This window comes from Lissotriton vulgaris, chromosome 5 (genome assembly GCF_964263255.1).
Source record: "Lissotriton vulgaris chromosome 5, aLisVul1.2, whole genome shotgun sequence".
NCBI classification, from domain to species: Eukaryota; Metazoa; Chordata; class Amphibia; order Caudata; family Salamandridae; genus Lissotriton; species Lissotriton vulgaris.
In genome coordinates this window covers 1455427190-1455499278 of record NC_141693.1, presented here as the reverse complement: position 1 = coordinate 1455499278, position 72089 = coordinate 1455427190, and the positions used below count along the sequence as shown (strand labels likewise).

General features: G+C 42.5%; 1 protein-coding gene across 1 annotated transcript; it reads left to right on the top strand.

Annotated features, from left to right (window-relative positions):
- Window positions 1-45123: 45123 nt before the first annotated feature.
- Window positions 45124-60980, top strand: LOC147712739 (olfactory receptor class A-like protein 1). Its single transcript, XM_086919703.1, has 2 exons — window positions 45124-45912; window positions 60753-60980. Exons 1-2 carry the CDS (start codon window positions 45124-45126, stop codon window positions 60978-60980), a joined length of 1017 nt encoding a protein of 338 aa, XP_086775829.1.
- The last annotated feature ends 11109 nt before the right edge of the window (window positions 60981-72089 follow it).

The following is a 72089-nucleotide window of genomic DNA, read 5'->3' as shown; positions in this document are numbered from 1 at the left end:
CCTGAACTGAGTAATTTGCAACCGTTATCGTAAAGTACGTTGACTGTATTCACAAGCCTGCTTGAAATCTACATAAAGATATATATTTTTACAGAATACAGTCTGGTCTCGTTGTGTGGTGGGTTGGTTGTGAAGGTGTAATATTGCAAGTGTTTAACCTATATGCCCCAAAGATTAGCCTACGACTGCTTAAGCCACACTACCTAGAGGGTAAGCAGAGGTTGTCTGGAAGGTAACCCTCAGCCCTGACGAGGAAGAGGAGAGTCCCTGCTTGTCGCCAGTGTCGCACTGCGCCAACTAGAGACTCCCCCTTCCTACATTGGACGCAGCGGTGAGGATTTTCGAATTTACACTTGCGATATCTATACCTGAGCTTCTGACCACTACACAAGGATTACGGTCCAGTTACTTAGCCACAGACTTTGCTTTTGAATTTTGCCGAAAAGAAGATTCCGAGTGCGGAAGCCATGCCGGGCACGAAGAGCCTGGATGGAGCGGAGTCCATGACCTCCGAGGTATTGGAGGTGGAGTGGGACCCCACGAAGCTGGATAAATACTCCAAAGATGAGCTGAAGTTCTTTTGTAAGAAACTCAAGGTTCCGCACGCTGGTTGCAAAAACAAGCCACAGCTCTACAAGGCCATGAAAGCCTGGATAGAGTCCAGAAAGACCCCGGAGGATCAAGACGCCCTCGCAGAGCAAGATGCAACGGAGGAGCAGAATGCACTTGGGGATCTGATCGACCTCGAAAGGCAGGACAGCGTGCACAGCTTTGGAAAAGGCCTGTCGCCAGAGGAGCTGGCGGACAGGAAGGAAACGAGGAATCATGAGAGAAAGCTGTCAGAATTGAAAATCCAACTGGAGCTTGAAACGAAAAGAATGGCGCGGGAAGAGCGAAAGCACCAAATGGATTATGAAGTAAAAATGAGGGAGATAAGTCTCAAGGAGAGAGACTTGGATCGTCCTCCCTCTGGTGGCAGCACATCACCAGTGCAGGTAGAGTCAAGAGTGCACATCCCGAAGGACGTAGTTAAGGAGTTCTTCAAGGGGGATGACATAGGACAGTGGTTTAGGGCATACGAGGTAGCCATGTCCTCCCACCGGGTCCCTGACAAGGATTGGGGAGCGGGGTTGTGGGGAAGGTTCCTTAGCGAAGGGAGAGATACCTTGCTAGATTTGCCCGTTGAAAATTAGAGATCCTATTCCCACATGAAAGAAGCTTTAATGAACAGGTACAGGCTTACCCCTGAAATGTATAGACAGAAGTTTAGGGGATGTACTAAGCGGCCTGGGAATACGTATGTGGAGTATGTGACTTACTTTTGCAGAGCACTGGATGGTTGGGTGAAGGGTAGCAAAGTTAATGATTTTCAAGGTCTCTTTGATTTGATTGCATGGGAGCACTTGTCTGATCACTGTTTTCCTGAGTTACGCCAACACCTGATCGATAGCAAGCTGTCCAACCCGAGGAAGCTTGCTGAGGAGGCGGACCGCTGGCTCAGCACCAGGGTCCACAAGGGTCCCGTGGGAGACTCCGCCAAGAGTGGGCAGGGTCCCCAGCAGAAGAGTGGGGGGGACAAGGGGGAAAACAGAAAGGGTTCCAAAAAGGCCCCCAAAGTAGTTCCCAGGGGAGCCCGCAGCAGGGTTCTCAGCCTCCCCCACCCCCAAAGCAGAACGGGGCCCCAACAGGTAAACCTGTTCCAAAGGGGCCCTTCAATTGTTTCAAATGTGGCGAGCCTGGGCACATATCCAGTGACCCCAAGTGTCGCCTATTTGGAAAACCCGCACCCACTGGTGCTCCGCCCCGACAAGTGACTAGCGTTCACCTGGGAGAAGAAATGATGGTCCCGGGGGGTGGAGATCCCGTTCACATGACCCTGGTCGCGCTAGGAGACAGTGAGATGATCCCTACGAACTACCTGCCCTCTAACACTAAGAAATATGGGCAGGTGGTGATCATCAATGGTAAGGAAGCTGAGGCTCTTCGAGACACAGGAGCCAGTGTGACTGCAGTGAGGCAGCACCTGGTGTCTCAAGAGCAGGTTGTACCCCATGCCTACTGTAGGGTTATCAACGCTGATAATTCAGAGAGTCAGTGTCCGATGGCTCAAGTTCCCTTCGAGTGGGGGGGGGTCTCTGGTACTCTGCAGGTCTGTGTGAGAAAAACCATGCCTGTTGACTGTTTGCTAGGGAACGACTTGGAGCACTCCCCTTGGGAAAAGGTGGAGAAGACGACTCACCTGCGGATGGTGGGTCTGCCTGACTGGGCGTGCGTGACCACCCGGTCGATGGCAGCCAGTAGGGGTGATCGAGAGGTCCTGGGGCCTGAAGGAGAGGCCCAGGAACCGGCCTTAGGTAGAAGGCGCAGGGGACGCGGGAAACCGGTCCCTGAGGTTCCCACGGTCCAGGAGGAAGCAGACCTTGAGGGGGATGCCCTGGAGCCTACAGGGGAACAGATCGCCGAACTGGGGGACCTGCCTGAGCTGACCCATTGGCAGCAAGAAGGAGGACCCTCCAGGGAGGAATTCTGCAAGGAGCAGAAAGAATGCCCTTCTCTCGTGGGTATGCGGCAGCAGGCTGCAGACCAGGCCAATGGTGTTCAGGCCAAAACACATTACGTGTACTGGGAGAACGATCTCCTGTATTCGGAGCTTAAGGCTGCTGAACCTGGGTCAGCCCGTGTGCTGGTGGTACCCCAGAAGTTCAGAGCCTTCCTACTGGGTCTGGCTCATGATGTGCCTTTAGCAGGACATTTGGGGATGGACAAGACCTATGACAGGCTTGTCACCCACTTTTACTGGCCCCAAATGCATAAGAGTTCAAATGCTCATTGCAGAACCTGTCCGACTTGCCAGGCAAGTGGGAAGACGGGAGGGAAGAACAAGGCTCCCCTCCAACCCTTCCCTGTGGTCGGTACGCCATTCCAGCGAGTGGGTATTGACATCGTTGGGCCTCTGGACTCCAAGACAGCCATGGGCAACAGGTTCATCCTGGTCTTGGTGGACCATGCCACCCGGTACCCTGAAGCCATCCCTCTGAGGACAGTGACGGCCCCCGTGGTGGGACGTGCACTGATGGGAATTTTCTCACGAGTAGGATTCCCTCTAGAGGTGGTGAGCGACAGGGGGACCAATTTCATATCCAAGTATATGAAGTCCCTTTGGCAAGAGTGTGGCGTAACGTATAAGTTCACCACGCCTTACCATCCCCAAGGTAACGGGTTGGTTGAGAGATTCAACCGAACCCTGAAGGGCATGATCATGGGCCTAGAAGGTCCGATGAGGCGTAAGTGGGACGTCCTCTTACCATGCCTGCTCTTTGCATATCGCGAGGTGCCACAGAAGTCCCTAGGGTTCAGTCCCTTTGAACTACTGTACAGCCACCCCGTGAGAGGACCACTGAGTTTGGTAAAGGAAGGCTGGGAGCAATCTCCCAGGAAACCTCCCCAGAATGTATATAGCTACATGCTGGCCTTCAGAAACCAGACCAGACGCTTCAGACAACTTGCCGAGGCAAATCTGGAAGCAAGCCAGGAGGAAATGAAGCGGTGGTACGATCAGAATGCCACTCTGGTCGAGCTTCAGCCTGGACAAGAGGTGTATGTCCTGGCCCCAGTGGAGCCCTGTGCCCTTCAAGATAAGTGGACAGGCCCGTTTGAGGTTGTGGAGCGCAAGAGCCCCGTGACATACTTGGTGGACATGAAGACGCCCAGGAACCCTTTGCGGGTCCTACATGTCAACCGCCTCAAGCCCCACTTGCGGAGGTCCGAAGTGGGCATGTTGTTGGCAACTGATGACGGAATGGAGGAGGAGTCGGAGCCTCTTCCTGACCTCTTGGTGGCCTGTGAGAAAGATGGGTCAGTGGATGGAGTTAACCTCTCACCCACCCTGACCGCCGAACAACAGGAGGACTGCCGCCAGTTGCTGGGGCAGTTTCCAGACCTGTTCTCCCTGGTTCCGAGTGTCACAGATTGGTGCGTCCATGATGTGGACACTGGAGACAGCTTACCTGTGAAGCATAAGGCTTACAGGGTGACTGACAGGGTCCGGGCTTGCATCAAGGAGGAGGTCTCCAAGATGCTTGCCCTCGGGGTGGTTGAGTCTTCCAGCAGTCCTTGGTCCAGCCCCGTGGTCTTGGTTCCGAAGGCTGCTGCGCCGGGAGCCACACCCGAACTCCGGTTCTGTGTGGACTACAGAGGACTCAATTCAGTCATGAAGACTGACGCGCACCCCATCCCCAGAGCTGACGAGCTCATTGATCGGCTAGGGCCTGCCCGGTTCCTCAGCACGTTTGATTTAACGTCTGGGTACTGGCAGATCGCCTTGACCGATGGGGCAAAGGAGAGGTCGGCATTCTCTACACCAGATGGGCATTTCCAGTTCCGGGTTATGCCATTTGGAATGAAGAATGCCCCTGCCACCTTTCAGAGATTGGTCAACCAGGTGTTGGCTGGACTGGACGAGTTCAGTGCCGCCTACCTGGATGGCATCGCGGTGTTCAGTGGCACCTGGCCTGACCACCTGCGACACCTCTGGGAAGTGTTGATGGCCCTGCGCAGAGCAGGCCTCACAATCAAGGCAAGCAAGTGCCAGATTGGGCAGGGTTCAGTGGTGTACTTGGGACACCAAGTTGGGAGTGGCAAGGTAGCCCCCTTGCAGCCCAAAATTGAGACCATCCTGGCTTGGGAACCCCCCAAGACCCAGACTGCAGTGAGAGCCTTCCTGGGGCTCACTGGGTATTACAGGAGGTTTGTCAAGGGCTATGGCACGATCGTGTCCCCCTTGACAGAGCTGACTTCCAAGAAGCAGCCCAGGAATGTGATTTGGACTGACACCTGTCAGAAGGCTTTTGACACCCTGAAGACTGCCATGTGCACGGCGCCCGTGCTCCTGGCTCCTGACTTCTCCAAGGAATTCATAGTGCAAACAGACGCTTCAGAGCATGGTGTAGGGGCTGTTCTTTCACAGATGACTGAGGAGGGCTTTGACCAACCCGTAGCCTTCATAAGTAGGAGGTTACTTCCACGGGAAAGTAGGTGGAGTGCAATAGAGCGTGAAGCATTTGCTGTGGTCTGGGCACTGAAGAAGCTAAGACCCTACTTGTTTGGGTCTCACTTCCGAGTTCAGACGGACCACAGGCCCCTCAGATGGTTGATGCAAATGAGGGGTGAGAACCCGAAACTGTTGAGGTGGTCCATTTCTCTACAGAGTATGGACTTTACGGTGGAACACCGCCCTGGCACCGATCACGCCAATGCTGACGGTCTGTCCAGATTTTTCCGCCTTAGTGATGTGGAACTCCCTGGGGAAGGGTAGTTCCCCCCACATTTCAGCTGGAGGGGACACATGTTAGACCTGGCACCTTGGCGTGAGTCTCCCGTCCACTTTTTGCTGATGTGCCTCCGATGTTTTGCTGGTTTTCCGATACTCAGGGCACTGCGCCACGGCTGATCCGTGCCGCAGTGCAAGTGCTCCCTACTGTAAATTATACATGCGATTGGTATCCATGATTGGTGCATTGGATTTACTGTTAGTCCCTAGTAACGCGCACTAGAGAGTGCCGGGGCTTGTAGATGCCAATACTGCTGGTGGGCCTGCAGCGCTGGTTGCGCCACCCACCGAAGCAGCCGTAAAGATGTGTCTGGGAACTGCGACCGCAGAACCCGCGTGCGGTCTCGTACTGCCACGCCAGCTGGGCAAGTGCCCCCACTTGCCAGCCTCGAACCTTCCCTTGACTACATATCAGTCACCCCTATGGTAGGCCTGCGGGCAGGGTGCGTTGTAGGTGTAAGGTAGGACAAGCCCTGATGTGTGTGGCATGTCCTAGTAGTGACTTACAACCAAAACCGTATTTCACTATTGAAGGCTACCTGCTCCATTAGGCCAGACTGAGCTGCCGGAATTATTACACCCTATAATCCCAGCAGGCTCAAGGAGCATGGTAGCGAGTCATGTTTAGTATGCCTGAACTCAGGATGATAAAATATTTCTTTTAGTAAAGTTTATTTTAGTATCCTGGGTTTGCAAATGCTACTTTTAGAAAGTTAGCATTTGCTTGCTTAACCATTTCAGCCCGCCTCTGCTGGTATGTGTATCTGACTGTCTGGGACGTGTGAGTGACAGGGCCGGGGGGATGACAGGTGGTGAATGCGCAGATTACACCTTAGTGGGAGGTAGGAGTGCCTCTTGACTCGAACTGTAGCTGTGCTCGGCCACCACAATGCTGGCTCCACCCTCCTGGGGAGCGGCGGATGACTCGGCCGGCACCTGGCCCAGGAAGGGCGAAGCCCCCATCAACAAGATACTCTGGCCGCCCCTGTCCGCACAATGCTGGCTCCACCTCCTGTGGGGCGTCTGATGCGCCTGCCCCTCACACACCTAAAGCAGAAGCCGGAGTACACCCACCGGGGTACTCAAGGACTGAGAGTGGCTATGCAAAGGCCCCCCTGGCCTGCGAGAACAAAAGAATTGGCATATAAAAGAAGGAGCCCTGCTCCTTGAAGATTAGATCCTGTTTGGGCCACAGAAGGACTCTGCCCGACGAGAAGGACCGTGAGAGACAAGGAAGGGTGCTGACTCTTGCCTGTGTCTGGTGCCTTGCTGCCGAAGGAGAGGAAGAAGAAAAGACTGCGAGAAGACTTTTGCTTTACTTTGTGCCAAACTCTGCTAAAAAGATCTCCAAGGGCTTGCAACTGAACTTGCCCCCTGACCAGCGCCCCAGGACCAGTGGGCGCTACCCCCTGAAAGAAAGCGACTGCGTGTACTGCCTAGCGCTGCAGTACCGACGGAGGAATCTCCTCCAAGGCAACGACATCCACCTGACCACCGTGACCGGGGCCCAAAGCAACAGCGAAAGCAAAGCGAGGACCAGCTGCCGCTGGCCCGAACACCGTGACCGCAACTGCACCGGGAGCCCGAGAGCAAAGCGAAGGAGCACCCGTCCGGTCCGAGCTCTCGAGTTGACTGCGCCACGAGCAGCCACTCACCTGCAAAGACGGACAGTTGCCCTGCGAGAATCCGCAAGGCTGGTAGCCTGCCCGACAGCTCAGCTGTGAGCGCACAGCTGCACCGGCACTTGGCTGGGTACGTCCTGCACTTGGGGACCGTACTGCCACTTGCCACCACCGCACAGCCGCCGCCTCCAGGGTCGGAGCGGACGACGAGGAGAGGACCCTGCCGCCACAGAACACCGCTGCCCCGGATGACCCGTGAACTGCTCGGCTGAGAGCCGCAACGAACAGCGACCCCGGGAAGGCAACGCGACGTGGGACAGATCCCCTGGAAGCCGCCTGCTCCACAAGAACTTTTGTTGACATCGGCCTGAGGGCCCTAAGAGAACGCTTAAACTGCTAGAAAGAACTGTGGTAACCTGAACTGAGTAATTTGCAACCGTTATCGTAAAGTACGTTGACTGTATTCACAAGCCTGCTTGAAATCTATATAAAGATATATATTTTTACAGAATACAGTCTGGTCTCGTTGTGTGGTTGGTTGGTTGTGAAGGTGTAATATTGCAAGTGTTTAACCTATATGCCCCAAAGATTAGCCTACGACTGCTTAAGCCACACTACCTAGAGGGTAAGCAGAGGTTGTCTGGAAGGTAACCCTCAGCCCTGACGAGGAAGAGGAGAGTCCCTGCTTGTCACCAGTGTCGCACTGCGCCAACTAGAGACTCCCCCTTCCTACAATGTTGAATTAAGTCTTTACATCCAGGAACACAACAAAGGTCAAAATCCCCTCAAAGCTCCTTATCGAAGATAGCTCTGTCCATGAAGAGAGAACGGTAACGCGTGGCAGTTAACCACTGCGCTCCGTTCTAGCAAAAAGAGAAACGGGTTCAGCGTAGACAAATACGCCCGCCTGATTTGCGAGCAAACTCCCTGCAATCCCGTTCCTACCTGGGACTCAGGTCAACAAAGGATTCAAACTTGAGATTCAGCACAAGACCGCCGGCAGACCAGCGGTAACCAAACGTTCCGGGGGAATCCCGGTACCAAACGAATTACACGCAACAGGAAGCGTGTTTGTGCTGCTCATGTAGTCCCGCCCACCGGGGAGTCTGGGAGTTGTAGTCTTTCACTCCCGTTCCGATTTTCGTGTTTATTGTCACAGCGCTTGCGCCATATGATACCGCATTGCAGGCGCAACCTGAGAATTCCTGACACTCTCAGCATGAGCCTCTTGGATTGTAGCAAACTTTGGTATTCTGCTATTTCTTGGGAGTCCACTGGGCCTACTACTTATTATTGGCCACATGATTGTGTTTTTACCAGGTCGATGGATACAACTCGGTTCTCCTTTTTACCAGCAAGGGGCGGTAGTACTACTGATCTTGTTCCGTTGATAGCTAAGACAGGTACTGCTTTTCTGTACGAAGGCCCAAATTCCTTCTTTACCGCGATCTTTTCTCTGACCAGATCCCCAATCTTTGGACTCCAGACAGGTCTTGCTGGGACAGGTGGTTTTTCTTCAGTGGCTGTCGACTGTTGTTTCAATTTTATGTTACTCAGGTTTTTTCTTGTTTCATTTAAATCCTGTAAAACAGCCAAACGATCTTTGATATCAAAGCTTTTTTCTTCTACCACTGAAGTGTGACTATCTAAGTCCTGAATATGCATTCTAGTTCCGAACAATAGTTTGTATGGAGTGAGACCTTTTAGAGAGTTTCTTGGCAGATTATTAAGACTACGTTGGACACTTGTTAAATGTTTGACCCACCCATCACCCGAACCTAATACCCTCGCTGTTATAGAATGCTTTATGTCCCGGTTTTTTCCTTCCACAACCGCATTTCCCTCAGGATGGAAGGGAGAAGAATACTGCAATGCCATGCCCATACTGTTCATGGCCTCTTTATAAGCTCGAGAGCTAAACGCAGGACCCTGATCAGAATGTAGCATGCCAATTGCGTATGTGCCGATAAAGACTCGCAAATCTTTTATAACAGTTCTGGCGTCAGCCGAGCGCTGGGGCCACATCCAAATAAATCTCGTACAGGAATCCACTGCGACCATGATATATTTATAGGTGCCATCCCTTTTTGAAGGACAACAGTGGTCCAGGTAAACACATGCTAATGGTTTATCTGAGATTAGAAGGGGCGTCTGTGCTGGTCTTTATACTGTTGAAACTTTCATTCTATGGCATATTTTGCATTCAAGAACATAGGGCCCGATGTAGGTCGGTCGGTAACGGCTGAAAATCGGTATTTTCGGCCGTTACCGACCGGTATTCAAGGATTGGCATGTAGGGGCACAATTTTACAGAATCAGTAAATTTACCGATTCGGTAAATTTACCGATTCTGTAAAGTACCGAATCGGTATTTTTACCGTTTCGGTAAATCTCAGATGTAGGTGGGACTCTTCTGAGTCCCAAAGGCCCTACAAAATCAGTATTTTACCACACAATCCTATTGTGTGGTAAAATACCGAATTCAGGTGTGCATGCACATGTGTGCATGCACACCTAGCCACGTGACAGACAGACATGCCCTTAGGGCATGTCTGTGTGCCACATGGCGCACATGCCTATTTGTGGGGTGCCAGAGGGTGTCAAAGTGACACCACCCTGCACCCTTGCAAAATTCGGTATTTAACGATTCTGTAAATACAGAATCGGTATTTCCCATTGATTCCTATGGGCTTCAAAGCCCATAGGAATCAATGGAAAATACCGATTCTGTATTTACAGAATCGGTAAATACCGATTGTTACAGATTCGGTATTTCCACATCTGGAAATACCTACATATCCACCCTTTAGATTTACCGATTTTTAATTACCGAATCGGTTAAATTCGGTAATTAAAAATCGGTAAATCTAATTTACCTACATCTTGCCCATAGTTCACGTGTTTGTAATTTTGTTTTAGTTAACATATGTGTTTGTAGTGATCTCCAAATTTCTGTGTGTTTCTGAGTCCAATTGGTTTGTTTGAAATCTGGTTTTATTAATTCATAGAGAGGTGTAACCCTCTCAGCATAATTTAGAATGTATGTTTTTCCGAAATTCAGGAAACCTAGTAGTGATTGTAAATTCTTCAGCGTTTTGGAGCTTGGAGTATAGCACATTTCTCTAAGAAATTGTCTGCCAGGCTTTTGCCTTCACTTGATAATTCATAACCTAAAAATAGGACAGTTAGATGGGCAATTCGTGACTTTTTAAAGTTGAATTTGTAACCCTCTGAGGCGAGTCCAAGTATTATGGTGTTCACCTTTTTTAAGTGAGTCTCCAAGTCATCGTCTTGGAGATAGATGTCACCGTCATATGATAATGCTTTATCATCATATATATGTAGTAACTCTGTTACCCTTGCTGAGAATAATCCTGGGCTATTCTTGAATCCCTGTGGGAGTCGGCACAATTGTTTTTGCGACCCAAATATTGAGAAAGCGGTCAAATACCTGCTTTCTGGTGCAATGTTTTGACAGAAGAATCCATTAGAGATGTCCAATGTCGTTTTATATTTTTTGCGCACAATGTTATTCATTAGTGCTGCACTATGTGAGTTTTGTACTGCAAATGTTTTACAACAGGAGTTAAGGTGTCTGTAGTCCAAAACTAGACAATATGAATCATCTGGCTTGGAGACAGGAAACAAAGGATTGTTCATTTGAGAGGTGCATTTTTCGATCACCCCTTGATATTCAAGTTGATCTAAGATCTCCCTGACTTGTTTTTTAGCTTCTTGTTTAACTGGGAACTGCCTTTGTGCAGTGGGTTGATTTTTTAACTGGATCTTGTGGTGAGGTGAGCCCTCATCCCATCCTACATGATTTTTGTATAAAGCAGGAGCTTGGGCTACTGCCCATTTTCTTGCATAAGTATATTTTTTATGAATCGGGATATGATTCGAGAAGGCAGGCATAATCATTTCTTCGCCATGAGGGCACTCCCTGACAAACTCTGGTGGCCAGTCTTTTTCAGCTAACAGAATGTCATAGCCTTTTGAAAGTTTTTCCCAAAAGAGACTTTTTATTTTCCTGGTTTTATCTCCCTCTATAGGTAATGTTATTTTATATAGCTTATGGTGCACACTAACTCGTGTGTCTGCAGTTTCCACTTGAATGTATTCCTTCGTGTCCACTGTCTCCAGAAGATTCATCAGGGTCTTGTGAGCTATGGTCACTTATGCTCCGCTGGCCAGCATTGTCTGGGCCCACTCTCCGTTTTTCAGCTGTGTCCTCACAATTCTCAGCATGTTTAATCTTAATACTTGCTACCTTCTTTCAGGGAAATTGTAATTTTTTACTTTGATGAGCAGGTTCCTTGTCTTTGGACTTGACGTGCTCTTCTCTGTGTTCTGACCGTCCTCTTCTTTTCGATTTCTGTGAGGAAGATCGAGAAGGATTCAGTGAGAATGATCTAGAGGGACGTGTATCAACATCTTGACATCTGTCTGGTTTTCTTATTTTATCCCTATCTCTAAGGTTGTATCTTTTTTCAGAGGGTTCCCTTTGGGGAGACCTTCCTCTGGACTGGAAATGTTTTTCCCTGGGAGTGGATTGTTTATTACCATCCCAGCTCTTTTTTGGAGTCTTTAAATAATTTTTAATAAAAGTTTTTTCAGGATTTTCAGTTAGTTGGGGTTTTATCGGTTTCCCACCCAAACTATTTCTTCCTAGCTCTTCATAGGATTTTTCTATAATTCTGGCAAGTTCCAATAGTTGGGGTGCTATATCTGTTTCCTTCAATTTCTGGCGGATCGCCACAGATGCTGCTTCTCCTTTTATGTTGGCTAATATTAAAGCCGATACCAGCTTGAAGTCTTTTAGTAATTTCATACCCAGAGTTAAAGCTGGTTCTGGACCGTATTCGTTTTGAATCTGTCTTAGTACATCTGGTATTACCGCCATAGACGGGACACCATGTGTTTTTGTGTAGGTGGAAGCAAAGACTGTGCCCCAAGTGTCACAGTCCTCCACATGTGGTGTGATCCCCATTGGGAGACAGATAGTCAGAATTCTGTGTTTATCAGTAGGCGTAGTATCAGGAAATACTGCCTCTATTTGAGTAAATTTCTGTGCTAACCAGAATGGAATTTGTTCCCGTTTTATGGGTACTTTACCAAGACATGATTGTATGTTCTGTGGTGTCATTTTGTTTATCGTCCCCTGATGAGGGGTCTGCTGTAGAATGTTAAATGTCGGCTGGACTATTGAGGTCCGCATGACTTATTGGACTAATTGTCTATGTATTTTAATTAAGAGTTTTGGCTGAGCTAAAAGTTCAGGAACTGACATTTTATCAATGTCTGGATGTGGTGTGTAGCTGGCTAGAACCGGCCACGTTGCTCCTGGTCTACCTAGTGGACCGAGCCTGGTGATGTGATCATTATGTTTTAGGGCGCCTTCAAACCAGAGCAGGTGCTCTTGGTATTTTAGTGGAATCTCAATCTCCTCGAAAGCAGTGTATTCATCCGGAGGTTCCTCTATTTTGTAATATTGGAAGTCTTTATCGTAGGGTGTGCTGCTGGAAAGTGTATCCATGAATAGAATACCTCTGTCTGCCGATATTCATGTGCCTCTATCACGAATATGACTGTACTACCTCGTGCTGTCAGTCCATTTTCTATAAGTTTTAGAGTTATAGTTCTTCTTACATTGACCGGAATGAGTATTGCATCCGGTTCAGTTTCATGGAGACTTGCGTCTTCCTCTAAGAGTCGAGCTGCTATTCTTGCTCGCTCCCTTTCTTCGTCACTTTCCGCCATTTAACTGACTGAAAGTTTTCTGTTGCAGATCGAGTTTCAAGGAAACAAAGATTAGGTGCACAATATTTTGGAACACTGTATCCTTCAACGTTGATCAAAACCAGAAACTAATACATAGGATTCTCATCCTACTAAGTTCCGGCGGATATTAACCTTTCACCCACTCCAGACGTCTATTGGAGTTTTTACGGGAAAAGGGTTCTGTGTGAAGATGCACGACTGAGTTACTCTATTATCTTGCATTAGATTATCGCCTTACCAATCGTTGGGCGCCATGTAGTGTAGTTCCTATTTTCCCAATAGGCTCTGCGCATTGGAATAACATAAACAGAAGTGTAGATGTAGGACTGAGGTCATATAGGTCTCTACTGACTATGTTAAACTTAATTTAGGTTTGTGCCAGCTAGCTCAGAGGTCACTGGAAACTTTCTTGAATGAAGAGGGATGGATAACCTTCCCTGGCTCAGACAAGAAGGGATTCAGTTTCTGACAACCGCATAAACATGACAACTTTGCTCCCTCAGAATAAGAGTATATCTCTAGAGTCGTGTGAAAAAAATAGACAGATATTTCACTCAGTCAGCAGTGCATACTTAGTTTCACCGGAGTGCAGAGAAATAGAGAGACGGGCGTTTTCAATAAAAAGGTGTTATTTATTGAGCAGTCTTCTTTCTGATGCATGAGAAATGAATTGCCACAATTGCAATACCTAAAATAAAGTAGAGTACGTACAGTAAAAGTAGTATTATGAAATAATACTGTAAAAGCATTGATACGGTTTCTTAGTTATATGATACTTTAAAATGGATAAAATATATACTTACATAAATACATTGACTAAGAGGCTCAACTGGTGCTTCTAACTAAGCCTACCCCGGTGTACCTGACCTAAGCCTATCTCTTTCCTTAGGACTCGATATTCCGGGAACCCGCATGGGTAGGCTGGAAACACCAGAGCTGGATTTTCTCGGCTGGAGAAAAAGACAGCGTCTCTCTCAGTGCGTCAAACAGGAGGGGCGGCTTCCGCGGGCACTCGCATCAGCTGGGATCTCTGCAAGTAGATGGCCGCTCTGCTCCAAACTACTGTGTCTTTGCTTAAGGCAACTGTTGGTATTTTGTACCTGAAAGGTGACAGGTTTGAAGTAAGGTTGGACATAAGACGTCACCAAGAACTAACAGTTCTTGCAGGGCTTCAGGAGTTCTTGTTCAAATCAAAACAAAAGCTGGGGGGTTTCCCGGGCTGCTGGAGGCTTGGTTTGTTTAAAGGACGCGTTGTACGTTCTAGGAGTCGATGGGAGTAGCCGTGCTGTGCTATGGATTGCATGGGCTATTACTGAATATGAATCTGATAGGTATGGAGAAAATCCCATACTGAAGACAGCAGGAAAAATCATTCTGAAGCTCTATCTTCTTATTATAAAAACATCAGACTAGCCAGGAAAAATAACCTGACTTCACAGCTAGCAGAAGTCGGGAATTCCTCAAGAGAGTTGTACAGGATCCTACAGACTTTTGTGAAACCCTCAGCCTGCGAAAGTCCTGATGAATTCTCCCAAACCCTATGTAACGACATTTCTCTTTTCTTTGAAAATAAAATAGATGCTATCTATGACAAAATTACTATGGCCAATAACTCTAGGGACAGTGCTGAATGCATCTTGACACCCTCCAGCAATAGTCAAGTTAAGCTGACCGCCTTTCCTGAAGCCAGTCATACGGAAATCCTGTCATTGATAAGTAGCATCAAAACAGGCTCTCCGTCAGACCTCATCCCGGCCAAAATAATGATGTCACTAAGCAGTTTACTTTGCCCAATGATACAAACAATTATTAATCTCTCTTTTAAAGAAGGGCAAATACCACAAGACTGGAAAAAAGCAATAGTTAACCCAATCCGTAAAAACACGGCCTTGCCATGGACAAACCTTTCCAATCTTCGCCCCATTTACCTATTACCGCTCTTAAGCAAACTGGCCGAGAAGCATGTGAACACACATGTGTCAAAATTCATCGAGGCCACAGGGGGTCTGGACCATTCTCAATCAGGGTTCAGACCCAACTACAGCACCGAATCCGCGCTCCTCTCCGTGGCAGATAACATCAAGATGACACAGGATAGAGGAGGCTCCATGATTCTGGTGCTCTTAGACCTGTCTGCAGCCTTCGACACTGTGTCACATGAGATCCTTCTTGGCCGTTTGCAGAGAGTTGGAATTGGAGGGGTAGCTCTGTCATGGCTGGAGAGTTTCCTCACTGGCCGCTCACAAAGTGTCAGCCTGGGCTCCTACTGTTCCACCTTTAGGGAGCTCACCAAGGGGGTTCCACAGGGCTCATGTCTAGGCCCCACATTATTTAATGTGTACGTGGCCCCCCTTGCTGACATTGTTAGAGCATATGGGTTTACTCCTGTGTCGTATGCCGACGACACCCAGCTCTTGTTTCCCTTCCAGACTCTCACCCCGGAAATTAAGAACTCCTTTGCCGAGGGCATGAGAGCGGTATCCACCTGGATGGCTTCCAACTGCCTCCAGTGTAATGTCGGCAAGACAGAAGTCATGCTCTTCGGGAAAGCCAATCTCCTATGGTCACCGGATTGGTGGCCCTTAGAGGTAGGACCCGTCCCCTGCCCAAAGCAATCAGTGAAAAATTTGGGAGTAAGACTGGATCAAGACCTGGTTCTAAAAGAACATGTAAACCTAGTGACAGGATCCTGCTTCCGGACAATCGGTCTCCTAAGAAGGGTTTTTCCCTTCTTATCAGACGATTATAGAAAGACCCTTGTCCAGGCCCTTGTAATAAGTCGATTGGACTATTGCAATGGTCTTTTCATCTCAGCAAATGAATACGTGCTCAACCGTCTTCAAGTGGCCCAAAACACTGCGGCCAGGCTGGTCCTCAATGTTCCCTCGAGAACACCTTCTAGGCCCCTACTGGAACAGCTCCATTGGTTGCCCATACGTCAGCGAATCAACTTCAAGATTTGCTGCATCATACATAAGAGTCTCTATGGATCAGGCCCCCAATACCTGAGTCAGAAATTCCAAATCCATAAACCGGAACGTCTCTTGCGATCAAGCAACCAAGCCTTACTAAAAATTCCCTCCATTAAGAAGGCCAGGCAGGGTGGCCGAGCACTTTCATACATAGGACCCTCCATCTGGAATAAACTCCCTATCGGTATGAGACAAAATGCCAATCTTCTATCATTCCCGAAAGCACTCAAGACAAATCTCTTCTGTGAGACATAGCTCCCCATTCACACCTTCTAAAGGCACCAAATCTGGCACCATTAGCGTATCTGGCAACATCAGCGAATCAAGCGCGGAGATACCCCTTCGGGGGTCGAGTCCAGCGCTATATAAGCAAATAAATAAATAAATGCCTTTGTCAGGACATTATTGATTATAACCTCAGAAGGGCATAAATCAGGAATATCGAATTAGGGTCCTAGATAAGAAAACGACAAACTCAGGGACTCCAGTAGCAAGGCATTACAATAATCTAGGAGGCTCAAGATGACACTCCTAACCACTGTAGCTCTGGCCGTAGAAGGTAGCATTGGCAGCACCTTCCGAAGACCTCTAATGAGAGTGTAGCAGCTTCCAACCAGCTGATTGACATGAGATTCAAGATTTAGCTTATCATTGAAGCTAACCCCAAAATGCGTACCGTGCTCACGGGTAGCAAGGGGGCATCTGTGGGGATAGGCCAGAAATCACCAGGTAAAACTGGCGGCACTCTGCCCACCCCGCAGTGCAGAATCTTGGCTTTGGCGTTGTTGAACTGTAGTGAATTGTCTTTCAAACAGCTCACCATTTCCAGCATACATTTATGGAATGTTTCTTGGGAATCAGCGTGGTCGCCTTCTATGGACAAAATAAGCTGGGTGTCATCTGCATAGTTAACCACACTAATGTTATGAGCTTTGATGACACCCAAAAGCGGCCCCATGTAGACATTGAATAAAATGGGGATGATTGAACACCCCTGGGGTACCCCATACTCATTAATGAGAAATTCTGATTGAAGAGGGGAGAGGGCTACTGCCTGTCGTCTTTTAGCCAGATAGGACTGAAACCAACTCAAAGCCATATCCACCACCCCCATCTCTTCCAGCCTTGAAAGCAGGATGGCATGGTTTTGCAGTGTGAATCTTTCTGGATTCACTATGCTGTGCATTATTCAGCAGTCTTGTGGTTGGGTCCGGAATCGTAGTCTTTTCTTTGTTTTTTTTTCATAGCCCAGGTGGGCGTCGACGTCCCACCTTTTGGTGTATTTCCAGTGACGTTGGCGCGCTTCCTGCAGAAGCACCCACTCTTGGGCTCTTCAGATTCTTTTTTCCGCGGTTGGGTCTGGATCATTCCCGGGAGGGCTCCAGACATTTTTGGAGAGAGAAGAAGAAAACACACAGTTTTTGGACGAAAAACATTGGAGAAGACTTCGGGAGACTACATCATCGAGAAGATCGATGAAAGAGGGAAGGAAGTTCAAGAACTTCGAATTTCCATCAAGGAATGCGAGCGCAGGGGGCCCCCTGAATGCATGAGATGTACAAGACTCCTTTCAAGTTCTGCGCAAATTGCCACCACAAGTACGCGCAGAAGGACCAGCACCCGGTTTGCAACCTCTGCCTACCGGTAGACCACGAGAGCAGCGACTGCTACGCCTGCTCTGCCTTTACACCGAAAACTCTTAGAGTTCGGACAAGACAGAGAGTAGCCAACGCCACGATGCAGGGCAAGGGCCAACCTCCATCCCTTCGAGACCTGGGCCTATCTTCAGACGAAGAAGACAACAATGCCGCTGAAGACGACGGCTACACGGTCGTAGAGACCGATATTACGAAGACTCCAAAGAAGGTAGGAGACTCTACGGCCCCTAAAGCCCCGAGAGACCAAGAGTCTCGAAAGATCAAGGGAAAATCCTCTAAAGCGCCGGCGCCGAAAGCTTCGGCGCCCGTGCCTAAACCCAGGCCCAGCGGATCCTCTGAGAAGGAGTCCCCGGCGCTGAGAGCTGAAGAACAGCTAAAGCCATTGAAAAGCGTCTCAGAAAAGGAACGTCCGACGCCGAGGGAGAAGGACCCAAAAAAGGCCCCTTATCTTCGGAGCCGAAACCTTTGACGCCGAAAATAGGTTTGGCGCCAAATTTACAGCAGAAGAGACCGGCCGAACCATTGGACGCAGATCTGGCTGCTGAAATGGAGAAGAAGAAGAGGCGTCTTGAAGCCGAGATGGAAAACATCCTGCAACGAAAAAAGGATTTCGACGCCAGGATGAAGGACTACATAATCCTGATGAAGCCCAAGCCACAGGTGCACAAGGTGGTCGAGGACGAAGAGGATGAAGTCGAGGAACAGTCGGAGAATGTTGAAACATTCGACGAACCGGACAAAGACGAGGCCGCCTTTGACTACTATGAGGAGGACGACGACCGCAGGACGCTCCTGGGTTCGGCGACCACGGATAGTCAGGAGATCGACTGGCAAGAAGTCGACACAGAGAGTCCTGAAGAAAGCGTCGACACGAATCCTTCGAGGCCTTCACCGCCAGATGACATTGGGGTATACAACACAGTCATCAGGAATGCAGCGGCTGTCTTCAAGGTGAAACTCGACGAAGAGCAGCAGAACGCTGACTTCCTCCTCGAGACATTGCTCCCCACACAGACCAGGAGCCTGTACCTGCCAATGCTGGAAAGTGTCATGGCACAAGGGAAAGAAGCCTTCCTGGAGCCGGCTACATGCAAGGCAGTCACCCCAAGAACTGAAAAGATGTATAAACATTCATACAAGGACCCAGCCTATATCCAGGGTACGTCTCAGCTGACTCAATCATTGCTGCCCAGCAAGGAAGAGGGCTAATGTGCCTACTACCTCAGGGCCACCTCCAGACAAGGAGAGCAAGAGGATGGACTTGGTAGGGAGAAGAATTGAAAGGAATGCCGCGAAGCACTGGCGAATGACCAATTCCAACGCAGTACTAAACAGGCATCAGTACCAAATCATTGAGGAACTGAGCAAGTTGATAAAGAATATGCCTCAGGAATTCAGAGACAGAGCTGAAAACCTAGTCGAAGAGGGGAAGAATGTAGCATCATGATGATGGGCATCACAGAAAGAAGACAAGCCTGGCTCAGGGTGTCAGGCTTCAAGCCAGAAATACAACACAGCATCCTGAACACCCCGTTCAACGGACAGACCTTGTTCGGGGCCCCAGTAGACGAAAAGCTCAGCCAACTAAAGAAAGACAATGAGACAGCAAGGTCCATGGGGGCATTGCAGTTCAGAGAGTCGAAAAGGGGCACCCCATCACGAAGGCCCAACGGCAGGGGTGGTAACCAGCCAAGAACATCACACCAGGCGTTCCAACAATCCCACCAGGTGGAGAACCAAACACAGCAAGGGCAACAAAAGCAGTCCTGTCAATACCAGCAAAGGGCCCAGTCCTTTCGCGGGAGAGGCAATAGACGTGGCCAGAATAGGAGGGGAGGTCAGCAACCCCCCGCCAAGTGACTTGGTCAGGCAACGTGTGCCCACCCAAATAAGAACTCCCAGGGTGAGGCACAAGGACAACACGCAGGGGTCAAGCGCTCTAAGTACCTGCATGCATGTGAGACCAGTGGGAGGAAGAGTAAAACATTACTTCCAGGAGTGGAAGGCAATAACTTCAGACAAATGGGTTCTAAACATCATGCAGTTTGGATACTGCATAGAACTGGAAAAGACACCAACAAGCAGAAAGCTAAAGAGAAGGCAACTAGCAAGGAAAGAGCTGCAGCTACTCCAAGAGGAGCTCCTGCAAAAACAAGCCATAGAACCAGTACCTTACAGAGAAAGGAACAGGGGGGTGTATTCTACGTACTTCCTGGTGCCAAAGGTAGACGAAACAATGAGACCCATCCTGGACATAGGGTTCTTAAACAAATTCATAAGAACACAAAAATTCAAAATGACATCCCTACAAGAGGTTCTCCCTCAATTGCAAAAAGGAGACTTCATGGTCACCATAGACCTAAAGGATGCCTACCTGCACAAACCAATGAACAGAAGTCACAAACATCTGCTCAGATTCGCCATAGGGGAACACCACTATCAGTTCACAACCCTAGCGATTGGTCTAAAGTCAGCATCAAGGGTCTTCACAAAGTGCCTAGCAACAGTTGCAGCACACCTAGGAAGAGAGGGAATACACGTATACCCTTACCTGGACGACTGGCTAATAAAAGCAAGGTCATACCAGATATGCAAGGAGCATGCACAGAGAGTGACAAGAACACTGATGGACCTGGGATTCTCCATACACTGGGGGAAATCCTCAATGGAACCAGAACAAATGAAAATCTTCCTGGGAGCTCAGATCGACACCGTACAGAGCAAGGTGTTCCCAAGCGAGAAGAGGTCAGTTGCACTGGTGAAGGAGACGAAGCTCTACCAGAGGGGGCAAGCTCGGACAGTGAGAACAGTGAGCAAGATCATGGGCATGATGGCATCATGCATTCACCTAGTGCCAAATGTGCGGCTGCACATGAGACCCTTACAGCAGTGGTTACAAGAGCAATGGTCACAAGCAACAGGGCTTTGAGAGGATCTAGTGGTTGTAACGCACGCAGTGCCGAAAGAAATGGCATGGTGGAACATGGAGAACCTGACAAGGGGAAAGCCTCTAACGCCGCCAACGCCAACAGTGACCATCACCACATATGCATCCCAGAAGGGATGGGGAGCTCACATGGAGAAACTCAGAGTGAGGGGTCTGTGGACACCAGCAGATGCTGTAAAACACATCAATTTCCTGGAGTTGAAGACAGTTTTCCTTGCTATAAAATCCTTCCAGACAAAACTGTACAACCAGAGGGTGTTGATCTAGACGGACAACACGACAGCGATGTTCTACATCAACAAGCAGGGTGGAACACAATCGGCCACACTTTCGAAGCTGGCGCAGGAGATATGGGCTTGGGCCATCCCTCTCAACATAGACCTGCTAGCCATACATCTGCCAGGGAAGGACAAAGTAGAAGCAGATTGGCTCAGCAGACAGACATCGGCAACCCACGAATGGGAGTTCAATGCACAGGAGACAAAAAGGCTGTTCGACAGGTGGGGGACACCGTCGGTGGACCCATTTGCAACACGCCAAAATGCAAAATGCTGAAGCTTCGCATCCAGGCTGCCCGTGGAGGGGTCCCTGGGGAATGCCCTATGGATAGACTGGTCGAGGACATTTGCCTACGCTTTTCCCCTGATACCGCTGATGCACAAAGTCCTCAGCAAGTGCAGATCGAGCAACATGACACTGATACTGGTCGCACCACAGTGGGCCAGGCAGACATGGTATTCGCAGATCGTGGAGATGGCACAGAGCGCACCCCACAGATTCGGAAGGAGAAAGGACCTGCTCTCCATGCAAAACGGGCAGGTGCCAAACCCAGAGCCAGAGAGCCTGAGCCTGGTAGCGTGGCTCCTGAGGACATAGAATTTGCACATCTGAAGCTACCAGAGAGCACCCTGAGGGTACTTCGGGAGGCACGAAGGCCCAACATGCGAAAGTGCTATGTATCAAAATGGAAGAGATTCACTCTATGGTGCAGGAGAGAGAAGCTGCACAAAGATGCAAAGGGACTCAACGGTGCTAAGGTACCTCACGCACCTACTAGACAAGAAACTAAGCTCATCCTCCTTGAGAGTTCACTTAGCAGCAATAGTCGCTTACACAAGCGGGGAGACGTGTAAGAGTTTCCTCACCTCACAAGTGGTTAAAAGATTCCTGGAAGGAGCTAGGAGGATTGCGCCTCCAAAGAGGGTGCCTCACCTGCATGGAACCTTAACCTGGTCCTAACAGAACTGATGAAACATCCTTTCAAACCAATTCACAAAGCATCCCTAGAGAGGCTAACAATGAACACAGCTTTCCTGGTAGCAATCACTTCGCTGCCCAGGGTAAGCGAACTTCAGGCTTTAACGTTACAGGAACCCTACATCCAAATTCACAATGATAGGGTGGTAATGAAAACTGAGCCACACTTCATGCCAAAGGTGGTGTCAGGGTTCCACATGAATCAAACTATACAAATACCAAGTTTCTTCCAGAAACCGACAACAAGCGCTGAACGAGCTCTTCACACACTAGACGCCAGAAGGGCTGTTATGCACTACATTGAAAGGACAAAGGAACACAGGAAAACAAAGGAATTCTTTGTTTCCTTCGCAAAGAGCTTCATGGGAAAACCAGTAACTAAAGGAACCATTGCGAGATGGATCGCACAGACAATACAATTCTGCCACAAACAGGCAGGGGAAGAACTGGCAGGAGGGACACGGGCCCACTCTACCAAGAAAAAGGGAGCTACAATAGCTTTCCTGGCCAACACACCCATTCAGGGCATATGCCTGGTGGCAACATGGGCTTCAGTGCACACGTTCACAAAGCACTACTGCGTGGATATACAGATGAACAAGGAAGCACAAGTCGGACAAAAGGTGCTTCAACACATGTTCAATAACCAATGCTCATCTTCCACCCAGCCGCCATAAAAAATGAGAAACCGCTACAAAATAAATGCACAGCATAGTGAATACAGAAAGATTCACGCTGCAAAACGAATAATTTCTTACCTGTCGGTGTAGTTTTGCAGCTTGAAGATCTTTCTGGATTCACTAGCGAACCCACCCACCTCTGCCAGAAAGATGAGGCTGGAGAGGAAGGGGATTGAAAACATGGACAAATACTTGAAAAACAAACCTTGAAGGTTAAAGCGGTGAATGACTTACTAGAACATTGCCATTACTTCGGTAACAGAACAAACACAAGAAAAAAGAATCCGAAGATGGCACCCAAGAGTGGGTGCTTCCGCAGGAAGCGTGTCGACGTCACCGGAAAAGACTACGATTCAGGACCCAACCACAAGACCGCGGAATAATGCACAGCATAGTGAATCCAGAAAAATCTTCAAGCTGCAAACCTACACCGACAGGTAATATTCGTTCACCATGTTGAACGTGGCGGACAGGCCCAGAAGAATTAGGATCGATGGCTTTCCCCTGTCCGCACGCATATGAAGATTATCCAACACGGTTACAAGCACCGAACTGATCATCCTCCAGCTTGTTATTGGTCTCCAGAAAGAAGGAGAGTGCCTGGCTCACCAGGCATCCACTATCTTTGCTGGGTATGGTAAGCGGGAGATTGGTCGATAGTTTCTGGGGCAGTTTGGGTCCAGTGAGGGTTTTTTCAGGAGAGGTGTTATTATTGCCTGATTTCAGCAGGGAGGTTAAATCCTGCTGCTGAGGCACTGACCACATAGCTGACATAGGACAGGAAAGACCTTGGAGCCTAGCTCTTTCCATAGTTTTTTGGGAAAGGGGTCCAGCGAAGAGCCTGAGGAGACTCCCAAGGCCACCCTGACAAACTCTTCCTCCGAGGGCAACTCAAAGTGGTCCAGGGTGGTCTCCTCTTTCAAAGGCCCGAACCTCTTGTCCCTGGCTCCGTTAGTGATTAATGTTTCTCTTACATTACTTTCATTAGTGCTGTGTAGGACCTCTGATTTCAGTCCTTCCACAATCTTGCTTATCTTCTGAAAGAAGGAAGCCAGTCCATCACATAACTCTTGTGAAGGCACAATCTTATTTTTAGTACATTCAGGGGTGAACATGTCTCTCACTAATTTAAAAATACACTTAGTACCATTGGGTGATTTCAGGATACAGTCTGCAAAATAATCAGCTTTAGCAGTAGCTATTTCCTTTTTGTAATCAGATAGTTTCCCCTTCAAGATTGCTTTTTCATTCTCAGCATTGTGATTTCTCCATTGTCTTTCTGCCTGCTTGCAGTCCATCCTATGGTTTCTTACTACATCACTATACCATGGGGCAGAAGGTCTTCTCCATTTCCTGCTGTTCTTAAGAGGGGCAAACTGGTCGATTTTTCCAGTTAGTTGCGCTCAAAAGGCTGTATAATTCTCGACTAACTGCTTCCTAGGCTCAAAAAGTGTCTCTAGGTGAAAAACAGGGGACATTTTTGCCCTTTTCAAAAGACCCTTTCCAGTCCCTACCTAGGAAACTCCTTTCTTCCGTGGGCAGGGACCTGGTACTCTTAGCATGAAGCACTGTAAATTTGACCAGGTGATGATCAGACCATCCCACCGGTAACATTTTGTCGATTACGATTAAGTTTTCACCCGGCAAAGATCAGATCTAATACGTGTCCTTCTTTATGAGTCGCTTCTAAGACCCATTGTTGCAAGTTCATGTTAGCGTAGGACTGAATAACATTGTTGTAGGCTGTATCCATTATCCCATAAGTTAAAATCTCCCAATATAAACAGTCTTTTGTGGCCATATTACTGATCACATCAACCAGATTCTGCTGTTGTTGTGTATTCGCTCCCCCAGGAGGTCTATAGCAGATGAAGCCAGTCAAGACATGCCCCGTCCGGTCTTTTATAGAGAAACCCAATATTTCCATACAAGCGACCTCATCTATATCTAAAGGGATAATGTCCCAAGAATCCTTAAAGATGATCCCCATCCCTCCACCTCTGCCACTGGGCCAGGGTTTATGAAATTCTTTGTACCCAACTGGACATGCCAGCCCCAAACTTAAGGTCCAGCCCTGCATCCATTCATGTCTCTATCATAAACAGAGCATCAAGATTATGCGTTTCTAGCAGGAGTTGGATCTCCATGAAGTGTTTGGGGAGTGACCTCACGTTAAGAAGGCCGCAATTCAATGTATCATTTTTTAGGATATCTAGGTCCGCACCCACTGAATTTTCGAATATGGGTATGCTTAAGCCATTTCCCCGCTTACCTATGTCACAAAGTTTCTCCCCTGAATATCTATAGCTGGGAGGGTCCATATTCATGTTGCAAAAACCAGCAGCATGGCTAGCGCCATGTGCGGCCGGTGCGTGAACTCACGGATACAGGCTTGCCTTTGGCGGGCCTTTGCGCACTGTCGGCACGCCCACTGCCCACGTCTGCTGTGCGGTCGCTGCAGTAGGATGCTATATACACAACACTGAGCGACAACTAGAGCTCTGACCCCACAGCACGATTGGCCCACTCTGACAGGTGGACTCCGGCGGGGTTCGAATGCGCTTTGGTTCAACAATTTAAAACACTTGCATTAGCTACAGGTTAGTTAGTTTAAAAAAAAATTAAAGAATTTCCCTCGTTTATTTTTAAAAAGCACGTAAGGTGCCAGTGCAACTGCAATGTGTCCAACAATGCTAAGGAGTTTCAAACGTTCCTCGTTGCCACACCCCCGATCAGGAGCAAGTTCCAAGTACCTTTAGCTGCGCTGTCGCTGGAGTATGACCCTATATACGTGACACTGCACGACAACTATAGCGCAGACCCGACAGCACGACGGGCCCACTCTGACAGGTGGACACCGCTGGGGTTCGAATGCGCTTTGGTTCGACCTTTTAAAACAATTGCATTAGCTTCTGATTTGTTAGATTAAAAACAATTAAAACAATTTCCCTCGTGTAATTTAAAAAAACAGGTAAGGTGCCAGTACAACTGCAATGTGTGCAAAAACGCTGAGGATGATCAAACGTTCCTCGCTACCACACCCAATCAGGAGCAAGTTCCAAGTATCTTTAGCTGCGCTGTCACTGCAGTATGATGCTATATATGCGACACTGCGAGACAACTAGAGCGCTGACCCCATTGCACGACGGGCACAATCCGACAGGTGGACACTGCAGGGGTTCGAATGTGCTTTGGTTCGACAATTTAAAACTATTGCATTAGCTTCAGATTCATTAGTTAAAAAAAATAAAACAATTTCCCCTGTGTATTTTTAAAAAGCACGTACGGTGCCAGTACAACTGCGATGTGTGCAAAAACGCTAAGGATGATCAAACATTCCTCGCTACCACACCCCCGATCAGGAGCAAGTTCCAAGTATCTTTAGCTTTTAACTGTTTCTTTTAATTATATGTATTATTTATTTTATTTTACATTATATTTTTAACAAAAAAATCCAATATTTTTAACAACAGTATTTTTGACAACAGTATTTTTTTTCAATATTTTTGTAGATTCCATAATGTAGATATAGGTATTCTGGACATCAATATTCTTGCGTCCATATTTTTGTAGCTCGATATGCTGACTGTCGATATTCTGTCAGTGATCCCTTGTGGCGATGCCCAATCCCTGCAGCCATTGACCCTCTTTTTAAAAAATATATACATATAATATAATCAATCATTTATAGAGCACAGCATTCGCCTCCTTATGGTCTCAAGGCGCTTGCGGCTACGGCAGGTCATATCTCATCATTCATCCAAGTCTTGAGGTCTCTTCTGAATTGCTGAAGAGACGTAGTGGTCCGTAGGTGCAGGGAAAGTGAGTTCTATGTCTTGTCTACTTGGTGCTAGAGGAGCACCCACCGTTGTTGGCTTGGCGGATCTGGGGGTGTCGGCAAGGAATTGGGAGGTGGATTGAACATGTCTGGTTGGTTGGCGAAAGGTCAGTCATTTGTTGAGGTATGTTGATCCTTCATTGTGTAGGGCTTTGTAGGCACGGGTCATCATCTTTAACTGGCATTTCTTCTGTGTTGGGAGCCAGTGTAGTTTCTTGAGGAGGGATGGGATGTGGGTCCTTCTGAGTAGGTTGAGCATGTATTTTCTGCAGTCTTTTCAGGAGGCATGTTGTGATTCGTATGTAAAGCGCGTTTCCGTAGTCCAGCCTGCTGGTGATGAGGGTGTGTGTGACGATTCTTCTGGTGTTGACTATAAGCCACTTTATGATTTTGCAAAGTATGCAGAGGATGTAAAAGGAGGCTGATGAGACTGCATTGACTTGTTTTTCCATTGAGAGTTTATTGTTTAGGTTGATGCAGAGGTTGTGGGCATGTTCTGATGGGGCTGGTGGTAGGCTGAGACTAGCTGGCCACCATGTGTCGTTCCAGATTGAGATGTTCTTCCCGAAGATGAGGACTTTTGTCTTGTTGGTGTTGAGATTCAGACAGTTGACTCTCATCCATTTGGTGACATCCATCATGCAGCAGTGGAAATTGGCTCTGGCGGTGGAAGGGTCTTCAGTCAGCGAGATAATGACCTGGGTGTCGTCGGTGTATGAAATTATGTAAAGTCTGTGGGATCTGACAGTGTGAGCCAGGAGAGTTGTGTTGCTGATGAAGAGGGTGGGGCTGAGTGATGACCCTTGGGGTACTCCACAGATGATCTTCTTGGGTTCTGAAGTGAACGGTGGAAGACGGATACTCTGGTCCTTCCAAGGAGGAATGATGCTATACATTTTTAGAGCATTCTCCTGGATCCCAATGTGGTGGAGTCTGTTCATCAGTGTGTGATAGGAGACTGTGTCGAATGTAGGTGGTAAGTCCAGCAGGATGAGTGCTACCATTTTGCCATTGTCCAGGAAGGTCCTGAAGTCATCAGTGGCTGCTATCAGGCCTGTATCAGTGCTGTGGTTGGCTCAAAATCTGGCTTGGGAGGGGCCCAGGAAGTTAAAGTGCTCCATGTGTTTGGTGAGTTGCTTGTTGATCGCTTTCTTAAGGATCTTCACTGAAAATGGAAGCAGAGAGATGGGCCAATAGTTCTTAGGCCCGCTGGGGTCAGTGGAGGGTTTCTTTGCGGGTGAGTGGGGATGTGTGACAGTAGTGGTGTTGAAGTGTCCGGGGTCCAAAGCTTAGAGGTCATTGGCAGTGTGGCTGAGCAGGGAAGAAGGGCCAGGGTTTCTGGTGCCTTGCACAGTCCAGGCATGGACGGGCGCAGACAGGCTTGCCTTTGGCACCCCAGCAGCCCAACCAGTGAGCATGGCCGGGCAGCGGCCTCCAAAAGTAATCCAGGGAGTTGTGAGGGGCTGGCCATGAGACGGGAAGCAGGAGGGCGCAGTAGGGAAGCGGCAAGGGAAACTATGTTGAAACAGGGAGAACTGTGAAAAAACTGGTTTTAATGACTCATGGTTACAAAGTACGCTGCACAAATGTGGGCTCAGAAGAAAATAAGATTAACACAAATGCGGGCACAAAATTAAATAAGGTCAACAGGAATGTGGGAAAAAAAGAAAATACAGTTGACTAAACTCAGGCACAAAAGAAAATAATGTAACAAACAAATGTGGGCACAACACGAGGTTGACAGACAGCGTGGGGACTCAGAACTGCAACAAGTTCAGAAAAGCGAGGAGACATTGGGCCGAACCGTGGCTCGCTGTGAGTCTCGAGGCTGTGGTGTTGTCTCTGAGCTAAGAGGGCGGAAGTGGCAATCTGGCAGCAGGTGAGTGGCAATCTGGACCTCAGGGAAGGTGGAGGGCTGCTCAGAGAGACTATTAGAGAGGTGAGCATATCAACATATATAGAAAGCAGACTTTTGTCAAAATGTTATCAATAATCATAATCAAACTTATATTTTATAAATTAACACATTGCAATGTTAAATGATACTCATTGTCATTTGCTTCTTTATTTAGCATTTTTCAGGTCACAAAATGTAGTCATAAAACCAACCTCATCAGTGATGTCATGAGTGATGTCACTGACCGTGTCCTTGTCATGACTGATGTAATATATGACGTCATCAGCAGTGCATTGCGGGCGCGCAAGTTATAGTTAGCTGATCTAACTATAACAGGGGAATTTCAATGGGTTCGTATGAGTAGAATGTCCAGCTAACTATAACATGTGTGAAACCTATGGTTTTTTCAGTGAATTTCCAAGGTTTTTTAAATGCTATTTCCTAACTATAACATGTCTGAAACCTATGGTTTTTTCAGTGAATTTCTAAGCTTTCTTAAATGCTAATTCCTAACTATAACATGGCTGAAACCTATAGTTTTTTCAGTGAATTTCAAAGGTTTTGTAAATGATAATTTTTAAATGTATTAATTGTTATATTTTTTATACTGATTTACTACATTGTTTTAAAGTATTTATTTTTAGATATGTTATTTTTTAAATTACATTACATATTTTTAATATGAATTGAAAAAATATGTTTTAAAACATATTGAAATTGTAATATTCTTATTTTTATTTTATTTATTTTTTTAATTTATATATATTTTATATAGCAGGCAATGATATCCTCAGGAAGGAAATTCAAGTTACTGGTAAGTACGGTAAAATTACTTTTAAGGATCAGTACTGGGCTGAAAGATGCAGCACTGAGGTCTCTCCTGATAACAGGTGAGTAAATCGGAATTCGTAGTTCAGCTGATTTTAGAGGAATTTTTTAAAGTTCCAAAACTCCACACTTCGAAGAATTTCCAAGTGAAACCAGTCAATGTTAGCCTATGGAAGGAAATTCAAATTACTGTAAGTATTGTTTGAATTACTTTTTGAGGATCAGTAGTGGGCTGAAAGTTGCAGCACAGAGGTCTCTCCAGATAACAAATGAGTAAATCGGAATTCGTAGTTCAGCTGATTTTAGAGGAATTTTTCAAAGTTCCAAAACTCCACACTTAGAAGAATTTCCAAGTGGAACCAGTCAATGATAGCCAAAGGAAGGATATTCAAGTTACTGTAAGTATGGTTAGAATTACATTTCAGAATCAGTAGTGGGCTGAACGATGCAGCACTGAGGTCTCTCCTGATAACAGGTGAGTAAATCGGAATTCGTAGTTCAACTGATTTTAGAGGAATTTTTTAAAGTTCCAAAACTCCACACTTAGAAGAATTTCCAAGTGAAACCAGTCAATGTTAGCCTATGAATGGAAATTCAAGTTACTGTAAGTATGGTTAGAATTACTTTTCAGGATCAGTAGTGGGCTGAAAGATGCAGCACTGAGGTCTCTCCTGATAACAGGTGAGTAAATTGTAATTTGTAGTTCGGCTGATTTTAGAGGAATATTTGTACGTTTCAAAAATAGACACTTGGAAACTTTTCTGGTGAAAACCACACAATAGATTCCTATGGAAGGAAATACAAGTTACTGGTAAGTATGCTTAGATTTACTTTTCAGGGTCCGTACTGGGCTCAAAGTTGCAGCACTGATGTCTCTCGTGATAACAGGTGAGTAAATCGGAATTCGTAGCTCGGCTGAATTTAGAGGAATATTTTGCTCAATAGTGAAGGAAGGGGGCGGGGCCTGAAGTGACATGTGTGCAAACACGCCCTGTGGCGCGTTTTAAGTTGGGGAATTAATTCCTCCTCAATTCTGAGTTCCCCTGTGGGCCAAAAAGCCCACCAGGTACCTCTAGCATGCTAATTCTGTACTGAAAAGTGATTACTAGCACTCCTCTGTGGTTTTATTTGGTATGAATCTAGTTTAGATTGGATTATTCTGTCTTGAACGTGCTGCTTGTTATCAAAGTGCTGCCAATCCCTAGGGTACATTATGAACTGATATAGGTACAAGACTCACTGTCAGGCCCAAACCAAGTGCAGAGTTAGAGTAAATTTATCTTACTTCTACCTGAAATTTATTGACTTTTGTACTTTGTTAAAAACTTGAAACCTTATTCTAACTAAAAAAAAACTTTTTCCAAAATAGCATAAATGATGCTTACACTCTTCGCGAGTTGCTCAATATTATTATTAATCGTTACATTAATTCATGTCTTCATCATTAACATTCTATTTACATAGCATTGCATTCATTTTACGACAAAACGGCATTTGATGATGATGGCCTGATGCATTTCGGGACGCCTGTCCCTTCCTCAGGGGCTTCTGTGAAAGGAATCAATTGTATATTCAAATATATACTGCTTATTAAATCATAATACATAGTTCCTCTACATCTCCTTATAAACATATCATTTAACAGTTCTGTGACCTTTGAGACATACAAGGTTTAAGAGGTTGTGAATTATGGCTAAAGATCTTAGTACAATAGATGATACATTGTTAAGAAAGTAAACAGTTCCTTTTCTTTGTTAAATGTGTGACATTCTATAGTTGCTATTGGATATGACTTTTCTTATGTGGGGTGATTCAAGACATGCAAGCTGTTGTGCAGCAAACGCTTATCAATAGATTGCTGTAGTTCGACACATGAAGGCATGTAAAAACATTTTAGTGAATATAGTGCTTATACGCAGTGAATGGAGTATCTAGAAAACAGTAGTGCTCGAGAAAAAGTGCTTGCATGCGTGCTTGGACATGTTGTCAACCGTGTGCTGACCTTAAAATCCGACGTGGACAGTAGATATCGATGAATGTATAACATACAAAGAATGCTCTTGTATTTCTGTAAATAAGAGTATAGCAGTTGTAAACTGCTCGTGCTTAAACAGTCTTTTTTTTTTTTAAAGTTGTTTCCTTTAAATCTAGTAAGCATGTTAAATGTCTAACACAGCCTTTAATGTAGGTAGGAAGTTTTCAAGAATGTAACCCACTGATTAATTTCTAAGTGGGATACACATAAATTGCATTATCAGCAGTGAAGAGAGGTTGGAATATACATAATTTCCAGTGTAAACAAACAACATGATATGTCATTTAGGATGGAATATGAGAATTATATGCAGCCGAATAACATGCACATCAAAGCATAAACATGCGTATCAAATTGATTAAACTTGTACAGTAATCTTATATAATATGCCAGACAGAATGATTACTAAGAAACGGAATTTGTAAACATGGTTAGTTTTCAGTCAGATATCAGATTTACGAGAATAAGGATTTATGAACAGTTCGCAATCTACTAACATGGCCGCCACGTTCTCGTGACGAAAATGAACCCTTCTTCTATGTCTAGTACCGTCAGCGAACTAAACAACTTTATTTAATCATTCTCATCACGCGTTTACCACAACTCACAACGAGCATGCATTACAGGTATCGTCCTGGGCAGAACAAAAAGGCGAGCATTTTACTAACGTGGTAGACGTCCATTAAAGTACCCAATAACGCAGCGGTTATTTTATTATACACATGATTTATCCTTTACAAATTAAGCGACTTTCAAGAGTCTTTAACGGCATTCAATACGCGACTAAAAAATAGTAAACTCATCCATCTTCCCGACTGGGTAAGACCACGTAGCATCTGCATGCCATTTCTGGCAACACATTTTTCCAACCAAACGGCGCCACTAACAAAGCACTTTTTATGTATCCACAGATTACAACAACATCTGTGGACACTCAAGTTTGAAAATCAGGTACTCGCCGTATACATGATATTCCGTACAGTTCGAAGTGAAATTTAAAAAAAAAGACTGTTGAAGCACGAGCAGTTTACAACTGCTATACTCTTGTTTTACAGAAATACAAAACAGTCTTTGTAAGTTATTCATTCATCGACATCTACTGTAATTTTAACGTCAGCACATGGTTGACGAAATGTCCAAGCACGCATGCAAGCACTTTTTCACGAGCACTACTGTTTTCTAGATACTCCGTTCACTGCGTATAAACACCATATTCACTAAAATGTTTTACATGCCAGAATGAATGAATGAAGGGGAACTTGTATCGCGCAACATAGCCCAAGGGCATCAAGGCGCCAGCCATAACAAGATGGACAAACAGACAGACAGATAATCTCACAGCACCGGATTCAAGATCTACAGGTACACCTCCGAAAAGAGCCAAGTTTTTAGTTGTTTACGGAAAAGCACCAGAGAGGATTGTCCTACCAATTCTGGAGGTAGGTAATTCCAGAGCTTTGGCGCCAGAGTGGCAAAGGCTCTACCTCCCCATCTAGCTTTTGCAAATCTGGGAACAAAAAAAAGATTTTTAGAAGAGGAACGGAGGACTCTGCTTGGGCTATAGGGATGAAGAAGGGACTTGATGCCTTCAGATCCCGAACCATAGGCCCCAAGAGCAAGGCAGAGAAGTTTGAAGGATATCCTAAACTGGACAGGAAGCCAGTGGAGGTTTTTCCGGGCCAGGTATACAGAGGAAAGTCGTGGAAGATCCAGAACAATCCAGGCCGCGGCGTTCTGCACCATCTGGAGATGATGAACAGAGCTCTTATTTATGCCCCCATAAAAAGTGTTACAATAGTCCAGTCTCGAAGAGACAAGAGCAACTGGGGGTTGCTTCTAGGCAGCAGGAGAGAGGTAGGCTGCAATCTTTCTGAGGATCCTGAACAACACAACAGGCGGACACCGTCCTACTCACCTGAAGGTCAAAGGAAAGAGAGGTATCCATCAGGACCCCCAGATTTCTGGCGGAATGGGAGGGAACAGGACAATCCCCAAGAGAGGTCGGCCACCAGTCTTTAGACCAGATGTCCTGGTTGCCCGCGAAAATCAAGACCTCTGTCTTTTCTTCGTTAAGTTTTTAAAAGTTCCGGATCATCCGTTGGGAAACAGCTTCCATGCAAGATCTGAACTTCAAAGCAGAGTCACTCACCGACTGGGTGAGAGAGACCATAATTTGGGTGTCGTTGGTGTATGACAACACCTCAAACCCAAAGGATCTCACAACCCTGGCAAGTGGGGTCACATAGATATTAGACAATAAGGGGCTTAAAGAAGAACCCTGGGGGACCCTACATTGGACTGGCTTAAGAGGAGACAGAAACTCACCCAACTTAACTCTTTGATCCCTTTGATAGAGAAAAGAAGCCAGGAGGCTAAGTGCCGAGCATCCAACCCCTATCTCCCCCATCCTGGAAACCAAAACCGAGGGGGACAGGGTGTCAAAGGCTGCTGTAAGGTCGAGAAGGACGAGAAGAGTGGTATGGCCCCTGTCGACCTTGGTGTGGATATTATTGATAACAACAGTGAGGGCAGTCTCTGTGCTTTGAGCACCTCGAAAGCCGTGTTGCGAGATATCCAGGAGGTTGGAGTCATCCAAGAAGGTGGTAAGGTGACAATTAAGGTGAGCATCCAGAATCTTGGCGGGGGCAGGCAACAGAGAGATTGTGCGACAGTTTTTCAGGACCCCAGGGTCAGGAGCGGTTTGACGACCGCCATTTTCCAGGGCAGGGGGAAGGTTCCCTCTGTGATTGCTAAATTCATCACCTCATGAAGGGGAGGGATAAGCACCTCCCTACGGGCCTTCAAGAGGTGCCAGGCTGTATTTAAATGCTTATCACTTTTGTATACTTGAGTCAATTAAACTCACAACTCAATGTATCATTCACATATTTAATTTGTTTCATTTTTACACATTGTGATTTAAGGGTTAGGAATGCTTTATTTCAGCGATATTAAAACTTGCAAGTCAGGGCAGACTTGAGAGTTTTACTTGCAAAAAAAAACACCAGTGGGACAAACGCAAAGGATATTGATTTCAGTACAGTAGAGGGGCATAACTAAATGTGCAGAAAATATGGGGCAGTCCAGATAAAAAAAGCCATTCTTGCTAAGAATTACCTATGGCTGTTTCAGGTTGGGGTGGGCAGAATTTGATTCCACTGATTTATGTGAAAAGTATGTTAAAATTCTGTAAGATTCCATGAAATTCCTCGAAGGGGCAGAGTGGGCATTTGGTTCTAATCTCTTAGCACAAAATGCAACTGCGAGTCCACGAATGGATGCAAGGATGCATTTTCCACTAAGAAAATGTTTGCAGCCAAGTACCCATTGGTGACCCTACATACTCTGCAGGGTAATATTGCAGAATATTAAAGGGCACTGTCGCCGAGTGCTATGCAGTGGTTTCTAAAGTTTAGAAACCACTGCATATCACTTTGTAGTGCATACACCTCAGTGCCTGGACAAACTCTGCAGTAATCACCTGAGAGTATGTAAGCAGGTCGAAGGGTATGCACTGCTTTGCAGGGCTAGAAGAGGTAGAAGTCTCTATATGTTTAAAAATCACTGAAGGTTAAAGTTTAATCTGCAGCGTTTTTTAAACAGAGGGACTGCTCCCTCTTCCCAATCTGTTTAAACACCACTGCAGTGGATACTTCTAGGCACCCTTTTTTACTCTGCAGTAATCATTGCAGAATGTGTAAGAGAGCCAACAGGTATGCACTGCAGTGCATACATGTCAATTATTGTGAAAATCTGTCACATAGTGCCAACTTTACTATCAAACAATTACTTTTTTGTCTCCCTCTTTTGAAGTGCCCTGTGCCGATGAATCTGCACAAACTTAAAAACTTAAAAAGAAAGCTAAACAGGCTAAGTCTCTTGCACATTAAATGTGACAACATTACCTATTCAAATATATTTTTAACCTACCATTTAGCTTTGCCCCCTTCACCACTAGATCGTCATGAAAGTTCAAATATTTGCACTTGGTGTAACTTGTTAACTGCCCTTTGATTTAGATTCATCCCACAGCACTAAGATTATAAGCAAATTCATTTTTTGTCCCATCTTTAACGTTGTCCCCTTGATGGATTTGTGGAAAACTGGGCATAACAAGAGAAAAACAATACTTTCAAGCTTTAGCCAAATTTTGTTCAGATTTAATGAACATTTTTATAGAGTCCATTCTACCCCCCCAAGATAAAGAAAGTGAATGCCAACTATCAATGCGATCACCTATTGACTTAAGAATATAGTCATAGTTTATTTATTTTTTATTAAAGAACCAGTAGCAGCATAGGACAATCACAGGTAAAATTTAAACAGTAAATACAAGGAAAAAATGCAGGTAATAGAGAAAAAAGAGAAAAAAAAAAAAAGCTTCAAGAATGGATACATTATACATACATTTAAGAACTATGGAGCTGAATACTAAGACTAAGAGCTACTAAGTGGCATAAAAACGAAGAAATTATAAGAGTACAATCAAACAGAGTCTTGTATACCTCAGCCAATTCCACTAGGGATTATCCCAACTTTCCAATTTGAGACAGGCCGCCAGATTGCCTCCCCTCGAAGCCTTGCTTTGAAGCCTCTAGTAGCAAATGTAGCCGATTCGTAGCTGTAAACCGCTAAGAAACGGGCTAGCCACATCTGAAAGCTGGGTGGGGAAGCTTCCTTCCAACGGGTGGACAGAATTAGCCTCAGTACCGCTGTGCCAATAAACAACAATCTTTCTTCAGTTTTTGAAAGTTTTAAAGAGTTCTCAAAACCTAAGACAAATAGGGTATCAGACTCGGGGAGTTTATGACAAAATAGTTTTTCCCAAAAAGAAGCAATCATACTTTTTATAACAGTGAACTCTGAACCGTTGCTAAACATATGGGCAAGAGTGGCGGGTCCTTGTAAACATCGCAGACACAAATCACTCTCTCTTTTGCCCCACGCAAAAAGTTTGGCCGGGGTAAAATAAAGATCGAATACTGTCTTGAAAAGTTGAGCTTTTAGGTTACTAGCCATAAATAATTTATGGCTCAACTCCAGGACTCTGTCTATATCAATGTCTGGATTATTAAGTTTCGCCGCCCATTTAGTTTCCGTCTGTTCTATATCGTCCTGTGTTTCAGTCAGAAGGGTGTCATAAAACGTTCCTATCCTAGTATTTGGTCTAACAATTACCTCAATCATATCAATTTTTGAAAGACACAATGTAGACCCTTTGGCTCTTAACTTAGCGAACAGCTAAGCAAACTTAAGAAAGTCCTCATTAGAGAGACCATATTTCATTTTGAAATCAATAAAAACAGTGTCAAATCCTTTTAGCAAAAACTCGTTAACAGTTTTAATACCCAGCCTTTCCCATTTACTTGCAGTAGAATCAAAATCAAGACCATGTGTAATAGTAGAATGCCACAGAGGTGTATAACGGTTGATTTTCCCAATATGCATGTGTTTGGCTACTTTATCCCAAATTATCCAGGCGCTATTTAGGATTTCTCCCTTATTCTTCTTGTAATGACTTGCCTCAGTCTTTCTTAATAATAAGCCTTTAGCATCCTGACCGAGTAAGAGCTCATAAATTGAAGGAATTGACGCTGTATCAGTCCGACATTCTTCAATCGAATCTAACACCATAGGAGTAATCTGTTTAAGGAATACTGCCCAGTGGTAGAAAATTATATTAGGTAGAGTAAGCCCACCCCTATCCAATGGAAGAGACAGAAAAGAGTGTGATCGCCTAATCTTTCCATGCTGCCACACAAATTTAGCCATGAGGGCGTTGATCAATGTAAAAATTTTAAGTTCAACAGCTTAAGGAATAGCTCGAAATAAATATAGGCATCTAGGCAATACATTCATTTTCAAATAATTGACCCTACCTATAATGGAGAGGTAGAGACCGTTTACCCTATCCCAATCAGTCTTTATCTTCTCCAGGAGCGGATCAAAATTAAGCTTCACTACAAGCTTAGTATTAGAGCAGATGGCTACTCCAAGATAAGTAGCTGTCTTGGCTCTTCTTTGATCTGGGCAGACAGTATTATCGGTACATAAGATTACAGTCTTTCCTCTATTAAGAGAATACCCCGAGCAATTACCATATTCTAAGGCCACTCGCTCAATTTCGCGGATCGCCTCGATCGGGTCGGGTGTTAAAACCGCGATGTCATCGGCATAAGCTAACACTTTTGTCTCAAATTGGTTACAGAGGGCTGGTTTAATAATATTGCTTTCCAAAAATTTAAGAATTAGGGGATTGATATAGAGAGCGAAAAGTAGGGGCGAACAGGGACATCCCTGCCTTGTGCCTCTTGCAATGTTATTATAACCAGATTCTGAACCTAGCATTAGAAGTTTTGCTTTGGGACGTAGATACATTGATTTAATAGATTTCTGAAATTTAGGGCCGAAATTGGTACGTGCCATGGCTACCCACAAAAAGTTCCATGAAACACGATCAAAGGCTTTCTCAGCATCAAGTAGGATCATTGACATCTGGCCCCCGTGACAGACATGGCATCAAATAGGGCAATAGCCCGACGAGTATGATCTGTAGTCCCCTTACCCGGGACAAAGCCATGCTGCCACGGAGAGACCAGATGCCCAATGACCCCACTGAGTCTAACAGCCATCACCTTTGCATATAATTTAGAGTCCGAATTAATCAAAGATATTGGGCGATAGGATGTTAATTGCTCGGGTGGTTTCCCATTCTTTGGGAATACAATAATGCTGGCCTCGTCCCAGGAAGGTGGAGGAACACCATTACACTGAACCCTCAGAAATAAATCATATAGAAGGGGACATAATTGTTGGCCAAGAATTTTAGAAATATCGATCGGCAATCTATCTGGGCCCGCTGCCTTGCCAGATGCTAAAAGTGATAATGCAGACTCTACCTCAGCCAGCGTGATTTCACCCTCTAACTCTTCCCTGGTGGTATCATCTAATAGACTAACAGCCTCCGAGTTATTAAGGAGGTTCGCCAGAAAGTAATCGATATCCTTTTCTCTGGCAACAACTTCTTCTGAATACAGCCTTTGATAGTATTTTTGAAATTGAAGTATGATATCAGCTGCTTGCGAGAAGGTCTGCCCACCGTCTACAATTGTGGAGCTATTATTTATTACGTTTTTTTGGCGGGTTCGGAGTGCAAGCTGCTTGCCCACCTTTTCACCGCTTTCATAAACCTTCCTCCTGTGAGCTCTATAGGTTTGGGCAGCTTTCTGGCTAATATTAGTATTTAACTCAGCCTTTATGACCGCTACCTGGATCATCTGGCTACTAGCATTTGTACCCTGTGCGATTAAGGAAGTGTGGTCTCCCTCATCTTTAGCCAGTGCTGACACCATTGACTCATAATCTTTTCTTGATTTGGTTCTGGCGAAGTTCTGAAAGCTAATAATCTCCCCCCTCAAGGCGGATTTGTAGGAGTCCCACACTGTATTTCTGGAGGCGCTAAACCGATTTATGTTAAAGAACTCTTCTGTCCAGTTTTTAATATGAGTAATAAACTCGTGATTAGACAAGCGTTTCCTATCGAATGACCAGGACCGCCGTTGAGTGTATTGCGAGTTGGCTGTGATCCCAAGAATGAGTGTATTATGATCGGAAATTATTCTTGGGGGTTTATTAATTGTTGCTTGTGGTGCTAAGTCTCCGGAGACGAATATGTAGTCAATCCGAACTTGTTTTTGGTGGGGATGTGAGAAATAAGTATAGCCTGGGTCGTGAGCATTGTTTTGCAGCCAAACGTCAATTAAGCCATAGCTACCCAACATTCTTTTAACAGCCTGATACACCCTGGGTTTACGACCAACATATTTCTTTTTGGAGGCAGTGTTGCACAACAACGGTATAAGTGAGACGTTAAAATCACCACACAAAACTAGTGGGCCCTGCCAAGTGGCCAGTCCACCTTCAAGTACCTCAAAGATAGGTAGAGGAGGCTAGATGGCGGTCTGTCCGTAGACCGCGAAGCAGCACTACGCCTGAGCTCCGCTCCTCGTTCCAGGGAAAGGAGAAAGAGGGAGAGACAAGGCTCCGCTCCACTACGCCTCGTTCCCGTGTATGATTTACCGAACCTAACCCAGCAACCACTCAGTTTATTAAATTGCGGCGAGGAAAATTTCTGCATGTCGCTTTATGAGTATAACTGATCTTACCCTGGTTTGTAGGAGGCATGGTTCTCGTTGCCTCCCACGATCAGCTACAACTCCCTTGCTCCCTTAGTATCACGGGAGAGCCGATCGCCCTGCACTGCAGCGCCGCAACCTATCGGCTTCCCTCTGCTTCAGCTGCTGCTCCAGCCAGAGATCCGGCTCCAGTTCTGCCGAAAGGAGTCCACCCACATTCGCAGCCGCAGCAACCACATTCACCGCGGCTGCTGCTATACTATAGCGGCTACACTGTATCCGCCGATTGTTTAACAGGGTGCAGTGCTACAACTTTATCTTCGTTGCTCGTGTGTCTATTGCGGAGCTACCCAATCCTTCAGCAATTATGCCCCCGAAAACGGCTGCCTCAGCTGCGGCGTCTAGAGCGCGTGTAGCGAAGGCTGCCAGAATCCTCTGCAAAGAGGCTGAGTGGCAGCAACACGAGGAATCACTGGACACACCCTTACCAATACAGTGAGATCTAAGACTAGAAAACAGCAAGCCTCCTCTGAACACTCCCCGAGACAAGACGTTCATGCTGCTAGAAGAAAGCTGAGTTCCACCGGGGGCACAGTACTGGACTTGTTGCTTAAAAAGGGAGTGCAGAGCAGATTGCAGAAAGACCCTGTACAAGAGGTTATCCAGAACACATTGAACAACCCCGCCAACGAGGAAATAATGCACTGTCCGGGAGCAAACATTGGTAATTCTGGGAGTCCCACAGCAACACCGGAGCCTGAGCCTCTTCTGAACACCACTAATAACTCTATGGCTGGAGTTACCTTTACTTCTGCTACCACGGCTCCAGGACAGCCCCCCCCAACAGTCACCATAACTGCAAGTAACACCGATGCAGCTGAGTCTACTCAATCTGCCTAATCTGCCCAACCCATTACACCTGAGGGGGAAAGCTCTTTAAAGGTTCATCTACTTGAGGAGAAGGATAAAGAACCTAGCGAGTTCTACCCTTTTTCCGACGAGAATGGAATCAATGTTGTAGGAGAATGGTCGGATGACTGTGACTGTGACTCTATAGAGGGCTCGGAAGGTGAAGAGTCTGAATCAGAACCTCTGCTCAGCTCTTCCGAGGATAGCTACTGTGAGGAGAGTTTGAATGCTAACACTGTCAGAGCCAAACCCAAATCGACATCCAGACTTAAACAGTGTGATTCGGCCGATAACCACTCCGTTTCTAATTTGGTGTTACATTTGGGGGGGGGGGGGCGCTACAAACTCAGCTACCTCGGAGATATCGCACTCAGCAGTGGAAACCATTTTGCAGGCTATTGCAGCACATAGGGAAGAGACAGCTTTGGACAGTAAGAGATCCCGGGCTGCACTTCGTAAAATGCAAGGAGTTGTCAGGAAACTTTCCAAGTCCTGCAACCTGATCGGGGAAAGAGTCACCGAAATGGAAGCCAGGGTTATGACGAACGAGAAAGAGGCCACTCTGAACTCTGAGCGAATTAAACTTCAGGAAGCCGAACTCATAGACATTAAATGGAAGCTGGAGGAGTTCGAAAATCGTCAACGACGCAATAATTTGCGTATTCTGGGAATTCCGGAGAAAATGGAGGGGGCGGATACTCGAGCCTTTGTAATAAAACTATTCAGAGTCTATGCCTGATCTTAAGAACTGGAATTGGGATGCCGAAATCCAACTAGCCCACTAGATGCCTTTTAACCTGCCACCCAAACCCGGGGTCTACCCCAGAGCCATTTTAGTTTATTTTGGAAAAATGTTGTTAAGGCAGACGGTGGCTGAGAAAGCGAGACCAGACAATAAGGTGGTATATAATGAGCTCTCTTATTTCACAAGACCAGACTTTTGCCACGTAACTGTGGCGAGACGGTGGCGGCTCCGCTCTTTGATTAAACCGTTCCAAGATAAAGGTGCCCAAGTATACTTGAACAACCCTGCGAAGCTTAAAATTGTATTTGGTGGCCTCACAAAATTCTTTCATTCCGAAATCAAAGCAAAGGCATACCTTGATGAATTGTCTCAGAAATTATTCATGTTAATGACGATTGCTTACTTATGTCTTTTTTATAATGATCTTCGGTTTGATTATTTGGCTTGGATAGCTCCAATCTTTGATAAATGCACACATTTAATTAGGATATGATTAAGATATGGTTATGCTGGGAGGCATTGAAACATCATAAGGCTGTCATTTAACACTTAATTGTATGTTGTTAGTATAGGTGGTATTGCGGGTCTCTTTTTTCCCTTTTCTGGGTATTCATTTATTATTTCCCGTATGACGAGGAATCCTTTCCCAGCTTATTGGAACCGAAGGTTCAGGCAGACTCCTGGAGGTACCGACGGACAGAGCGGGGCCTCCTTATCCGAACCGTTGCCTGGTGAGGTGAGGCTTACTTCCCACACAAAGCTGGGAAAGGATTCCTTGTCATACGGTTATTTACGAGGACACGGTAGGGTGGTTCATTGAGCCACACCATTCCATTCTTTATAACTACGTTATGAATTTGTTTCAGTTATAATTTCTCACACTTCTCAAGGTGTATGTTACAGTAGCCAATAAACCAGCCTGGCCCTGAAGAATGCCGGTAAACCATTACCATAACGGCAGAAACATGTTGGCCTAGATCGTATATGCTTACTGTACAGTGATTTTTTTACACTGACATCACACTTTTTAAACTGGCGTCTCGGTAGATACTAATAAACATATTTCTCTACCTCGACCGTCATTTTAATCACCGTCACTTATTTCTTTGAGCACTGCACTCCTTCAGTACCACTTCTGGTGAGGACACATTTGCTTTCAGCATCAGGATCTACTGGTACCAAGCAATGACTCTTGTGCTTGGCCACATAAGAACCTGCTGATTGGGTCCTAGATGACGATGTTCCGCCATATGGGTGGGCTGATAGGACTTCTTTACACATGATGGTCCTTCACCGTTAGTTGTTACAGTGGTGTGTGATACCTCCTTCTGGCTATCCCCTTTCTTCTTCTCATTTTCTAGACCTTCAAGTTTTCTTGTTGTTACAGTATAGTTCATGAGGGGTATGAGCTTGATAGGTCGGTAAATATAGTCCCCTAGACCCTCCCTAGACAGTTGTTTTTCCAATGCATGAACTTCTGCAATGTGCAGTGTGGGTTGGGTAAGACCCTGTAGTAAACCCTGATCCACACAGCCAAATGCTAAGCTTAAGATCACAGTATTTATACAAATGAGAAACAACACATAACAATACTCTGTAAATAAAGAACATAAACACATAAATAATACTACATTTACAGTAATATATCTTGTAGTGTTGCAGGTAAAATGATATGTGATCCCATCTGTAAGATTATTTACGATATTTGCATTTTCATCTGTCACATCAAGGTTGCGGTCATCAGCATTGCATTTGGTGTGTGAGATATGCTTTCCATGAATGAATTTTGAGTCATCATGAACTATGAACATACAACACTTATCTAAGGCCTTACAGTTTTGCATTAAGAAATATAAAATGGGAGTCTGCAGTTCTTGAATATTCTCTGTCACTAATACTGCTCCATGTGCCATCTGTTATCCTTTTATTTAAAAGTCTCAAAAGCCCCCATTCAGAAAACATCTTACCACGTTGACTAGAGGTCCTATCAATATATGCTTTACATTTTGAACCTTCATTTCTCAAAAACTGCTGAACAGATATACACCAAATCACAAAAGCATGCTTTCTGGATCATGATCTAGCTTTCTGTCACATTTGGAAAAACTAATGGGTAAAAACCGTTTTAGGACCACCCTTTTTCTCTGCCCTCACTTGACATATCACTTTCCAGGAAGGAGCTGAGGAGGATGAGAATTTGGAAAGCTTTGTGAAGATTCTTCCAATGGTGATAAAGGTTCAAAATGTATGTATATGTCATGCCATGGAGGATCTGTGGATCCAACAGATCAAAAGATGTGGTATGATTTGCTGCTGCCACATCAAGAAAGATATGATTGCAGCCATTTTTCAATTTGGGGACTCAGTCTCCTGTGAAAAAATATTTTTTAAAAACATATAGGGGGACAATGTAAGGATACTCTGCCCACTAGGCATGGTGTGGTGTTCTAGAGGGACACTTTGGGTCTCAAAACATTAATTATTTTTATAGGTGCTGTAGATTCGTGGAGGAACCGAGGCTCTGATAAAAATAGGAATCTCACTTATTTTAAATTTTAGCCCACCAGGGTGGGCCCGGCGGGCCCGGCCCCATGGGGCGGTGCACCTATTTGTTGTAGGGAGGTGGTCAAATGGTCCCCCTCCCTTACCTTTTTTGGCACTGGGAGATGATTTTCAATGATGGGGGAGGGGGACATTTTAGAGTAGGGGGCATATAGACCACTCTCCCGAGGCTGTCTCCCTCCCTGAGACGTTTTAGAGGAGGGGGCATGCTGTCCTCCTCCCCAAGTCTCTTTAAGGCCTCAGTGTTCAGTTTTTTTGGGGGAGGGTCCTCTGGCCATGGATTTGCCCCGGGAACCCCTTCCGCTGGGGCCTGAAATGGGTGTAGTGTCCCAGGGACCCCACACCTTTGGACACTGGTGTTCTCTGCCTAAGAGAGAGAGGGCAGGGAATAAGATCTGCCTGAAGCCTCCAGGGTAAGGAACATAACTTTGCTCCCACTCATGCAGGAGCAGAGAAAAATGCTGCTCATGCCGGGGGGAGCAAAATGAAAGAGCTGGTGCCCTTCAGCACCACAGTGGGTACTGGGTGGGGATCTGGTTGGAGTTAATGGGGCGTTGGGCCTCCCCTATAGCCCCCAATAATGCCATATGTTCTGGGTGCTCCGGGTGGACACAAGGGTACACACTTAAAAAAAATGGCAGCTCCCTCCAGCATCAGGAGCTGTCTGAGGCCGCATGTTCTCTGGCGGTCCCATCTACAGCCCTCAACAATGCCATATCTTGTGGGGTGCCACGAATGAGCACCGACACACCAACTCCAAGCAAAGAATGACAGTTCTTGCCAGCACCCAGCATGTTTGTTGGCTGGGGAGTTGACAGGTGTTGCAGGGATCTAGAGCTGCCCCCTTCCCAGGCCACATATATGTTGTTTTGTTTTTATTTTCAGGACATGGGATCCAAGTCCCTTGGCCTTAAAACAGTCTCAACAACATTTCTCATCATGATGCAGCCAGCCAATTACAGCTGGGGTCCCACAGGGCCGGGTCAGGCTTGCAAATTTAGCCAATCTGTATTCATAATTTTCATTTAGTACCTTAGTACTCCATCCAAAGTACAGTGTCGCTAGATATCTAGATATTTTGAAGCTTAATTGCTCTTAAATAGCTGAAACGATTTACAACAAACCACAAACATCTCGCTCTCTGGGTAAACATCTATGTTTCTGCTAAATTTGGTGTAATTCCGCTCTGCCACTTTGGCTATAGTATTGTCTAAAGTTCCTATGGAAAAATGCATGAGGAAAACATGTTTTGGGATCCCTTCTTTTTTCTCTTCCATGCTCTATGGATCACCCCGAAACTTCCCAGTAAGGAGCTAAGGTGGGTGAAATTTGCTCGTACAAAGTTTCATGAAGATTCGTCAAATGTTGTCAAAGTTTCAAAGTTATTAGCAAATTAAAAAATCTATATCCTGTGTAAATGTGACCCTAACTGTAACTACACATTGGCAATCTCCAGTATATATATACACACTGGAAAAAAACAGAGGTTAGAGTAAACATTTGTAATGTAGGCAAAATGGATATTATACATATATACTGTTAGGCAACTAGTGGAATTTCGTGCTTGTATTCCTGATCTCTGTTTTCGTGTTACTTATGTTGAAATATTTGTACATTTATTCAGCGGGTAGTCTATCAAAATTGGGTTGAATGATGGTCTCCCTATATTTCTGCACACCTTACAGTAGGTTTATTTGAGTGCGAATCAGGGGCTTTGAAAAGAGTGTAGAGTGCATTTCCAGATGTGTCAGAATGCTCAAAATATGCTATTACTTGTGGGGGACCACATTTTTATTAGATTCCTATGTTGTTTATCTATTAGTCCCACTGAGAATACCTGACACAATGTATCACTCTTTCTTCCAGGTACTCTTGACCCTCGGAAATGCATGTCTTTCAGTGATCAAGCTTACGTTTTTTCTGGCACCATGGAAGCATATGCTTTGTTGTTGGAGCTCATTTTCTTCTTTACCACAATTGTGGGCCTATCAGGAAACCTCACTGTCCTGTTCACACTTCTGAAGATTGTCTATGGAGCGTGTAAATTTATGAAAGCTGAAGTTATCCTGTCCCACTTGGCTTGGGCTAATTTACTTGTCTGCCTCACTCAGGGAGTCCCACATTCCCTCTATGTGATTGGGGTGAGAGATCTCTTTACAGATGTAATGTGCAAGATCCTCCTTTTTGTCTTCCGCGCATCCAGGGCTTTGGCCATAATGTTCACCTGCCTGCTGAGCTGCTTCCAATGCACCACCATCGCCCAAAATACAGAAAAATGGTTGAACATGAAGTTCCTCATGCAAAAATACATGCTGTTGTTTCTCCTAGCCATTTATGTTGTAAGTATGGTGACCAGTGCCAACCTGCCCATGTTCACTGTGGGTAGCAGGAATATAACTGCCTTGAAATACACATTTAACCTGGGATACTGCTTGGTCATCTACCCTGACCAGCTCTCAATTCAAGGAGTGGGATTTAGCATCTTCGGCAGGGACCTGATGTTTGTGTTCGTTATGGCAACAGCTAGCACCTACATTTTGTTGATCCTACACAGACATGGCAAGCAAGTTGCAGTGATTCGTAATGCCCAGAATAACAAAGAACGGAATGCTGAAGCTCAGGCTTCCAAGACTGTGGTCACCTTGGTCATTGTCTACGTGACTTTGTTTGGACTGGACTGCATGATCTGGTTTTACCAAATAATTGTATCTACTGAGGTACATCCCATAGTGTCAAGCACCAGGTATTTTTTTGCCATGTGTTACTCCACTGCTGTGCCTCTTGTTATACTGGTATTCAACAAGAAAATAAGACGCAAACTCCAGATTTACTTAAACTTGAAGAAAGTCAACCTCAAAGACATTTCCTAGTAGGGTGTGAGAGTAGTTGTGTCAGATTGTATCCTGAGGAGGATAGCTAGCATGCTACTCTTGCAGGTGTACTGTGAAAATGGAAAGAATTCTGGAGATAAAGCTATGTGATGGAAAAGTCAAAGCCATTAGTCATTACAATTTCCCCCTGGTTCGGTGAATCAGAGAGCGGCCAAATTACACTCTTTAGCAGATGCTTCTCAAACTAATTAGGAGTTTAAAACTAACCCAAAGCTAGAGTCATCCTTTTTAAGTTATATTTACCTAAATAGCTAGAATGTCGTTTCAGCAGCACCTATTATAATGGTATATAAAAATTGAAGCAGAAGTTGGCGGTCTGATTACTGGTACTCTGCAAGGCAAGACGGTTTAATAGCTATTTAAATTGCATGATTGATTGCCCAACTGGACTGAAACTAGTGTAAATTATGGTATGTGAGTCGGTTGGGGGAATGAAAGAATGAATGGATAGGACAGACACAGAAAGGCAAGCAGACAAATCAATGATGTACAGGCAGACATACATGACAGGGATATACTGGACGATTGAAATTGAGAACAATAGTAGCTGTATTGTATGTTTTTGTCTCTATTTTAACAGACTCTGACCTCAGTTGTAGTGTTCGCTGTCCTGTGTGCAATGAGTTTCTGCCAAGCTTCCATTGAGTATGCCATTCACATATTCACCCTATTATGTTACCGTTTCAAAAAGGGAAAAAACATTTAGGCAGCTCTGAACAGAATAATTGTCTTTTGCTCAGCCTAGAGGCTATGCACCTCTCAAATTACTTAAATTATGCAATAGCGCCTCTTTTTGCAAGGCCTTCTATTAATTTGAAGATTTTTGTATTGAAACTACTGGTACAGTATGCAAGGGTTACTTAACATTGCTGCACTGAAAGTGAAACCACCTATGCTGGAACTGGGTAAGGCATTTTAGTTCTAGTTTCTCATTAACCACGCAATCACATTTCCCTGATTATTTTCATAAAAGATACTGACACATAGGGATATGTAAAATTAGCGGCGATTTGCAATGACGGTGAGAGCGCCACCGACAGCATGTTGGTGACAGTTTCACCACCATCGTGTGCAGATTTTCCACCCACCATATAATAATGGTGAGCAAACGGATGGCGGTCGGAAAGCCTTACAGTCATGTATTCGATGAGCCCGTCAATGAGTTGAAGGCAGACATTCATTGGGGGCTCTTAATGGGCCCCCCTTCCCCTGTCCCTTGGATTTGGATATTGGGGGTCCCCTAAATATCCCTGCACCATGTGGCAGGCACCACATGGTGCCTGCCACTTAGTGCAGGGATATGTTTCCTGTATATATTTTGTACTGCGGCATGTGATGCAGCACGCAGCACCGACCACAATACAAAAGATAGAAAGTGCGACCACCTAGGAGGCTGTTGCATTGTAATCACACTGACAGAACTGCCGACAGCAAGTCGGGCAGTCCCATTGTCCAAAAGAATGGCGGGCAGACGTAAGTCAGCCTGCCATCCTAATCACCCCCTAAGGCACACTTGTAAGGGACAAAGGCATATAGGTAGATACATATACACATGCAAAGATTTACACACAAGCAATATTTGTCAAAGCACACAGTGTTATAGAGTCAAAGTTTCGTAGTACACGGATTCCTCTTACAGACGGCGTTTATCTGGTTCACTCATTGCCAGACTGGTCTATAGGGCTGGTCTGTGAGGTCAGTGTGGGAACCACTATCACTGGAATGAACACTGTAGTCCTTACCCTTGGTGTGGGTGGCTATGCATGCAAGGACCTTTGGTAGCATTCGTACGGTTATATGTTGTTTTTGACATACATGCTACATACATGATACATATATGTTGGTATGTACATAGGATCAATGTTTAACATATGTTGAGTTTTTGATTTTGTCAGACTGTTATATGTAATTTTAAGGGTTTTTCCAGCAGTGTGAAAAATTCCTGGTTTGCCATGGCAAGAGTAGTGTGACTAGAAAAGTTACACAGTGCATTTGTTCTGCTTCAAAAGGTGATATCGCCGCATATCACGTGTTGTGGACGTACAACACAAGTTTAGGGTTCTAGGTGTGTTGAGTAAATTGTATGTATGATAGTGAGGATTGCCTATGAAATCGTAGCATTGAGTATAGGGACCTGGTGAGCCTGTTTTAAAACTCTCTGTGAAAAGAGTAATAGGATTTATTCAAGCTTGTGTGAAGGGTAAGTGTTGTTTCTCTTCCAAGGTTAGAGTCCTAGGAAGAAAAATAAGCGTTGTTTTCCCTTCCAAGGTTAGAGTCCTAAGGTTAGAGTCCTAAGGAAGAGATAGGCGTTGTTTTCTTACTGGCGAAAGAGGTTTATTTCTGAGATTAAAGTCCTGAGAAAGAAACAAGTATGCATGAATAGGGTTTTCTTGTTTGAAAGTGCGTGAATGATTTGTAATATCAATTGAGTTAAACTTTGAATTGCTAAATGTACCTGCATTCAATTAGAAACACGATTCGTTATTATCTGTTAGAAGGGTAGGGTAAGAATTGCTCTATTGGCGATTGAGACTATTCTGTGAGAATAGCGTTGTCTATTCCACGCTGAGAATACTTAAACGAATGTATAAAACTATCTCTTTGTTTAGAGAAGCAGGCAAATGATTTGTTTTGTGTAGTTAATAAATTGTTAAAAAGGTGATTGTAAAGCGTTTTAAAGCCTTCAGGGTAAAGTAAAAGCATTGAAAAGTGCTTCGCGCTATTTAAATACATTATAAATTGTTCCCCGTAGTTTGTGAATAGTTAAAAGCCGTCCGATTGTATTTGGAAAGGGAGGGGTTGTTTACCGAGTGAGGAGCGTAAGGGGAGAGCTGCCAGCTGCAGCGGCTGTCTTCGTCACTGCCGCCGCGCTCTCATTGGTCAGGGTGCCGTAGCATCATAGCAGGGCCGCGCCCTGATTGGTTAATGTGCCGTAGCGTCACAGCAGAGCTGCGCTGTGATTCGTTGTGGCTCCAGTAGTGTCACAGCAAGATCGTGCAGTGAATGGCTTGGTGTGCGTGTTGCAACTAGCCGCCGAGTTGTTTATAAATGTCCCGCTTTGGTTTTCTTTCTCGCTAGCTACAGCTGCGAGTATCACAGTTGATGTGGTATCAGCCGGTGAGCGTTGTGTGTATTACAGAGTTTAGAAGAGGTTGCGCGCTCAAATATAAGCCCCCGCTTTGGTTTCTCCCGCGAGTACAGAACACACTCGAATCTAAGCCACCGCTTTGGTTTCTCTAGGAGAGAGACTGCAGCAGCAGCAGGACACGTCACAGCAAAAGCTGTGCTGTGATTGGCCGATGCGCCGCCGCGCTGTGATTGGCCGAGCGTTTCAGTCGCTGTGCTGTGATTGGCCGATGCACGTCACAGAAGCTGCGCAGTGATTGGCTGAAGTGACGTGATTCGTGTCGCGGCAGCCAAGCTGTGACTGTGAGTTTTGTCGCGCTATTAGTCACAGTATATTTTCCATCAAGTGCAAGCGATAAGGAATTAAAGCCATTGCATTGATTGGCCTCGCGCTTATAATCCTAAATCCTTATGTTTGTCAGCAGATGCTTAAGTAAAGCGCTCTGACACCTTGATTAAATGTTATAAGCGCCTTGTCAAATTCTGTTTATGCTGGCTTTGTTAACTGATTGGTGGATGACGTCGTAGCGTCATAAGGGAGTCGCGACCGGATTGGTTGAGGCTCGGGTGGGCACTGTAATTGGCTGTGCGCTTTGTTTTGGTACTGAGACTGCCGAGGAGTTGCCTGCTGAGGAGTTACTTTAACAAAGGGGAATTTAAGCGTTGTGATTGCGCTAGAAATAGAAAAAAAGCTTGGCAAAGCATTGGAGAGGTTGCTTTCCCTTGTTAGCGCTGATGAGCAAAGGAAGGCTGCAGTTTCTTAAAAATTAGAACGAGTAGCCAGTGGCAGCTAAGTGCAGCAACAGTATTGGCAGTAATTGAAATAAAGGATTTAAAGACACCTTAAAGGGTGTGTGGGTCAGAAGAAAGCAGATTTGAGCTAAAATTATCGTTAAAGGGGTCTAAAGGTTTTTGCAGCAAGACATTTTATTTGAATTAAAGGCAAACACATCAAGTTTTCTTTTTCCACAGCTGTTGATGCAGAAATGTGTGTAAGTGCAAATAAATACATTTTAAACATACCCAAACACATTTAGGTGTTTTGTTGTTGTAAAATAAATACTTTATATTGCTATTTTTGCAAATTCATGTTTTTCTTTCCAGGTTTATTAAAAATAGTGATGCAGGTAAATTAGGAGATATATTAAATTGACCAGGTTACAAGGTTTTTCTACACCTGATATTGTTAAATTAATTAATTAATTGATCAGCAAAAGATTGGAAGGCCAATTAAGTGAATGCATTTACTTATTGTAATTATTTTGACTATTTAAAAACATGGATAATTATTATCCAAAGAAGAATGTTTTTCTGCTATCAGAAAATGAAAAATGTATTTAAACATATTAAAAAGGTTGTTGCTACAGGTGAAAGTAAATTAATGAATAAACAGGCGAATAATGAAGTAACTAATAAGCATAAAAAAGATACTGTTAATAAAGATGCAGTTTTAAAGGACATATATTTTGAAAGAACATCTCCCCCAAAAGAAATAATTCTTAAAGAAAATTTGATTCCCAAATAAGCTAATGTAAATAATAAACATGTCAGAGAAGAATAAATTGATCATTGTAAAAATGATGTTGTAAATACAGATCAGGACAGAAATTCAAGCAGATCCCCAGACTAGATTAATGCAACGCCAAGAGTCCCAGTTCAGATTAATGGAGTCCCAGCCCAGACCCCTTCTCAAGGTGTCACAACAGATAGGTATGATGAGATGCCTAGTGCTTCTGAAATTATTATTCCTGCTCATGTAAATTCTACAAATGATTTAATTGAGCAGTTAACAAGAAACATGGAAGCAGTGACAGTTCCTGTGGTAATTGGACTCGAATTCTCTCTGTGCTTAAAAAAGATGAAACTAATCCCACAGCTTTAATGGTCCCATTGAATTGTGAAATTCAAAAGTTTGCTGAAAAACTTTATTCTAATGTACCTGAAAATGAGCTAGTAATGATTCCAACTCAGCAAGAGAGAGTGGTGACTCTAGCTTCAGCAAGTGAGGACTCTGATGTTGATCTGATTGACCTGACACAGCCTGGTGAGTACAAATTACTGGATGTTGCAAAATTAAAAAGTGATTTAGAAGACTTAATAAATGATACAATCAGTACAGACAGATTAAACACATATCAGGATGATGAGGACATTGAAGGCTTGAACAATACAGGTAGGATTGCCCCTGCCCATATAATAGATTTAATTTAGACTTTGAGAAAAAGAGGTAGTCTAAAAAAATGGAAAACAAAATGGATGAAGAAAAAGGAGAAGGAAAAAGCGAATTTAGCTTTCGTAAGTGAGTGTAAAAATACACAGATGCAGAATGAGATAAATCAGCAGCAATAGTTACTGAATCAACAGCTACAAATACAGCGACAGGAAGTGATTCAGCAGAATTAGATACCTCCGCCGCCATTTCCAAATTATGTTAATGAGCAGAAATACAATACAGATACAGGATTCAGTGGAGACCAGGAAAACAGACCAAATCCAGTTAAAATTGCAAACAAGCAGGGAAACTCATTTCCTAATGTTCCACAGTACAAGATGAAGTCAGAAACAATTGAAGGAGTTATTCCTGTTATTGAAAAATTTGTTAGGCAGGGTGTCCTAAAAGAGATTGAGAACAGTCTTGTAACTCACCAGATATGGGTATTAGAAAGCCAGATGAAACGTACAGAATAGTACAGGACCTGAGAAAGGTTAACGAGATAGTTATCCCTTGTTGTCCTATTGTGCCCAAACCAGTAGAGATCCTTTGTCAGATACCACATGATGCTGAGTGGTATTGGGTCCCAATGCACCCAGAGAGTCAAAGAATGTTTGCTTTCAGGTTCCAAGAGAGAATTCCCAGACAGGTAACTATTGTGAGAATTAAAATGATTCAGGCAATGGAACACCCAAAGACACAAAAACAGGTAAGAATGCTCCTAGGGATGGTTGGATCCTGTTGCCAATGGATTAGTGGTTTCTCAGTAATTGCGAAGCCATTGCAAAAATTGACAAAAGCAGATGGAAAAGACTCAATTGTCCTGACAGAAATTAAACTTGAAGTCTTTTAGCAATTTAAAAAGAGTTTGTGTGAAGCTCCTGTTGAGGGCATGCTAGACTTCAATAAAGAAATTGAGTTTCTTGACAAAATAGCAGTGATAAAATGTGTTGTAAATGGAGAGAAAAATAATTATGTCTCAAAAGGCAATGAGCACGCAGGTACCATTGTTAAGTTTTGTGCTCAGGAGTGGGTTGCAATCAATGGGGAAAAATTCAATGAACATGTTTCAAGCATCCTCATACTAATCTTTGCAATTCAGTCATGGCAAGAATTAAAACAATTACAAGATGAGGCAAATGATGCGGAGAAAAACACATGGCTCAAAGAAGGTTTCAGACAGCAAGAGGAAGATGAAATTTGAGTTTACAAAGATGACAGACCTGTTATGACCAATTGCATGATTGCTGACATGGCACGGATGTATCATGGTCCAATTGAGAGTTTGGGAACAATAGGCCGGGAGGGTGGTTCATTTACAAGTATTCAAATAGATCTTTTTGAAATGCCCCAACATAACAAACAGATATGTCCTAGTCATCATTTGTTTATTTTCAAAATGGGTAGAAGCTTTTCCAACAAGAAAAAATGATAAATTTTCTGTATTCCATCAGTTGGGAACAGATGTGGAAAAGGAGCAGGCTCATAATATATTGCCAGGAGACTTGGTCAGGACAATGGTTCATCGGAGGAAGAACTGTTTGGTACCCAGGTGGCAGAAAGCAAGGCAAGTGATTTCAGTCACAACAAATGTTGTGAAGTGCAGGGGTCTGAAAAGGTGGGTGCATGCAAATCATACCCTTTGTGTACCTGCACCTGATAACCCTGATGAAGATAGTGATGACACTACAACTGATTCAGACTCAGAAGAAAGTTCTGAAGAAAATCCAGATCTTGAAGATCGACAAGGTGGTCGACATCTGGATGATGATGTCAATGTGAATGTAACATTGAATGAAAAAGATCTAGAGATTGTGATTCTAGATTCAGAAAATGATGAAAATCTGCTAGAAAAAGAAGCAGAAAAAGAGTCTGTGACTGAAGAGATTAAAGATCAGGAGAGTATTGAAAATCAGATTGGTAGCTCTGAAAGCAGGAACAGAAATTCTGGAACTGGGAAGCTAGTAGCAAGCCCGGAAGAGGAGGACGAGTTGCCAAGTACCAGCTACAGAGATATTGTTCCTAACGGAGTGAAGCTGCTGAGTAAAGAAGTTCCTAGATACAGTATTGAAATCTCTGAAACTGACTCTGATGAAAGTGATGAAGAATCTGAAATAAGAAAATTCAGAAAAAGAACTTGGAAAGCTGTATGTAATGAAGTCAAGCCTAAGAAGAAACTCTTGAGAAAAGGTGATGTCTGGCCTAAAGAAGATTTGATGTTCAAATTCATGAATAAATTGAAAGAACAAGTCAATGAAGTGTCAAGTCAGAAGAGTGATTCAGACAAAAAAGAGCAAGTTGGAAAGAAAATTGAAATGTTTACCAGGAAAAGCAAAAGACCCTTAAAGCCCAATCATAAGTACAAATCTCCAGAGTGGGCCTATTTATTGATTCCACCAGTAGTTGAGGTCAGTAATAGCAGTCAGAAAAATCTGGAAGAAAATGGTGAAAATGACTAGGTTTAGCTTTCTTTAAGTTGAGGTAAGTTTTTGGCATAAGGCTGAAGAAATTGTGTTAGGTGACACAAGGTCGAAGAAATTGTGTTAGCTGGAAACACTTTTATGTAAGACGCAAGGTTGAAGAAAACATGTTTTAGAATTTGAGAAAAAAAAAGAGGTGGTATATACTATATACCAAAAATACAAAAAGTGTCAAAGGGTCTAAAGAGTCTATGTGCGGTTCATTGAACTAACAAAGATCTGTATCTGACCTTCCATCTGAACCAGTGGTGTACCAATTTTGTGGTCAGCAGGAATGCCAAATGATGAAGGGCGGTTGCGAGAGGTGACTGATGGGTATCCTGCTAGTGATCGCTCATATCCACCAATGTTCCTCCAAAACTGTTAGATGAGTAGGCACAGATCTTTGTTAGTTCAATGAACCGCACATAGACTCTTTAGACACTTTGACACTTTTTGTATTTTTGGTATTCAGTGAGGGAACGTGTCTCTGTCTGGTCTTTAAACTCCCTTAGGCCCTTCCTCCCCGTATTCTTTTGGTATATACTATATACTAATAATTCTTAACATTTTTCAAAATTTACTTTTTGTTTTGTTTTATAATACTCAGATTGATATTTCTTTTGTTGGTGCAATTCAAATGTAGATACCTATAAATTCATTGGGGGTTGGGGATTCAAAGGTGGAAAGGATCGGGTTGGGGATTCAAAGGTGGAAAGATCCAACTTAGCTGAATAAAGAAAGGGTAAAGGATATAGAATTAGTAGGATGTAAGACTCAATTCTCAATATGAAAGTTGCAGAAATATAGATGAAATTAGAGTTTAAATACTAATCCTGAGTAAGCCTGAAACATGTTCAATAGATAACATTTTCTAAATTTTGGGATTTTGTTTGGTGATTTTGAAATCACCAGATGAGGGAGTTGATGGAGCGAGTTTCAGAAATAATTTTATTCTGGCTTGTGATGTTAATCTCCCATAACTTGATTAATTATATTAATGGGTTTGTGCATGATTTGTATTACTAAACCAACCTAGAGTAAAATAGCATTCACAAACATGAGGGATTAATATTATGTGCTTTCTGTTGCATCTGCATGTACGTTTAAATAATTAATTAATGTTGTTTTGTCTGTCCTATTGTCTTTGTCAACATTAATGCGGCTGATTAATTAATGGCAGGTGCTCATTTCATATGTGCTCTTGTCTATGTTGTTTCTGTTTATCTTTTTCAGATATATGAAGAATCCTGCTGGACATTATGAAGAATGGTAGATTTTAAATGTGCTGCTTTTCTTTGTGCTTTCTGCTAGGTGACTTATACTAATGGGTTAACATTAGCTATGAAAGTTGGAAACAGAATGACTTTCATTTCCTGAATTAATTATTGTTTTGTGTTTGTTTAAATAATAGTTTTCTGAAAAAGTGACGCAAGCTAAAAGTGGCGCAGTGACGCAAGCAAAAGTGGTGCAGAAAATTGATGCTTTCTGAAAAGAGGCCTGCTGATGAAAAGCCACATGAGAAAAACTTATTTTGAAAAAGATGAGAAACCTATGAACTTTTATTGTGAAAAGGTTTGAAAAGAACTGCAAAAGGCGACTCTGTGGAGAGGTTTGCTAATGTGACACGAGAAGCTCAGAACGGACAGGCTCAAGGCCAGGAATGTGAGTAGCGGCATTTTTGTGCACTACATGAACAATCTTTGCTACAAAATGTAGCAGCCTAAGGAAGTGCTGCCAGGACTCTGTGCAAGAACAATCGCTTTGTGTAAAAGCCTGGACTTGAGGTGGAAGATGTCACAATTTACTGTGGCGTGAGGTGGTTCAGCCAATGGGGAGCCAGAATTCAGCTGATGGTATGTGAAATTAGTTAGTTTAGCCATAGTTTTAGGGTATAAGAATAGGCTCTAGGTGCAGATTTTTGGCTTACGCTTCTTGATTCCAGAGGGACGTGTTCTGCTGTTCGATGGATACACGTAAGGAAAGGTGACTTTAAAAGACTTTGTTTTCAGGCGATGAGGGTAGAGACAGAGAATTAGTTAGGATTTGGAAATGCTCTTTTTCACTTATTTCTGCTAATGAATAATATTTTCTTGAATTAAGCTCTCTTTATAAATGCTGACTAAAACTTTTTTATGACTTTTTTAAAATGCTTGCTTAATAAAGTTCCAAAACCTAAGTTTTCCTGAATATGTTTGAATAAACTTTTAAAATGACAAGCTGGTCTTGTTTGTTTATTGTAGACAGTTTAAACAACATATTAGATTCATTTGCCTCATGATTCAGCTGCTCTGTTATTTTATGGGCCTGGTATTGATTGGTAAGTTTGGTGGTAGATAGTGACATCATTTATGCAGAATTTTAGTAGGAGAGCTGGATCAAAAGTTTACAACTTGCGCCCCTGTTTATGTCCTGGCAAATGGCTGGCAGCTCAAAACTGTGGTTTGTAGAATGCTGGCTCTTGCGCTTCTTCAAAATGTTAGTAATAAATGCAAGCCATTTCGCAGGACATAAACACAGGACCTGATAACAGATTCCTAACTTTTTTTGATGGGGATAGAAGTGGTGGTAATTATGATATAGGGGCTCGGGCTGTAAACTTTATGAAAATAAATTTTTATGTTTTATTTTTTTCAACTAGGCTATGAATGCCTACTACAAATAGAATGTTAATTATTGTAGTTGCACAGAAATAAACAGCAGTGATTGTCTCATGTGCACGTGTTACAGAAATATCAAAAGCCCACATTTTTTTTTTAGGATTACGAGCTTGCTGAGAATCTACCAGACCATAAATAAGGTGTTTAGTTTGAGTGCGGGGAGGGCTGCGAATGGCAGATACTGATTTATTTAAGACAATTATATCCTTTTTTAGGTCAAAGCCTTCCAGACAGGGCAGCTGTCTGTTTTGCTAAAGGCATGTAGGGGACAGTTAGAACTTCCCTGGGAATGCATTCTGCTGGTGCTTTACAATAGTTTTGTGGTTTGCAACTCACATGTCAAGCTTTTATATTTGCTGGCTGTCCATTGTGAGTTTCTCTCACCCATTGAGTAAAGCCTTTCCTACTATCTCTCCATGTTTCTTCCATGAGAACTCCTTTCTGTAAATCTTGTTCTTATCTTGTCACATTTGCTGTGCATTCAAAGACAGGTGTCAAATGTCATGCTCTGTCTTCTGAGGGAGCTTGGTTTCTTTCTTGGACTTAAATGCATAAGGATATATGTGACAATATTGCTGGATACTGGGGGTAGCAAAGTTTTTTTTCTAGCACACAACAATATTTAAACGAAGTGCAAGTATTTCCGAATGTATCAGAAATATTAAAGCACAAACAAAGCACGTATTGGAAACACATACTTTACTATGATTAAAACGAATCAATACACTATGTGATGCCATTCTACACATCATCTTTTGTTCGCTGTGTAGTTGTATTAGTAACACTGTATGTCTGTACAAATGTAATGGTAATTTTAATCGAAAATGCGCTGTCTGTAATGGCAGTGTGCTACTCCATGACACTGCACTCTACTCTGCCCAACTCTGAACCATTCCACTCTGGAGGCATAGCAAAATGTGAGTGGGCCCCCCTGCAAGATATGATCAAGGGGCCTCCCATTCTCTCATAAGTAGAGGCTGAGGGGGCCCCCTCTAGTATGGGTAAGTCTGCCCCCCCCGAACTGTGGGGTCTGCAGGGACCTCTGTTACACTTCTTCTCCACTCTACCCTACTGCACTCTATGCCACGTCACCCTACCCATCTCTACTCTACTCTGCACCACTCTACTCTGTGCCAATGCACTCTACACCCCTCTACTCTGCACCACTGCACTCTTTGCCACTGCACTCTACACCACTCCAGTCTAGGCCACTCCACTCTACTCTGTACAATTCGACTGTACGCCACTCCACTCTACGTCACTCTGCAACACTAAACTCTACATTAGTACACCCTACCCTAATGCACTCTACTCTGTACCACTCCACTCTACACCCCAGCCCTCTACGGCAATCCACTGTATGCCCCTCTAATCTAGTCTGCACCAATACACTCCATGCCACTACACTTTAAGCCACTTTTCTCTACGCTATTATATTCCATGCCACTCTACTCTATGCTACTGCACTCTATCCTGCTCCACTCCACTGTACGCCACTTCACTCTACTCTGAAACAATCGACTCTATGCCACTGCACTCTACATCACTTCTCTCCACTCTATGCCACTGAACTCTTCCATACTGTACTCTGCTCCACTGCACTTTATGCCAATGCATTCAACTCCACTCTACTCTGCATCACTGCACTCGACACCACTCTACTCTGCATTACTGCATTCTACGCCACTGTACTATGCATCACTCCACTCTGTGCCACTGCACTCTACGCCACTGCATTCTGCACCACTCTACACCACTGTACTGTCTGCCACTCTGCACCACTTTAATCTACACCTCTGCATTCTATGCCACTGCACGCTATGTTACTCTACTCAGCACCAATTTGCGCTGCACCACTGTACTCTGCACTTTCACTCTAATCTATGCCACTGCATTCTATAACACTACAGTTTATACAGCTGAATTCTATGCCACTGAACTCTACGCCGCTATACTCTGCAACACTCTACGCCAATGCACACTGCACCAGTCCACTCTAATCTACACTACCCCATTCTACCCCCACTCCATAAACTGGACTGTACTCTACTCTGCAGCACTCTACGCTACGCCTCAGCACTAAACACCACTGTACTCTGTAACAATGCACTCTATGCCAGTGCACTCTATGCCACACTACACCATTGCATTTGACGTCCCTCTACTCTACCCCACTGCACTCTACGCCACTCTACTCTGCATGACTCCATTCCACGCCACTGCACTCTGCAGCACTCCACTTTATTCCACTGCACTCTTTGATACTATATTCTACTCTTCCCCACTCTGCGCCACTCTACTCTACACCACTGTACTCTGCCCAACTCTAGGCCACTACCTCTATGCTACTCTACTCTGCACCACTGCCCTCTATGCCACTTCATCCTATGCCACTCTACTCTGCACCATTCCACTCTGTACCACTCCACTCTAAACCTCTGCACTCTACTATGCAACACTCTAATCTGCGCCACTGCATTCTACAATGCTGCATTGTACACCGCTGAAATCTATGATGCTGCACTCTACGCCACTATACCCTGCAACATTGTATGCTAATGCATTATACACAGGCTACTATATGCCACTCCAGTGTATGCTACTCTACTGTACGTTACTCTGCGTGACTCCACGCTATACCACTCCAATACATGACTCCAAGCCACTCCACTTTACGACACTCTACGCCACTGTTTGCCATTCCACTCTCCTAGACTCCATTTCACTCTCCTCTATGCTACGAACTTTTAGCCATGCTGAACAGCAGCCACAATGGTATACAAAGTGGCTAAAACACATTGGCAAAAACAATAGCTCTTGCATAGGCGTGACCTATTGGCTTTGCCAATGCTTATTCTGACATTTAACTGAGCCCTCACTTCACCACTATGAGAAGTTGACATATGATGTGGTGCAGTAATGCAGTAACATCAGGGGCAGTTTTCAATGTGTTTAAATATTTGAAGACTGCACATTCACAATTACTTTATAAAACTTCATGCTTTCTCAAATTTGCTCACAAAATGCACCATTTGCCTGCTCTTTTAATAAAATATGCCGAGTGGGCAGGATCTCGAACCTCCTCTTATGGCATCAAGGTCACTTGCTTTGCTTGCTAGTGACATAGCACTCATCCTCAACCTTTACGCTCACCACTTTGGAATGTCATCAGCCGCCACTGCATGCTAAACTTAAACCAGATATACTTCAATGTTTTGTGCTGATTTGTCAAATGCAGCCACAGTTATAAGCAAAATAAAGTATGTATTCTCAATTAAATCTCGTACTAAACCATCACTGCAGAGCCCAATAATGTAATGAAGATATATGTTCATTTCCTCATTTAAGGGGTGGTGCATATTCGGCTACTTTCTTGTCCAAGTGTGTCGCTTGGAATGTGAAGGTGTGGCCAGCTACCTGTCTAGCCTTTTGTTTTTTTGGAACAAAGGAAGGTTTGGATGTGTTTGAATCAGCTGTCGATTTGTGCAGAAAACAACTAGTGGTAAACATTAAGGGCCTAATTACGATGGCTGTCGGAATGCAACTGAAGGTTAGTGAGTTGCGGTACAACCGCCATCTGCTGCTGCGGTCCGACATGCGTTACAAGGCGTGTGGTCGGAGGCAGCAGTCGGAGGGACCAACCAACGCTTGCAGACGGGCTCAAGGAGCCTGTTGGTAAGCTGGGAACTCCTCATAATCCCTTTATGATGGTGGCTCCACTGTCTGGAGTATGATGGCAGTTTCCAAGAGGCATTCCACGTCGGAAGCGACATTGGGGGCCCCTAGCAGGGACCCATTCCCCCTGGCCCTCTGTATTGTGGCCTGGGGGATCATTAGGTTGCCCTTAAACATCCCTACACCATGAGGCAGGCACTTCATGGTGCCTGTCACACGGTGCAGGGATGGATGTTTTTCAATTGGAGCTTGTACTGCTGGCGTTTTCAGACCACCGCACAAGCTCTCATTGGAAAATGGATGTTCGCATCCAAATTGGGATGTCAGAACCTATAGCCAGACGGTTCCTTCCCTGCAGAGGCATCCACCCGACATCGTAATCAGGCCCTTAGAATTATGTGTAGTGGACATCATTTGATTACTTCAGAATCATCTATGAAACAAAGTTTTGCTTTCTCTTAGACGGAGTCCAGATATAACATATTACTTTTTCTATATCTGCTTCTTATATTTTTAGGTTATCTCATAATCTAGACACCTGACATCCTTGGAAAAATGGAATCCTACATAATTGTGAAAGGAACAATTTACCTCCTAACAACAACCTTTGGAGTTGTGGGCAACACCGTCATACTGCTGTCCTTTGCCCTTATTGCACTCCGGGAGCACCGACTCGCAGAGCCAGAAACTGTGCTTTCACACTTGGCAGCAGCGAACCTGATTGTGTACCTGACCAGGATGTTGCCTGCTGTTTTGTGTTGACTATGGATGGTGGAACCTCTTTGGTAATGCTAGCTGCAAGGCGGTGTTGTATATCTTCCGAGTTTTCAGAGGGATGGCGATAGGGTTAACCTGTCTGCTGAGCTGCTTCCAGTATGGTATCCTCAGCAGAACCAAGGCCAGCATGATTGAGAAAGACAAAATTAAAGGCTCTGTTAATCCTATGATTTTTGTTCTGTATTTGGCTAACATGGCAGTGAACGCTGAGGTGGCCATCATGGCGACCAATGCTTTTAATGCTTCGACCTTCAAGTATGTGTTCAACCCGCGATTCTGCTTGGTGATTTATCCAGAAAAGATCTAATTTGAAGCCACAGGATATGTAGATTTTGCTTTTGATCTCATATTTGTCATTCTAATTGCCTGGCAAGCTGTCGCATTTTGCTCATCTTGCACAAACATAAAAAGAAAATGGATGCTGTCAGGACCCTGGATCAGGGCAACAGTGCAGAGATAAAAGCAACGAAAACCGTCATTGTTTTGGTCTCATTCTACGTCAGTCTTTATGGCATTGATAACACGATATGGCTGTACCAGACTGTAGTTAATGAGATCAATGCTGTTGTGTCGGATATTCACGTCTTCTTTACCACGTGTTATGGTGCTTTATTTCCTTTCATTCTCATCATTTTTAACAAAAAGATAAATAAACTTTACAAAAGTGACAGTACAGCAAACTAGTAGGTAGGGATGTCGAAACATCACAGATTGAAAAACATACAGTTACTATTGATGTGTAGTCAGGGTATACACCTGTTACAACGCATTTTTTACAACGCAATACTGTTACAACGCATCTTTTACAACACAGATACTATTACAACGCATACATTTACAACTGATACTGTTACAACGCAGGTACTGTTACAACGCAGGTACTTTTACAACGCATTTTGTATGATATGTTTGTATTTTATTGATATAGTTAATGAAGGGTATTATTGTGTATTTGTTTTAGTAATATATATTTCTATTTATTATTATAATTTTTTTATTTGTAATTAATATAGTTATTAATGTTTTTATGTAGTATTAATTTTTTAAAATATAATTATTTTGCGTATGTATAATTATTTTTGTTATTAGTCATTAATATGGTAATTGTTAATTGAGTATAAATATAGTTATGTAAAATATAAAATATTATTAATACTAATTGATTTGAGTATTAATATGGGTATTATAGAACTAATTTAAATATGTAAAAATTAATTTTTAAATATGTTGTTTTTATAAGTATTTTGAGTATTAATTTGGGTATTAAAGAATTAATTAAAATATGTAAAAAATTATTAAGAATTTTATAGCATTTATAATTATTTTGAGTATTAATTTGGGTATTATAGAATTAATTTAAATATGTAAAAATTAGTTAATAAAAGATTTGTTTTTATTTATTAGAGTTTTATTTTATTAAAATAATAATAATAATTAATTTGAGTATTAATTTGGGTATTATAGAACTAATTTAAATATGTAAAAATATGTAAAAATTAATTAATAAATATATTGTTTTTATAATTATGTAGTATTAATTTTTTTAAATATAATTAATTTGAGTATTTATAATTATTTTTGTTATTAGTAATTAATATGGTAATTGTTAATTGAGTATAAACATAGTTATGTAAAATATAAAATAATATTAATAATAATTAATTTGAGTATTAATTTGGATATTATAGAACTAATTTAAATATGTAAAAATTAAATTTTAAATATATTGTTTTTATAAGTATTTTGAGTATTAATTTGGGTATTAAAGAATTAATTAAAATAGGTAAAAATTAATTAATAATTTTAATGCATTTATAATTATTTTGAGTATTAATTTGGGTATTATAGAATTAATTTAAATATGTAAAAATTAGTTAATAAACGATTTGTTTTTATTTATTAGAGTTTTATTTTATAAAGTTAATAATAATAATTAATTTGAGTATTGATTTGGGTATTATAGAACTAATTTAAATATTTAAAAATTTATTAATAAATATATTGTTTTTATAATTAATTTGAGTATTAATTTGGGTATTATAGAACTAATTTAAATATGTAACAAGTAATTAATAAATTTTAATATTATAGAACTAATTTAAATATGTAACAAGTAATTAATAAATTTATTGTATGTATAATTAATTTCAGTATTAATTTGGGTTTTATAGATTTATAATATTAATAAATCCATTTATTTAAAAAGATAATAGATTTTATTTAAAAATATTATATTGGGTATTAAAGAAACAGTTTAATATTTAATAACTTTATATTTAGAAATTTATTTAAAAGAATATATTTGTGAAATACTTATTATAATATTATGGTTCCCACGGTTTAACATTGTTTTCAATGGATACATTTGTCCTTCATTTATTTTCATGATACCTTGATATATGTATAGCGGTCCGGAATTAAAGCAAAGTAAAGCAAAGGAAAGAAATGGAAAATAACGGAAAAGAAAGAAGAAAACAGGTAAGAAAAGAAAGTACAATTTTTACATGAAATTAGTTATGATAATATACAATGCATTAATTAAATAAAAACGAACAAACAGTGTTTTAGTAAGTAGAAATTTTATTTTATTATTCAAGAATTATATTAAAAAAAACTTCTGTTTTCTTGAAATTTAATGTACATTTTTTAACATTTTTAATATACATGTAAAAATATATAAAAAATAACTTTATTCCAAAATAAGTATTAAATATAAATCTACAGTAGTCCTTTGTTTATTGTTGCAGCATATCCTGATGTCATTAGGTTTACGCGAGCGTCATCGGCCATTTTGTGGAGTACCGGAGCAGGAAGCAGCAGGAAGCAGCAGGACGCTGATCTACGTTCAGGTAGGAAACCACTTAAATATTAAATAATATTGTAAAAGAAGTAAAGATTATCATTTATTGTAAGGATAAGTTAAGTTGAGGTTGCTCGAATTGAAACAAATGTAATTAAAACAACATGTCGCTACTCGTATTTTTAGAATATGCCTATGTTGGGTCGGAGGGCGGGGGAAGATCGGTAATTAGATTAATGAAATAATCAGTTGTTTTAAAAGATGTAAAAGTGTTTTATATTGTATTTAATATACAATAAATATAATTATGTATGCAATGTATTTAAATGCATTTTCGAGTGAAAATAAAGTTTTGAAAAATGATGTTTGAGAAAGTTAGTTTCACGTAATTGTTGATAAAACATTATACGAATGTAAACAGTGATATTTCCAATGTTTTATTCGTGCTTTTTGGAAAAAAATATGTCTTTGTTGGAGATTCAAAGTTTTGGAATATTTGCGAACAAGTGATATTATGATTTGTTATATTGTTTGCCATTCTTTTTTAAAATAAAAATTTTGATTATAATTCTGCTTTGTCTTTCAATTGTTAAATTTTAAGCAATAGATTCCTAATTTATTTCTTTTTTGCTTTATTACATTTAAAGGCAGAATTAATGTTCACGGTTATTATAAAAATAAGGTGAAGTGTATATTTGTGGTTTTTGTTGGAGTTACTATATTTGGAGTTTTAAAAACAGGTTAGATTGGTTTTTTACATTGACAAGGCCAGATTGTGTTTCGCTTTTTGAAGAAAAAAAAGGAGATTAATATATGTATGATGTATTTTCGTGTCTATAGTTTTAGGATTTAAAAAATGGATTGATTAGTCAACAAATTGAAAAAATATTTCTGAACAATATTAAATAAGATTTAGCACTTATTTGTTATTTCATGGAAATATCAATATTTTGTTAAAATACATAGTTTTCTCAACAATTGTATGGTGTAGTTTTGAAAGAAGAGTTCTGAAAGTAATTAAAAATGCATTTATTACATTTGCAAAGTAATGTCGAAATATTCAGTAATAATGTCCAAAAATTTGGGTTGCGAATATTTTTTTTGCAATTTTACAAAATGTTTTATTAAAAAAAGTAAAAAAATATTAGATTCATGTAAGGGGTTGATTTAAAAAACGCTGGTAAAAAATTACTTAAATTCCAAAAAAGGTGACCCATCATCAAATTTAGAAAAATTTTTTAGAAAATATGTTTATTGCCAATTTAAATTAGAAAGAGAGTAAATTTTGATAAAAGCAAGAAAGTAATGTGAATAAGTGTTTAAAAAGAAAGGATGTTAGCAAGATGCTCAAGGTAATCTAGAGCCACACACAACGAAAACTGTTGTAGAAGTCCCAATAGTCGTTCTGACATTTCCTTAGTTCTTTGAGTAATCCGTGAGTTTAGACTACCTGTGAGAGTTTGTGATAGTCTCATTTCTTGAAAGCTTTGCTCCTTCTTCAAAGTTTCAAGAAATGAATAGAAATTAGGGTGGGGTTTTCCAATTAAATGATTGAAGGAGTTATGCCATCCCTCAATGTCATTATTTGTTTTAGCCTCTCCCTGTAGGCAACTCGAATAACAGTTCCACCACTCCACATGGAAACGTGGCTTCCTCCTGCGACCCGATCTGCCTAGGTGTCCAATCCATGTGTCTTCCATATAATTTAGAATTGGTGCCAATTTATCTTCGTTTGTTAAATAATAATCAGATTCTGTAATGGCAGTGTAGTACTCGTCTACACTTTCGGGAGGGACAAAACAAAGAGCTGTTAATTTTTTTAATTCTACTTGAAGTTTGCTGTCTGTTGAGTATTCTGTAACTAAGAGTGTTTTCTGTAATTTACGCCAGAATGCCTGGGAAAAGTGGAAAAAACACCCTTGAATTTGGGTATCCGTGTACATTTTGGTGATCACATTGATCATGCTCAATTCAAAATCCATTATTATTTTCCTAGGGCTTTGGTTAGTTTTTGATTTAATCACAGTTAAAAATTCTGTGTAAGTTGCAGAAGTCTTATCAGGCAGCAAACTATACACTAGGGGTATTACACTGTTATTAATTTTTGCGTGTATAGTATACATTTGGGTGAATGGATGGGGCGTGCTTTTAAACGTCCCATCCATCATCCAAATTTCACTAGTTTCAAGCTTTACAAGGTTACGTGGAGTACTAAAAATTAAAATACGCTTTAGAGGGTTTTCATTATCATGCAGAAGGAAAGGTTCATTAGCAAAAGAAATTGTAAGTTTGTGAGGAATATTGATATCAGAATAGCTATGTGGCGTATTTACTTGAGTATTACTTGCCTGCTTTTGACGTTGTATAATTCTACGCAAATTATGAATAGTTGGTATATTACTAGCAACATGAGTAGGGACATGTTGTGCAACCCTTCTCAAAATAGATCCTGTGGATTCATTGGAGGTGCTTGCAATAGCTTTCATTTCATTAACTGTTTCTCTAACATCAACTTCCATTGCAGAGGCAGAGTGGTTATGGTCGGTTGTTCTTACAATAATATCATTGACCGTAACCGCTCTGCCGCTGCAACGAGTTGTATGGTATTGCACGCATCTCCAATGAATCCGTGGATTACTTAACCTATCCTTACAATAAATGTAACCTGCGTGATTAAGTAGTTGGTTTCCTTTCCTGGAAGAGATATATTTTGCAGTTGGATGTGTAGACATTTCCTGAAAAGAGAGAAAAAAAATATTAAGTGTGTGAATATAAAATTTTATCCTCTCGATTTGTATGTACTTTTCCTATTGCATCACTATTATTATTGTATAACTCTATATTATTCTGCACTTTCATATTTCTAGCTTTTATCTAGAGTTGGAATAGTAAATTATATCTTTACTCTATGCAGCACTTTCTCTACTGCAGCACTTACCAGAAATTGGAATATTATTTTACATGTTTCTTGACTATTCAGCACTTTCCCTACTGTTGCACTTACTTGGAGTTGGAATAGTAATTTACACCTGTAGACTATCCTGCACTTTCCCTACTGCAGCACTTACCCGGAGTAGGAATAGTAATTTACACCTGTGGATTATCCAGTACTTTCTCTACTGATGCACTTACACGAAGTTAGAATAGTCATAATTTACACCTCTAGATTTTCCAGCACTTTCCCTACTGCTGCACTTACATGGAGTTGGAATAGTAATTTATACCTCTAGACTATCCTGCACTTTCTCTACTGCAGCACTTACCTGGAGTTGGAATAGTTATTACTACCTTTACACTATCCAGCATTTATTTGTATTCGTGCTTACTTCATATGTGTATAATGAAAAATGATTTTCACTCACTTTTCTAATTGGATCTGTTCTTTGCTGAGATGGGTTTCAGATCTTGTTTTTGGTTTTAGTTGATCTTTTTGAAGATCTTGCTGGGTTGTGTCCTTTAAAAAGAAATGTATGGTAATAAATGTGTGACTTATAACTTGTGAAGAAAGTGACTTTTTACTTCTTTAAAATTTAGATGTTTTTTTATTCAAGAAAATATAAATAATGCACAATTTTAGAATTATATAACTGGAAATATACTTTTGATTTGCACTTTCCCTACTGCTGCACTTACCCGGAGTTGGAATATTATTTTACATGTTTATTGACTATCCAGCACTTTCCCTACTGTTGCATACTTTTTCTACTGCAGCACTTAACTGGAGTAGGAATAGTAATTTACACCTCAACACTTTCCTGCATTTTCCCTACTGCAGCACTTACCCGGAGTTGGAATAGTAATTAACATCTGTGGATTATCCAGCACTTTCCCTACTGCTGCACTTACCCGAAGTTGGAATAGTAATAATTTACACCTCTAGATTTTCCAGCACTTTCCTTACTGCTGCACTTACATGCAGTTGGAATAGTAATTTACACTTCAAGATTATCCAGCCCTTTCACTACTGCTGCACTTACATGGAGTTGGAATAGTAATTTATACCTCTAGACTATCCTGCACTTTCTCTACTGCAGCACTTACCTGGAGTTGGAATAGTTATTAGTACCTTTACACTATCCAGCATTTATTTGTATTCATGCTTTATTTATATGTGTATAATGAAAATTGATTTTCACTTACTTTTTGATTTGGATCTTTTCTTTGCTGAGATGGGTTTCTGATCTTGTTTTTGGTTTTAGTTGATCTTTTTGAAGATCTTGCTGGGTTGTGTCCTTTAAAAAGAAATGTATGGTAATAAATGTGTGACTTATAACTTGTGAAGAAAGTGACTTTTTACTTCTTTAAAGTTTATATGTTTCTTTATTCAAGAAACATATAAATATTGCACAATTTTAGAATTATATAACTGGAAATATACTTTTGATCTGCACTTTCCCTACTACTGCACTTACCCAGAGTTGGAATAATATTTTACATGTCTATTGACTATCTAGCACTTTCCCTACTGTTGCACTTACCCGGAGTTGGAATAGTAATTTACACATCTAGACTATCTTGCACTTTCCCTACTGCAACACTTACCTGGAGTAGGAATAGTAATTTAAACCTCAACACTTTTCTGCATTTTCCCTACTGCAGCACTTACCCGGAGTAGGAATAGTTATTTACACCTGTGGATTATCCAGCACTTTCTCTACTGCTGCACTTACCTGGAGTTGGAATAGTAATAATTTACCCCTCTAGATTTTCCAGCACTTTCCCTACTGCTGCACTTACATGGAGTTGGAATAGTAATTTACACTTCAAGACTATCTTGCACTTTCCCTACTGCAACACTTAAATGGAGTAGGAATAGTAATTTACACCTCAACACTTTCCTTTACTTTCCCTACTGCAACACTGACACAGAGTAGGAATAGTAATTTACACCTGTGGATTATCCAGCACTTTCCTTACTGCTGCACTGACATGGAGTTGGAATAGTAATTTACACTTCAAGATTATACAGCACTTTCCCTACTGCTGCACTTACATGGAGTTGGAATAGTAATTTACACTTCAAGATTATCCAGCACTTTCCCTACTGCTGCACTTACATGGAGTTGGAATAGTAATTTATACCTCTAGACTATCCTGCACTTTCTCTACTGCAGCACTTACCTGGAGTTGGAATAGTTATTAATACCTTTACACTATCCAGCATTTATTTGTATTCATGCTTACTTCATATGTGTATAATGAAAAATGATTTTCACTTACTTTTCGAATTGGATCTGTTCTTTGCTGAGATGGGTTTCTGATCTTGTTTTTGGTTTTAGTTTATCTTTTTGAAGATCTTGCTGGGTTGTGTCCTTTAAAAAGAAATGTATGGTAATAAATGTGTGATTTATAACTTGTGAAGAAAGTGACTTTTTACTTCTTTAAAGTTTATATGTTTCTTTATTCAAGAAACATATAAATATTGCATAACTTTAGAATTATATAACTGGAAATATACTTTTGATCTGCACTTTCCCTACTGCTGCACTTACCCGGAGTTGGAATATTATTTTACATGTTTATTGACTATCTAGCACTTTCCCTACTGTTGCACTTACCCGGAGTTGGAATAGTAATTTACACCTCTAGACTATCTTGCACTTTCCTTACTGCAACACTTACCTGGAGTAGGAATAGTAATTTAAACCTCGACACTTTCCTGCACTTTCCCTACTGCAGCACTTACCCGGAGTAGGAATAGTTATTTATACCTGTGGATTATCCAGACCTTTCTCTACTGCTGCACTTACCCGGAGTTCGAATAGTAATAATTTACCCCTCTAGATTTTCCAGCACTTTCCCTACTGCTGCACTTACATGGAGTTGGAATAGTAATTTACACTTCAAGATTATCCAGCACTTTTTCTACTGCTGCACTTACATGGAGTTGGAATAGTAATTTATACCTCTAGACTATCCTGCACTTTCTCTACTGCAGCACTGACCTGGAGTTGGAATAGTTATTAATACCTTTACACTATCCAGCATTTATTTGTATTCGTGCTTACTTCATATGTGTATAATGAAAAATGATTTTCACTTACTTTTCGAATTGGATCTGTTCTTTGCTGAGATGGGGTTCTGATCTTGTTTTTGGTTTTATTTGATCTTTTTGAAGATCTTGCTGGGTTGTGTCCTTTAAAAAGAAATGTATGGTAATAAATGTGTGACTTATAACTTGTGAAGAAAGTGACTTTTTACTTCTTTAAAATTTAGATGTTTTTTTATTCAAGAAAATATAAATAATGCACAATTTTAGAATTATATCACTGGAAATATACTTTTGATCTGCACTTTCCCTACTGCTGCACTTACCCGGAGTTGGAATATTATTTTACATGTTTATTGACTATCTAGCACTTTCCCTACTGTTGCACTTACCTGGAGTTGGAATAGTAATTTACACCTCTAGACTATCTTGCACTTTCCTTACTGCAACACTTACCTGGAGTAGGAATAGTAATTTAAACCTCGACACTTTCCTGCTCTTTCCCTACTGCAGCACTTACCCGGAGTAGGAATAGTTATTTATACCTGTGGATTATCCAGACCTTTCTCTACTGCTGCACTTACCCGGAGTTCGAATAGTAATAATTTACCCCTCTAGATTTTCCAGCACTTTCCCGACTGCTGCACTTACATGGAGTTGGAATAGTAATTTACACTTCAAGACTATCTTGCACTTTCCCTACTGCAACAGTTAACTGGAGTAGGAATAGTAAATTACACCTCAACACTTTCCTGCACTTTCCCTACTGCTGCACTTAAATGGAGTTGGAATAGTAATTTACACTTCAAGATTTTCCAGCACTTTCCTTACTGCTGCACTTACATGGAGTTGGAATAGTAATTTACACCTCTAGACTATCCTGCACTTTCCCTACTGCAGCACTTACCTGGAGTTGGAATAGTTATTAGTACCTTTACACTATCCAGCATTTATTTGTATTTATGCTTTATTCATATGTGTATAATGAAACATTTTTTTTACTTACTTTTCGAATTGGATCTGTTCTTTGCTGAGATGGGTTTCTGATCTTGTTATTGGTTTTAGTTGATCTTTTTGAAGATCTTGCTGGATTGTGGCCTTTAAAAACAAATGTATGGTAATAAATGTGTGACTTATAACTTGTGTAGAAAGTGACTTTTTACTTTGTTAAAGTTTAGTTGTTTTTTTAGTCAAGAAACATATAAATAATGCAACATTTTAGAATTATATAATTTTAAATATACTTTTGATCTGCACTTTCGCTACTGCTGCACTTACCCTGAGTTGGAATATTATTTTACATGCTTCTAGACTATCCAGCACTTTTCCTACTGTTGCACTTAACTGAAGTTGGAATAGTAATTTACACCTCTAGACTATCCTGCACTTTCCCTACTGCAGCACTTAACTGGAGTAGGAATAGTCATTTACACCTCGACACTTTCCTGCACTTTTCCTACTGCAACACTTACCCAGAGTTGGAATAGTAATTTACATCTTTACACTATCCTGCACTTTCGCTACTGCAGTACTTACCCGGAGTAGGAATAGTTAATTACACCTGTGGATTATCTAGCACTTTCTCTACTGCTGCACTTATCTGGAGTTGGAATAGTAATTTACACCTCAACACTTTCCTGCACTTTCTCTACTGCAACACTTACACAGATTTTGAATAGTAATTTACACCTCTAGATTATCCAACACTTTCCCTACTGCTGCACTTATATGGAGTTTGAATAGTATTTTAAACCTTTACACTATCCTGCACTTTCTCTACTGCAGCACTTACCCGGAGTTGGAATAGTATTTTACACCTCTTGACTATCCAAATGGAGTTAATGTTGTTAAATTTACAGGCTCAATATATTTTAAGAAAATAACATATATTTTTTTAAAAAATTTCGATTTTACCTTTTAATATGATGGTTTGGATATATGTTTGTTCACAGTTTGAAGTTTGTTTCTAATTTCTTTTCAAGACTTAGTTTTTCTATCTGAAACATACAAAAAATAATATACATTTATCCGTTTCTACTGAATTTATTTTGGATTAAAAATGGTGTATTTAGTTTGTCACGAAAATATTTTTATTACCTTTTTTAAAGATGTCGACAAACTTTTTTGGGGCAGTTATGATCCGGAATTTAGTTTAGAAGTAATTTTTCTGTCAAAAAAAATTACAATATTTATTTGTAATGCCAACTTTTTCGAGTAATGGATGATAAAGTTATTTAATGAATAATGATGATGTACCTTCTTCTAAGTTTGAATAACGGTTCGTTTTTTCAAAAAAATGTTATTT

What these genes read in the sequence shown, in the direction of transcription:
- LOC147712739 (XM_086919703.1), top strand. Translation starts at nt 45,124, where the DNA reads ATGGAAGCATATGCTTTGTTGTTGGAGCTCATTTTCTTCTTTACCACA. An exon ending in AAATAATTGTATCTACTGAG is followed by an intron (nt 45,913 to 60,752) that starts GTACATCCCATA and finishes CTCATAATCTAG; the next exon opens with ACACCTGACATCCTTGGAAA.